The sequence below is a fragment of the Tachypleus tridentatus genome, unplaced genomic scaffold, assembly GCF_004210375.1.
Source record: "Tachypleus tridentatus isolate NWPU-2018 unplaced genomic scaffold, ASM421037v1 Hic_cluster_2, whole genome shotgun sequence".
Lineage (NCBI taxonomy): Eukaryota > Metazoa > Arthropoda > Merostomata > Xiphosura > Limulidae > Tachypleus > Tachypleus tridentatus.
In genome coordinates this window covers 28,721,230-28,774,039 of record NW_027467782.1, presented here as the reverse complement: position 1 = coordinate 28,774,039, position 52,810 = coordinate 28,721,230, and the positions used below count along the sequence as shown (strand labels likewise).

The following is a 52,810-nucleotide window of genomic DNA, read 5'->3' as shown; positions in this document are numbered from 1 at the left end:
CCAGTGGTACCAATTCTAGGTCTCTGTGCTCATGGTCCACCACATTATGATTGTAGCTTTCCATTTTCCTGGCTCCCTTAATTTGGTGTTAAATTGATTATTTTCTCCCAAGTTTCTCCTCATGGAGTGGCCCCTCATTTTGTGGGTGTCAACACTTCCTACCTACATGTATGGCTTTAATCAGTTCCATTGTCTCAGCCCAGTCTCTGGTTGAATGTGTTACATTTTTCCTTTCCTGATTCATCAAGCCTTAATGCTCTTTTGTCTTCATGTTCTATCTACCTGCTCTTCCTAAAGACCTCTTTCCTTCTCGTCCTTCCTTGCAGTCATAGTTCAGTTACTTATGTCATTAATGTTACCCACACATTGTATCATCCCTCTTATGTCATTCTTTATCCAAACTGGTCCTTCTTCTCTGAGACCTGTGCCAAAATTTTAATTGTTTTTCACTCTCTCACCTTTTCTTAACCTTCCATTTCAAACCTATATTCCCATTCCAGTCCTGATCAACTTCTTTGTCCAATTCATTCCTTAAGATGATATATGGCATGTACTGTCTCCTTTTGGGGTTCACAATCCCAACCTTTCATTCCCTGGAACCATTCCATTTCCAATGGCCTTTTCATTTTATGCTTACTGATTTGGTTCATCAACTTCTGTTTGAACTTATCTCTGATAGGTTGCCATATCCACAACATCACATCACATTCATGCCATTACTATATCTGTTGCTGCATGCCTTCACTGTCCTTTAAAGGAGATTGTCAAGGCTGGGATGTAACTACTCCTAGTACTTTTGTCACTCATGATCTTCCTACCTTTACAACTATACACACATTCTTTTGCCTTTGATTGGATAAGTCTTCTCACTTTGTTTCATTTTCCTTTCAGCATTCTTAATCTTCACCAATACTATAAGAATTCTATTCTCCATTGGGTGTCAGCTGGTAAGCTATATATTTTATAAAATCTTCACCAATACTATAAGAATCCTATTCTCCATTGGGTGTCAGCTGGTAAGCTATATATTTTATAAAATCTTCACCAATACTATAAGAATCCTATTCTCCATTGGGTGTCAGCTGGTAAGCTATATATTTTATAAAATCTTCACCAATACTATAAGAATCCTATTCTCCATTGGGTGTCAGCTGGTAAGCTATATATTTTATAAAATCTTCACCAATACTATAAGAATCCTATTCTCCATTGGGTGTCAGCTGGTAAGCTATATATTTTATAAAATCTTCACCAATACTATAAGAATCCTATTCTCCATTGGGTGTCAGCTGGTAAGCTATATATTTTATAAAATCTTCACCAATACTATAAGAATCCTATTCTCCATTGGGTGTCAGCTGGTAAGCTATATATTTTATAAAATCTTCACCAATACTATAAGAATCCTATTCTCCATTGGGTGTCAGCTGGTAAGCTATATATTTTATAAAATCTTCACCAATACTATAAGAATCCTATTCTCCATTGGGTGTCAGCTGGTAAGCTATATATTTTATAAAGTCTTCACCAATACTATAAGAATCATATTCTCCATTGGGTGTTAGCTGGTAAGCTATATATTTTATAAAATCTTCACCAATACTATAAGAATCCTATTCTCCATTGGGTGTCAGCTGGTAAGCTATATATTTTATAAAATCTTCACCAATACTATAAGAATCCTATTCTCCATTGGGTGTCAGCTGGTAAGCTATATATTTTATAAAATCTTCACCAATACTATAAGAATCCTATTCTCCATTGGGTGTCAGCTGGTAAGCTATATATTTTATAAAATCTTCACCAATACTATAAGAATCCTATTCTCCATTGGGTGTCAGCTGGTAAGCTATATATTTTATAAAATCTTCACCAATACTATAAGAATCCTATTCTCCATTGGGTGTCAGCTGGTAAGCTATATATTTTATAAAGTCTTCACCAATACTATAAGAATCATATTCTCCATTGGGTGTTAGCTGGTAAGCTATATATTTTATAAAATCTTCACTAATACTATAAGAATCCTATTCTCCATTGGGTGTCAGCTGGTAAGCTATATATTTTATAAAATCTTCACCAATACTATAAGAATCCTATTCTCCATTGGGTGTCAGCTGGTAAGCTATATATTTTATAAAATCTTCACCAATACTATAAGAATCCTATTCTCCATTGGGTGTCAGCTGGTAAGCTATATATTTTATAAAATTTTAAATGCACAAAAGGAGCTTATTATTTCATCAACGATGTCCCTTCCAACTCCCAAATATGGTCACCCCTTACTACTCATGTATTCATTCAATCTTTTCTTAAACTCAGTTTAAAAAGTAATCCTATCTAAATTGTAAATAATTCCAACTCTACCAAAGTTTCAATTTATGCTCCCTTGTTCTACTGTTGTCTCTGCTAGACATGAAAAAGTTTGAATGATAAATACTATCAATACCCTTAATAAACTCAAGCACTTAATCAAGTCCCCTCTGAAGTTTTCCTCTCTAGAGAATTCAAGTTCAGATATTTTTGTCTGTCCTCATAGGACAATCCAGCCATCCCAGGTTTCATGTTAGTGTCTCTTCTCTGAATCTTTTCTTACAATTCAATATCTTTGTTGAGGAAGAGATACCAAAACTGTATAAAGTACTCTAAATTTGACCTTGAAAATGATCTATACAGTAAAACAATAATACCTCTTGTCTTGTATTCAGTATTCTATATATACTACTCCAAATCCTATTAACCGTATTGCTAGCTACAATACACTGCTTAGGTGACTTAAGTGATTTTTTCTATCACAACATCATGATATTTTTTTTTTACGTGCAGTATTTAATATATTCATATTTAAATTTTAAGAATAATTTGAATTGAGAAAACCCACATCACATTTTGGACATGTAAACATCTGCCATGTATTGGCCCAATACATTAAATAATCGAAACCTCCTAGTAAGTCTGCAGCATATCTGATGCTGTTAACAACCCCAAAAACCTTAATGTCATTTTCAAACTTCAAAATTTCATTACTCATTCCAGAATAAATATCATTAATGCAAGTCTCAAATAGCAGATAACTCAGTAAAGAGCCCTGAGACACACTACTTGTTTATATGACCCAGTCAGATCTAATTCCATTTATTACTGTTTTCTATCCAATTTAACAACATTCCTCCCAGAACCACATATTTAGTTTTTGTAGCGAGTGTTTTGTAAGGCATCTTATCATCAGATGCTTCCTGAAAATCAAGGTAAACCAAATCCATGGTATTTCCTTAATTAACTCTTTCAGTAACATCCACAAAGAATGTCACAATATTTGTTAACCAAAACTTTCCCTTACTGAAAGCATGCTGGCTCTTTCATATTATGTTAATCTGCTTTAAGTAAATTTGTAATGCATCTTTAATTACACACTCCAAACACTTTCCAGCTACTGATCTAAGATTAACTGGCCTATATATCTCAGGATGGCTGGTATGGATATTAACACTTTTATTAATAAAGCAGAGAAGAATGTTACAACCTTCTTAGGTCATTTTCAGGTTAATCATACCAGCTGGCCTGAGATACATTTTTACTGTAAGTGGGTTTCTCATCATCAAGAATAACTGGCCTATGATTGCGTGGGAAATGTTTATCACCTTCTTTAAATATTAGACCAACATCCAACTTCCAGTTTTCTAATACTCTTCCACTACTCAATGACTCATAAAAAGTATTAGCTAGTGGTTCATAAATATAATCTTTAAGTTTCTTTAAAACTCTGTGATAAAAGTTGTCTGGTCCATGGATTTATCAATTTTCATGTTTCCCAATTTTAGTCTTACAGTTTCAGAACTTCAAATGATATATTTTACATCAATAAGCATGTCATGTATACATATCAATTTTTTACCTTAAGTTCTTACCACATCTGTTCAAGATCACCTGCCAGCTCTTTAACCAAATCTACAGAACTAGATCATGTTTCATTCCATCAAAATTATCTTTACCAAAATTTGGAATTAGGATACAATTCGTCTTCAATTTTACATGTAATAAAATACCAAATCTAATAGTTCCATATTTGCATGTACTGAAAAGCTCACCAACCACAACTCTATCCTATTGACTTTGGAAATTAATATAGAATATAAATTCCTTTATTCTAAATTCTGTCACCAATTGGTGTACAAAAGAATTCTGAACAATTTCCAAAAGCCTATTCCTCTCATTGTCAGATGCAAAATTATCCCAATCGATACCCCTAAAATTAAAATATCCCATAATAACATCTTTTCATTGATATCCATTAACACTAACCCAAGCTGACTCAACCTTATTGCTGTTATCTTTGATATATTCTAACTCAACAGAATGTAGTTCACTCCTCACACATAAAGCTACTACTCACACTTTTTTTTCAATATTCTATATCTAGTAAATAATCTGTAGATTGGTATTTCAAACAAATTTCCTTCATCAAAATTGTTCAAAGTTAACCCAGTCTCAGTGACACCCATAATATCAAAATCATCAGCTTTTCCCAGATGGGTATTGATAGATAAAATAATAAACTAATTGGTTGGAACAGGTCCATCTCACGTGGGATCTTTTCATGATGTTGGAGTAAAATAGATGCCTCTGTTCTCATTAATTACAATTGCAGAAGGTTCTGTCTCTGCTTCTAGAGGTGAGAGTGGGAGACTTTGTCCAAAAAATGTAAAATAAATCAAAATTACTCTTCTTTTCTTTCCAAAATGATTTCAAATTGTAACATGAAGCTATACTCCTAACAGTATACATCCATTTACAATTAAACCTTACTTTTCTCCCCGTTTGACTACCCTTTGAACTGTAACTACTATTCTTGCCATTATAAGTTGCATCACTCAATATGCACACAGCTCTCATTATGTTATTGAATTACACTACCCATGAACTACTACCTAGTTGCTTGCATTATAGTCTTGTAAAACATTTTTATTACATTATTATTATTCATTTCACCTAATCTAATCTTAACTAACCTTACAGAATCTCTATTTTTACATTTTAATTGCCTTTAGAGTATTGAATAAAGAATAAACAGGAAAAACAAGAAATAAAGTACTTATCCAATTTCTTTTTTTTCTTGGTGTCAAATGTTGAGAACACTTAAGCATATTTTTATAGTAATGATTGCAATGTACGAAATATTTTGTTAATTAACTAATACACCAAAGAACATAGACTAATGACATGCAAAAGGAAGATACGTTTCTCAAACAATTACAATTTTTCTGGCTTTTCTAACTATGCAACAAAAGCTGTTACAAATTCATCCAAGTTACCTGTTGTGATTCCCATTGTAACAAATGTTGTATTATAAGAGAAACTGACACTTGTCTATTCAGATGTAACTTAATAGATCAAACCTTGATTTTCTATTAGTTACAGGCAAAATATAATTAAATGTAAAAGACAACTATTAACAAAAAGAGGATGTGACAGGTGGGTACAGCAAGAGGGGTCTGATATTCTATGACAGCTTTGTAACCATACAAAATTGAAAATTATGTTTTGTCTGAGCAATCAAAATTTTACAGTGAGTAACTTTAAATTTGTACTTTATGAATGGGTGATGGATAAAACAGATGAGAAAAGATGCTTAGAAAAAGTGTCACACTTGGAGAAATGCAGTATTTTTTAAATATTACCTTGCAGAATTAATACCTTAAAACTTAAAGAATTAAAATATGGATTATTAGTTGAAACTTTACCCTCTGTTAATTCATTTAATGTAGTCATAAAAGCACATTAATAAATTTTGAACATAAGACACTAAAACTTTGTTTCATGCACAGTAAAGGATACCCAGGGCAAAAGGGTTAAATCTCAAATTCATATATTAACAAATAAGAAAACGGAAGTTTATTGAAAACAAACAAGTAGAAACAACAGAAATCAAACACAACTTAAAAGTGATATTAATTTGTGATCAGTCATGGTCCAAAGTTTGTGACATGAAGAATGATTTAAAAACACATGTCTATACAATAGAATGCTAACTGAGAAAGTTAGCATAGTGCTAGAGTGGCAGAAGTAGTTAGCAATGCTAGTAATAAATGACACAATATGATTGATGGAGGGTGGTCACATGATCAGCACAGGTTCTGAAATGGTGAGAAAATAAAGGAGTAGAAAAGACTGGTGCACTGACAGCAAACATTTTTATAGCAGTGCTTAAAGGGCAAACCAGGACTGAGATACCTCTGGGTGAGAGGAAGTAATGTTGTTTTGGAAAAAGACATCAGTAGAAAAAGATGTTGCAATGGTCTAGAGTAATTTGTCACTGCAACCAGAATAGAACAAAAAAAAAATAATACTTTGACAATCACAGAAATCCAAAGGGTGACTTTTAAATTATTGAAATACAAAGTTGCTAACTTACCACACAGTAAATGAATGTGTGTGAGGCTAGGGAAATTAATGTTATGAACAATACAATATATAAATTCAGAATAATAAATATTTCAATTTATAAATGAATCAGGAGTAAAAAGCAACAACAAAATCACTAACAACAATTAGTAATAATCAGTAATAATATTCTTCATCAATATCTTGTGAAAGCTCAATGTAAGATTTTCATTCACTTGTTACATCACAAGATTACAAACCATGTAACTGTAATTTTCATAATGTACAACGTTTATGATATCTGTACATCACCACCAGGGAAAACTGATGCCAGGTTCACACTACATGCATGTGTACTCAAATTAAACATGATCATTTGGAAGGTAAGCTATTATTTTAATGCAATTAAAAATTTAGAGATAAGCTGGACAATAGAAGGAATAATAAATGAATGCTAACAAAACAGTAACCAAATATAAAAACATAATTTATTATCTCACAGTGTTGATGTAGCCTCTTTCTTGTAACTTTATTATACAAGTTACATGGTTTTAATTTTGTCACGTGACAAAGTATGTATATCTTACATTAGATGTAAGACAATTATGGTAAGGTACTCATGATGACTTAATCTTATACTTATTTTATTAATTGATATTCACAATGTTGAAACTTTAAGAAAACATAAATTTTTTATACCCATAGCCATATTTATATTCTCTGAGCACATGTGTCTTGACTGTGTAAAAGGATCCGAGAATGGTATCTGTAATAATTAATTTAAACTCGGATAAGCCAATACAAATTTAACAGGTGATTACACACTGTTCATTAACAAGTCCCAAAATTGTTTTATAGAAACAGCTGTTTAATATGCATAAAGTTTGTTCAATAATAACTGCTATTCAAGTTTGATAACAGCTGATTAGCACGTGTCATTTATGTTCAACAGAAACAATTGTAGTTGTAAAGTTTGTTAAACAAGAACTGATGTTTACAATTTGTACAAGCTGTTTAGTATGACTCATATTTATTAAAAAAACTGATGCTTAACTTGGTAGTGGCTGTTTATCTTCTTAAGATTGCGCAACATGAAAAAAATATTTAAACTTGGTAAAAACTGTAACACATCAATAGACCTTAACCACCTGTTAACAGGATTAAACGTAATGTATTTCTGTATCAGTTCCTGTTGAATTGTCAGAAACATGTTAGACTCAACATAGTTCAAGAGAAGCTAACATAAGAATACTAACTTGTCAATAAGTAGTTACAATGATATATATATAGAGATTCTTTTTCAACTCTCCTTTCATTAAATACAAAAGGTGTTAATATTACTTGTAAACCTGGGCCTGGCATGGCCTAGCACGTTAAGGTGTGCTCTTCGTAATCTGAGGTTCGCACCTGAGTCGCGCCAAACGTGCTCGCCCTCCCAGCCGTGGGGGTGTTATAATGTGACAGTCAATCCCACTACTCGTTGGTAAAAGAGTTGGCGGTGGGTGGTGATGACTAGCTGCCTTCCCTCTAGTCTTACACTGCTAAAATTAGGGACGGCTAGCACAGATAGCCCTCGAGTAGCTTAGTCCGAAATTCCAAAAACCAAACCAAACTACTTGTAAACCACTGTTAGCAACATAACTTAAATGTTTTTGTTCTTTATGTTTAAAAAATCTGAACATTAATGAATGATGATTTTGTTTATTAGTGTAATGTTTTTCCAATTATCTGATGTTTTGAACACAGGGTGAGATCTTTCCATTTCATGATAAGATAAATATTTGTTTGAAGGTGCTTTATTTTATTTGCAATGTATGTTTCTTTCAAGTGCTAATTAAAACATCCCTTTATAATTTATAAAATAACTACTGTAGAGAGCATTACATTATAGATTTCAAGAAACTTACCATTAGAGGACTACAATATTGTTAATGTAAAGTTATTAATAATAAAAATTCAATTATAATAAATAAGTTATTACAAGTAAAACACACATCAACACAACCCACATTTCATCATCCTAAACATCTTTCTACAGTTCTACATACAACTTTTATCCTCACATTGTTCTTCTACTGTTTCCTCAGCCTCTGTTAAACCTTGTAAGGGATCTGTATCAGGTTTGGTTTCATACCTTTTGAAATCAAATAGGTAGCATCAAATCTGCTCACATTACAGAAAGAAACAAACAGTTCATATTAGACATTATCAAAAGAAAAAGTTTCAAAATTGTAATTTAGCTTCATAAAATTTCCATTCTTGTTTGCAGTTTGATGGATAGAAAGCTTACAAAAACGCACACCTAAAATAAATACATAATATTTACTTTCTTTAATAAGACCAAACTTTACTAACCTCTGATTAATATATATTTTGGATATGTACTATATACAAATTTAAGCATAATTCACAAGCTTATTTCAGATAAAGAATTCCAGACACTAATGAAGTGTTCTCTTTAGTAGAACAGAATATCACCTAGTCTTTACAGTTAATAGTCTGACTAAATTTTGATACATCTTTTCGGTAATTCAGGTCATGTTTTTTTGTTTGTTGTTGTTGTTTTTTATAAGAAATACAAAAACAGTTAAGTGAAGATACTGAATAACAATATTAACAGAAAATAACTTCTGTCTTTTACAACCAGCTGTTCCAGCAACTGATGTCATTATAACTATTAAATTCAATACATGTGTTCTCTGACACCCTTATACCATTTGAGTTACTAAACACTGACCTATCTAATGTATGACAGTAATTTAACAGTTTGTAGTATAATAAAGTGTAATTATTTAGTGTCACTGTTATTTAAAATGGAACTGTAGATTGGTGGAATGAATAAAAGCCTTTATAAATGCTGACAACTAATAAAATACACAGTAATTCAAGAATAAATAATTAACACACTGATTGTATTTTATCTGTGAATCAGGTAGTTAATGCAATAAAGCATCATCTATCACATAATGAACCACAATGAAACAACCACCGATCTTAGTTCAAGAAAAGTTTGAGAAAATATACATGCAAACACATGTGTATACTAAGCATCCAATTAAGTAAACTGTACAACTTCCAAAATAAACAGAGAAGTAAAAACAGTTTTATAACTAATACAAATGCTACATTAAATATACAAATAGTAATAAAGTTTAAGGCAATGAATGATCAGTGGTCAAGAAATGATTTTCAGTTTTCTTTCAATAAAGTTTCAAGGTGTATTCCTCTTTCAGACATAAAATTCAGTACAATTATCCAAATTGGACATAGTATTATACATGTTCATTAAACATTTCTGTTTATGTTTTAATTATTAAAAACAAATGTTGAATGAAAAATGGAACCATTAATATCAAGTTCAAAGCATTCCTTAGCAAAATTCGAAGCACATATGCTAGAAAATAAGGAGAAAAAAAACTAAATTTTATGAAGAACCACAGGGCCACAACAAAGTTTAAGAGAGCCAACAGAGTAACTACAGTTCAAACCATCTGTACAAACAGGAGTAGAAAAATGCTTAGCAAAGAAAGGGTGTTACTTCTAATAAAGAGTATTCACCTTCTTCAAATGGCACAAAGAAAAATCACAGGTCAGGATAGTAATTAGCCTCAGAGGGACAAGCTGACAGCACCGTCATCTAATAACAGCCACATCTGATTGTAATAGTACTGATTTTCACATTGAAAAGCATGACACTCAAGATACAGCCCTCAGTTCAAGATCCCTTTTGGCTTTGACTTTGGACCTGCAAAGAATGAGCATGGACCCACTAAACACCAATGCAATTAGAAAGAGTGGAATACCCACAAAAGGTATTCCAGGCCTGTTTCAGAGTCTTTCATGTCTGCTAGCAGGCAGGAAACCACCATGGAAAACAAGTTGAGGTTCTGAGTGTATAACAAACAGCTGCTAAAATGATACAATTAGCTGTTTTCTCCACCTAATCATTAATAGCTGGAAGATTAAAAACAGCAGGACCAGTTTTGGGCCATTTAACATTGTGGCACTCAGGTTGGATGACACTGACCACACCCAGTCTCTCTCAAAATGATAGGAATATTATCACTGTCCAGTGTCACTGTAAACCTTCCAAGAAAAAAAGAGAAACAGAAAAAATGAAAGGGAACAGACAGACAGATCATTAGCAGTAAAAGACTGACTAGATGCCTGAAAACAGATAAAAGAAAGGTAGCCACAGTTCTATAACAGCATCAAAGTTTAAAGTTCCTCCATGATATAAGTAGAGAGAACAACCAGTGATGGTACAACACAAGAAGATATTGATAGCTACAGCCTCCAAGTGTATACTGAGTGGCACATACAAGGTGGGTTCTTGCTGGTCAACCAACAATGCCATCCCTTCACAAACTTATCCATCACACAACCTGTTATTTCAACATAAAGAAAACTGCCAAAAGGTGACCCCTCGGTGTGGATTCCTGTACGTGGTGAGGGGATCTCCCAGGGAAGGTTCTGTTCTGTCTGGTTACCTTCTCTGGGATCTAAACATCCACATACGTGTTTGTCGTGCGTGGCGACCCGTGAAGGGGAGGAGAGGATCCTGGTGGTTGAGGGGCCCAACCCTAACACACCACTTTGACCTCGAATTCCTGCAGACGGGCGACCTTTGGGTGGCCCCCCTTGGGTCAATCGGCTGGTCCACTTGGGCTAGAGTCAACCAAGTACCAGTGTTGGAAGTTCTCAACGGGTGTTGTGGACATTGTGCCTGATGCTGGTGTTTGGGTATAGTGCTCACGAAACCATGGCGTTGCTGCATTCTCCTTGCATGACTTTGTAGTGCGTCCCCTTGTAGGGCTCCATGGTGGGTGGGGTCAGTGGGTACCGAAATTTTTTCCTTTTCCTATGGATCCTCCAAAAAATTTAAATAAAATTGTAAAAAAAAACAGTTAATGGGTAAGCGACCACGTCTTGAATACTCAGAACAGCAATCTTCAACATCAGTAACACACGTACCTCATTTTCTTATATTACATTCTCTTTCGGAAAAACCTTTAGGGCAAATGTCCCCTTTTTTTATTCAAAAAGGACTAGAGGGACTTGCTGGCTCTCCAAAGTCAGTAAAGAAATTTCGATCTGGTGACATATTGGTTGAAACATCCACATCCCAACACAGTGAACTCCTCTTGAATTCAAAGGCAACTGCGGATATACCTATTGAGGTTACACCCCATGCTACCTTGAATTCTTCACGAAAAGTTATTGTTGAAAGGGATTTGAAGAACGTTCCCGAGTCAGAGATTCTCGCTGGTCTCTCCACTCAAGGAGTTTCTGCAGTGAGGCGCATCTCCACTCCCAAAGATGGAGTTACACTGCCAACAAATACCCTCGTTTTAACATTTACTTCACCACGTGCACCATCTACCATCAAGGCAGGTTATCTCATTTGCAGGGTGCGGCCATACATACCAAACCCTCTTCGATGTTTCCAATGTCAGAGATTCGGCCACTCAAAGACATCTTGTCGTGGTTCCCTGACATGTGCTCGTTGTGGAGGCAAGGACCACAATGCCTATGACTGTGACATGAACTCACATTGCGTAAACTGCAATGGTTCTCACCCTTCTTACTTTTATTCTTGCCCAAAATGGTTGGAGGAAAAAGAGGTGCAGCGTTTGAAAACGACACATAACATTAGTTATCCTGAGGCTCGGAAATTGCTGTCAACAACTCCATCTCGGACATATGCTGCTGCACTTCATTCCACAACTACAGTGGGAGTGCAGACAGATCTCTCTGTGCCTCCAAGAGAATCGTTTTCAAAAAAATGAAAGGCCTTTTGACCTTCGTGGTTAAAAAGGTTGATGAATCGACTTCCACACCCATCTCTGTTCCTCCCATACCTTCCAACAAACCTCAAGATCCACGTCCTTCAGTTTCAAATACAGGCATTTCTTCTGATACATCTTTTTCTCCCACCACAAGAGACAAAACAATTATTCGTTCGCGTGCTCAGTCACTGGATACCCTTTCAATAACAAAAACCTGCCCACCCTACCCAGAGCAGGATCCATGGAGGTTGATAGACCTCCTCTGACTAAAGACAGTAAAGAAAAAAGACGTGGTCGTAAACCGAAGGGTTCTCCAGCCACTTCACCTACCCGTTCCTAAAAATGGCCACCTTGATACAATGGAACTGTCGAGGTTTACGTTCTAATCTGGATGACATCAAAACGCTGATTGCTTCCTACCATCATGTTTGTCTTTCTTTACAAGAAACATTTCTCAAAACTGCTGATACTGTCTCCATTCGGCAGTTTTCTCTGTACAGAAATGACAGATTGTGTGATGGTCGAGTACATGGAGGGGTGGCACTGTTGGCTGATCAACACGTGCCCACCCTGTCTTTGTCACTCAACACACCCTCGGAGGCTGTAGCCATCCGTGTTTCCTTGGGTCATATCATCACTGTTTGTTCTCTGTACCTGTTCTCTGGAGAGACATATGATCAATCAGATCTTGATGCTCTCGTTGAACAATTGCCATCTCCATTTCTAATCCTAGGGGATTTTAATGGACATCATCCCCTCTGGGGAAGTGCTATTATTGATGGGAGGAGCCGATCTGTAGAGCGGATGCTCTCTGATCACAATCTTTCTCTTTTCAATACTGGTTCTTCCACTTACTTTCATGCACCTAGTCAGTCCTTTACCGCTTTTGATCTCTCAGTTTGCTCCCCTTCTTTATTCTCCCATTTTTCATGGAGGGTTGACAGTAATCCACTTCGCAGTGATCATTTTCCGATCCTTTTGAGAGAGACTGGCCGTGGTCGATGCCACCCTACCCGCGTGGGCGGTGGAAGCTGGATCAGGCAGACTGGTCCACTTTCACTGCTCTCGCAGAACTTGATCCTGCCATCGTAAATCAGCCATCAATAGACAACTGTGTAGCAGCGGTAACTAACTGTATTACACATGCAGCTGCTCAGTGTATTCCTAAAACCTCGACACGTTTTCCACGATATCCTCGTCCGTGGTGGAATCCTGCTTGCCACTTAGCATTTTAGAACCAAAAACACTTTTATGACTACCTAATATTACAGGTCTTGTAACATTTAGAGCTGAGAAAACTTTCATGGTGATGCAATATTACAGGTCTACCAAAGGTGTTCAAAATCAAAATGATTTTCATAAGGATGTAACATTGTGTCCTTTTGAATTTACCACTTTCATAGTAATTTGATGTTGTAGGTTCTTTCATTTTTAAGAACACTCTTGATATGTTGTAACTGTAAAGGCCTATTTATATCCTTCCAAGTCCAGAACACTTTCTGGTTGATCCTTTTGCATTTTTTGAAGTGAAGAATATTTATGCTTTTATTTATACAGTGAAGAACAGATACTACTAAAGTCGTATTCAATGAATAATATTTGTAAAAATTATTAATTTATAAGAGTGGAATAGAGATCATCAAAATAGTACAGCCTTGATATTGATGAATCTTCTGTCCAGCTGAAGGAAGTGATAAAAGACACCAATAAGAACTACATATAATCACATTCTGTTCTCATTTATAAAATCACACATTTCTCTTCACTAATTCACCAACTTGTGACAACTGCTGCAGCCCTTCCAGGTAGCACCTCTGAAGTGGAGTGTGTCTCCTCCAATGTGCACAGCACAGTCACAGACACAAAACACTACACCCACCTTAAATGAAGTTGATATGAGGAATAAGAATGACTAGGGCTATTTTTTATAACATTAATCCACAACTGTTTGCAGGACCATGAGCAGTGATTTCCTGGTTAATAAAACCATGATCAGAAACAAAAAGTTGGATGTGTTTATTGTTATTACTTAGTAAAATCTACATATACATCTATACTAATAATGAAATTAACTTTGACATGTGATTCAAAAGCATGCATGTAAAGTAAAGTCAGATACATGCCCTAAATCTAATGAGCTACATGTGTGTCACTCTGTCCTTTTTTTGACAGTTGGCTGGATTTTGTTCCTCTTGCACAAAATAGTAAAAGTGTTTTCTTTTTGCATCCCTCACATTTAGTTATCTTAAATCAACAAGTAAAGTATAGTGTCCCCTCCCTAGTGCAAAGAAAATGGCTTTACAGAACAGAAGAACCAAATCTTGTATTGTACTCTTAGACTTTGAGAGAAGGATGAACCCACCATAAATGTTTCCCTAACTCATGGATTGTGTTTTAAATAATAGATATTATTGTATAAGAAAATGTAAAGGCTGAACACTGTGTGCTTGGTGTGATTCTTTTGTGTGGTAAGGGGTCTTACCAGGAAAGGCTCCATATTTTTAGTTTACTTTCTGTAGATGGGTGGCCTTGTGGTGACCCCTTCCAGGATTAACCTGAGAACCAGTTTTGGACGTTTTCAACAGGTGTTGTGGACATTGTGTCAGATGTTGGTGTTCGGGTATGATGTTCATGAAACCCTGGTGTAGCTGAAATGCCCTTGTTTAGCATTGTAACGTGTAGCCTCATAGGACTCCATTGTAGGCAGGGTCAATGGGTAGTAAATCTTCCTCTCACTCTTATGAATTCTGTAATCCTTGAAAATCACCACAACCATCAGATCTTGTAGCTCAATTTTTAATCCTTCATTCTTTATCTGATTAATCCTTAGGGCATATGTCTCCCTTTTTCATTTAAAAGGGATTAGAGTGGAATATTGGCTTTCCCAAGTCCATCAAGAAGCTATGTTTTGGGGACATCTTTGTGGAAATATCAACCCCAAAACACAGTGAACACCTCCTGAATTTTAAGGCCATTGGCGATATACCCATTGATGTTACTCCCCCTTGCTGCTGTGAATTCTTTACAAGGAGTAATTGTTGAGAGTAATTTGAAGAACATTCCTGAGTTGGAGATTCTTGCTTGTTTCCCCAACCAAGGAGTTTCTGTTGTGCAGCCATTTCTTCACTTGCAAGGACAAAATTATGCTGCCAACCAGTGTCGTAATTTTGACATTTAAATTGTTACATCTATCTGCCTTGACATCTACCTGAATTGTAAGGTGTGGGTATATTCCTAACCCTCTCTGATTTTTTCAGTGCCAGCAGTTTTGATTTCAAAGACATCACATCGTAGTTCTTTGACGTGCACTTTTTGTGGTGGCAAAGACCACAATGCATATGAGTACAAACTGGAACCACATTGCATTAAAAGTAGTGGTTGTCACCTCTTTTACTTTTGTCCTTGTCTTAGGTGGGTGGAGGAGAAAGAGGTGCAGTGTTTTAAAACAGTTGACAACATTTAGCTTGAAACTCAGAAATTATTTTTCCCCAACTCCATTTCAGATATATGCTTCTGCACTATGTACCATTGCTGCAGTGCGAGTGCAGAAAGATTTATTTTCTAACAATGTGAAGAGTATTTTGCCCTCTTTGGATAAGTGATTGCCCAGGTCCAGGTTTTTCAGCCCTGCTTCTGGCGATATGCTATTAAACTTTAATCCTTACTACAGCATTCCCTTGAGGTTCTATCTTCCTCAGTGAGCTGTGCTCTTTTAGAATAGACAGTGTGCCACTCTTCTTTTTAGCCTTCATATTCAGGTGCACTGGTAGAATTGGGTGTTCCATTGGATGTCATTGCTGTTTCCACTGATCAGCCCAAACTGCAATAGCTTATTATCATTCCCACTTGTTTATCTTTCTTTGAGTCATCTGAGGAAGGCAGATATTTCCAATTGAATGTACTATCTCTTTAATAAATATCTTTCAAACCATTCTTCTATTCCTATTTATGCATATGGTTTAAAGTAAAGTGTCTCTGTACAACCTGCCAAGGTTTTTCTCCAAATGATTGAGAGGGGGTAGTTGTCCTTACTAGGTTATGCATTGGTCACAGCTTTTTAACTCATTAATTTCTTTCATCTGCGACTGAGTCACCAATTTGTGGCCTTTGTAACACTCAAGTCACAATAAACCATGTATTACTGTCATACCATCATTACAATCATAAGTGAAGGCACCATTTTTGATATGCCTTAAGTATGGGTTAACCCTTGACATTGGAAATGGTAACACTGTCCGACTTCCTCATGTCTTTAACTTTTTATGGGCCATTTGCCATTTTAATTCTATTTAGATCTTTTATCCAAATTTTGGACATTGTTTTGTTTTAATTTAATTTATTTTTTTTGCCTTTTATAAGACATTCCTTTTTCCTATTTTACTGCTTGTTTGGTGTAGATAGTCTAGTTGGTTTGTGCCAATAAACACCAACCAACTGAACACAATGTGGAAATATCAAAGTTGTTTTGATTAACAAAGTTTCCATTTCTTTGTTATGAGGAATTGCCATAATAAAATGAGAAAGTGCTTAACAGTCATGAAATACAATTATATAGAAACATCACAAAGTCTAAAATAGTGGTTATGTACATAATAATGTGAAGGAAGTTTTTCATGACAATATGACTGAATCTACTTTACTTAATTATTTTGCATGGTGATGTATTTTATGTTTAAGCAGTCAGTCAGGTTTAAAAGCAATCCTTTTGGCAAGTTGAAATAATGTGTTCAATAAATACAAGTTGATTTTTGTTGCAAACTGCAGGTAAAGAACAGTATTTAGGGAAAAAGATGCAAGGCTCATATCACTTGTTATTGCACTGAAATTGAAAAAGTATAATTAAGGGAACATGAAGACTGAAGAATTCAGTAGTACTTATTCAGTAACCTGTTTCTATTGTTTTTTAGCTGTATTGGACTCACTGCAGTTTATTTATTGTATTCAGTGCAATTATTTTGTTACAAAATATAATAAACTTAGTTTATTGGAGTTCGTGTATCTGTTAAAATCAGTAAAATAGATCCCAGTAAATGACAAGTTTTAGAAAAGATGTTGGAAAGCCCTTCATTTTTTTATTTTATTTTTTACATTAACTTGCATGAATAATTTATGTGCATCTCTAAACAACAGTTCATAAGTTATTTGTAATATATAGGAATACATTCGTGAAGATGAGAAACACACTTCAAGTAAAAATGTATTCTGAAGACAGCTGGTATGGATATTAGAATTTTAATTAACATAAAGCAGAGTCAGTTGCAAACTCTCTCTTTGTTAACCTGAAGATTACATGAGAAGACCAAAATATTCTTCTGTGCTTTATGTTAATTAAAGTTCTAATATCCATATTAGCTGTCTCAAGAATACATATAGGAATACAGATTATTTTGAAGTAAAGAAGTTTGAGTTGAAACTTAAATAAATGTTTATCTTCTTTTGTTTTGTTTTTAGATTAGAAATGAGGAGATTGAGTGAGAACCAAAAGTCTTCATTTTTTTATTTAAGTGTAGAAGATGAAAACTTTGCTTATGATTTGGTTCAAGAGCTTGTTAGGTCTTTCCTAGCAGCTGAAGGCATCAGAATGCAAGTGAGTGGTTATTTTATACTGAAGTGTGTCTTTTGACTCTGTGTTATTGGTTTTATTTCACATTGACATACTTATGAGAAATGGTTAGAATAATTAGACTACCTACACAAAAGTTGCACAGATTTGAAAAATACTTTATTTTCACTTTACTTAAATTTAAGTTTTTCATTTGTTAAAACTTAATCATTTATTTTTTAAAAAATTAGTTTAAAATATAATCTTAATTATCTATGAATCTTGCCATTTATTTCTTTCACTATACATGAGATATTAATTTTTTTCAGAAATCTCAAAACAAATTGTTGATCACAGTAATCACTAGATATTCAGTGAGATATAACATTTAGTTTACATTACCCAGTTGCTTTCTTACCCAACAAATGGTTTGTAACATGATGTTCTGAAATATGGACAAACATGTTTTGAATCTCCTGTGGTCTTCAAAATAAGGATACAAATGGGTGAAGAAGTTCAGTGCAACAAAACATAAGCCACATTTTAAGGTGTGTTTCCAAATCCTGGACTTACGAATGACAGCAGAATGTGCTTTTATATATTTCAAATACTGCATACCATTTTGGATTGTATATATGCTTTGAACAAAATACAGATTGTGACAATCATAACTCGCCACTGAAACACACTGTAAATGGAGAAAGTTTTAAATCGTCATCAGGTAAATAGAATAAATAAACTATCAAAAGATCCTCTACTGAACTATCACTTCTCATTTGACAGTGCTTAGGTTTGGAAGAGCTTTTTCTTTTTTAAGGTTGTATTTACTGCTCACAAGGTTCTATCACTTTTGGGGATATGGCATTATTGTTAGCAGCTCGAGATGGTGATTCCTCCTTTTCTTCCATTTTCCATCTTTCCCCTTGACTTTATCCGTGTAGGCTTCTGTGCTCAGTGAGAGCTCTTTGTTGACATACTGCTTCCTACCAGGATACGTTTTCTTTATCCTCTGGCAATCCTCCTCTGTTCATGATCTTTTACCTACTTTTTTTGCCAGTTAGGTCCATCTTTTGTTTCAGTTGGTCTATTTCTCCTGGAATTTGTTCTAGGTATACTCCTATCAGATCTGACAATTTCACTTTTCCCTTGCTTGCCTTTGTCATCCATTCTAAGTCTTCCATTATATTGCAGTTTCCTCTTTGTTTGGGGTTTTATCTTCCACCTGTAGCCATTCTTCATAATTCTGTGTGACTGACTGTTAAGTTTCTATTTATACTTTCCTTTTTCGTTTCACAGGTCTTCTTTTCATTCATCATTATTTTGATCCTGTTCTGTGGTCAGACACCAGGATTTTTTTATACTTTAAATCCACACTGTACTTCCATGATGTGTTCAATTTATCTTCCATGGCTTCACACATTCATCATTGAGATGGGGTGTTCCACAAAATCACATATAGGTTCATGATTTTCATAATATTTTGTGTTTCATAACCAAGCCCATCCTAGACTGTATCACCCTTGGACTGAATGGGAAAACAGAAGGGGTTTGTTGTCCATCCCAATCATTCCTAGAATTAATAACTCAGTATGGTCTGATTTTTCAAAATAAGATTTTGTGGTTATGTGGTGATACTGCTTTGGATTTCACCACCACATTGTCACCTTCCTTGCTTCAAGTGAAGTATGGGCATCCTTACAACTCCAGTTCCAAATTGCTGAGGTGGTTGACCCTGAAGGCACCCAGCTGAATGAGTTACTCACAATAACCAATCAATTACAGAATAGGGTGGTGGTATTTTATGGGTGTAGATGATGTGATATTCTTCTCTTTATGATAACCATTGACAACAGAATGAGACATCAAGATGTAATTCATCCCTTTTATAGGAAACTGTCATCCTACTCTCAACTAAATGTTGTTACACTATAAGAAGGTTTTGAATTTAGAGTGAACGCATTTACTTAAGTTCTCACACATATTTCAAGTTAACTATCTTCCGAACTCAATTTCCTCCATCTTGGCTGTGGGTCACAGCAATGATTTGTGAAATTGTTCTGGTTCTGTCATTGGCTACCTCTTGTTTCTTGTTTTCTCATCTTAATATTAGGGGTATGATATTGTCTATGGATGGTCCTGGCCCATTTCATAGTTATGGGAGTTGATTACATGCAACAGACATTCTGTTGATACCAATTCAATAGCTCAGATCTAATCCTAGTGTCATACCCAGGAATTAGAGTGGGTTTCAATTCCCCATTTCATGGGATTGAGGTAAAGAGGGTATGCTCTTTATTCTACACTCACATGGATGTTGGTATCCCATGGGCATGTTTTGAAAGTAGTTGATTTACTATGTGTAGTCCATTGCATCCAAGCTGCTGTACACCTAGGGGTGTATCTTTTGTTTACCTGCCTTTTTTATTTTGAGATTGAGTTATAGTATTGGTTATGACCACTTTCTTGCCACATTCTCTCTCACTCTGATGTACTCCTCTCATTTTTTTCCCTTATATTTCACACGTTCCATAATCGGATGAAGAGTATCCCTGGCTTAGAAATGGTCCACTTCCCCTTTCTATGATCTTCAGATCTGATTCTTTCATTTCCAAGATATCCTTCAGATAATTTTAAAATATTCTTTTGTCATATCCTCACACTGGTCCCTCCTTGTTATCAATGTAAGATTCTAGCTAATATTGTGAGAGTAGATAATTACCATATCAGAAGTCTTAATTTTCCCTATACTGAAAATGTATTTTCAATGTACTTGCCATCTCTCACAAGATTAACTGTTCTTATTTAGTGTTGCCCTTTGTATGTGAACTTTTTCTTCATGCATACTACAAGTCTTCCACTCCTCTTGAATTGGGATTTGTTTATCAAGGAAATCATCATCCATTATCCTCTCATATTCCTTTTAATACTTTAGGTCTTTCACAGTAAGCACAGTCACACGTGATACCTTATATCTTTCACATTAAACACAGTCACACATAATACCTTATATCTTTCACAGTAAGCACAGTCACACGTGATACCTTATGTCTTTCACAGTAAACATAGTCACGTATGATACTGTAGGCCTTTCACAGTAAACATATGGTATTGTGTGTATTTATTGTTATTTTTATTTCTCCACTTCCTAACGTTTTTCTTTCTTTCTGGAACTGAAGTTTTTCATGCTGTGTTTATGACTGTTTTCTTATGTAAAATACACATTTTTCTTTTTTGTAGGACTGTGCATCTTAAGCACTGCAGGAAACCTTACAGATATATACTTGTCAAAGTGGAGAGTTGTCACAAATTGTGAGACCAAGTGGTAGTCTTTGGAACAGGTTTTCAGAAGAGGTTCAAGAAATTTTGGTACCTTTGCAGCACTCTAGGTATGTATTTTATTTTTTATTATAATGAAATTTAGACAGTAATTTTCAATTATTTTCTTTCTTATCAATTTTTTTTCTAACATTGTTCATTGTGTTATGTTTTTCTTTTATCTTTACTGTGTTATAAAACATTACAATTCAACAGTATTTTAGCATAGTTTAAACATTAAAAACTCAATTTTTTTTAATATTTCACATAAACTGAAAAGTTATTTGACTATTGAAGTTGTTCTGCTTTTTTAATAAAAGTTAAAAAAAAGTTCATCAGGTTTTCTGTTATTATTTGATAGGTACATTATGTCTAGTAACAAGAGGACTTCCTTTCCATGCCCAATATATGGGAGCAAACTAGGAAGCACTTTTAAAGATTAGGCCTGTAATTGGGCATCTTGTCTTCTCAGAAGGTAAGAAGCACTTTTCTGTGATAAAAGAAATGAGATAATTAGGTTGCTAATCAATATTATTGTCATAGGTGATTATTATATTAATTAAAACCATGACAAAATTTGAACTAGAGATCAGACTGTGTAGATAAAAATATTACTGAAACAGAGGCACCTCACAGTTCAGCTAAACATATCTGTTCACACAGTTCTTGTAAGTCTGAGTTTCATTTCCTTTTCTAATTCAGGAGAATGTTAATTTCAACTATTAAGTAACGTGCACACAGTTCTGTAACATTTGTCACAGTTTTAGCCCATTAGGAGCACATTATTGAAACTTACTCTACAAATATGTTTAGAACATAAAGGTGGTATACACTTTTAGAATTTCTTTTGGGGGTAGACTACTGTAGTATCAAAGACAAGTACTAGATTATAATCACCACATTACACTTAAAATTCTCTCATTTTGTCTTTGTATATGTTAATTTTCTGTTTTTAATGGAAAGAAAAGAAATAATGCAAAATAGTTTTTTATAAAACCGCTTTTTGAGAACAGATTATGCCATAGAGAAAAACAACCAAAATCATTTCAATTTAAAACTAACTTTTCCATGCTCATTAGCATGTTTTTAAATGCCCTTAGTTTTATAAAATTTATATGGTTTTGTGTATTTAATTTCTCAGATAAAGCGAGAGAATACAGCTAGAGTTTTTCAGTCATGCTTCATGATTGTCAAAAACGATGTGAAGACAGCAGTTTTTCTTCTTCCTCACATCATGGTTAATGTTTTACAAGATGCAAGCAATGAAGAAAAGGAAAATGTTTGTTTTAAGAATTAATATAAAGTATAGAAGTAAATGTACATAATTCTTTATATGACATTTTCTTTTTTCAGAAGTAAAGAATGTAATACAACTGATAGGCTGTGAAATTTTAAAGACAGAGCTTAGCATTGATAGCCATTTGACAGACTTCTGCATCTTCTCTTATCAGATTGGCCAATCATTAATTTTGTTTAGATCTGGTAATAAAATATTTTAAGGGGTAAGAAAGCAGGGAACAGAAAGAAAATACCAGTACCAGTACATCTGCTTTGATGTTTACAGTAAATAGAAAAGATTCTGAATTGGTTAATTATCCATCAGTCAGCCAAAGGTATTCTGACTTTTGGAACATTTTACTTAACTTTAGTCTTTCAGTCGTTTTTCAGGATGTGAATTCTATTGTGAGAAACTATTTTCAAAATAATATTAAAAGTACTTCCTTTTATCAAAAAATTTACTTTCTTTCTTATTGTTGATTACAAATCCTAGTTCCATCTTACATATCTAGTCAATTTCAACTTGATTGAAAGTAACATTATTTCTTTTGACAGTTTATTTTGCCAGTTACAACTGTCACTGCCAGAAACAAAGATAAAACTGTCAAAAATGTATGAGTGACCTATGGTCAGATCTTTGAAATTGAGATCAACGTTACTTTTGTCAGTCTAATTAACAATATTTTTGCTAAGAGTATTCTTGGACAGCATGAATTTATATCTAATAATGTTTTTTTTTAATAGATATTAAATTATTTATGTGTATCTTATGAGTGCTATAAACTTAACAGTAACATTCAAGAAGAAATAGTTTGAATTATTAGAATAATTTGTTTTTATTTACCGTACATGTTTACTTAGCTTATGTGCACTGAAGTCTTGTCATAGCTTTCAACAAATATAATGTAATATGAAAAACACGAGTGTTAAAATAAACTATAATCCACTTTTGCATGTTACACCAAATGTTATAGCATTAAAAATACCAGTTGAACAGTGATTTTGATTTATATAATTATATAAGACAACATTGTTTGTTTTTTGAATGCTGTGCAGTGTAAGACTACAGTGTTACTGCAATAGTAAATGATGCACAGGGAGATAGGTTTAAAAATACTGCATCTAGGTTGAGTCAGGTGTCTAAAGCTCTGTTTGGTTGGTTAAACTTGCTCTTAGACTGTGTCAAATGTCTGTAGTTTTTACTTTGGCACTGTAAGTATACAGACTACTAAAATAGAGATTATACGAGGATAGCTTGTATTTCACACACCTACTAAGGTGCATTATGCTCACATATAGCAGGAAATGACTTGCTTCTTATTGTGCCAAGAACATACCAAGTGGACCAACAATATAAGAATAGTAATTTTACAAGTGAGCTATGTCTCACCCTGCTACCACATAACAGCTATGTGCTTATTTGATGAGTATCTGAGAGTCAGGTTAAATACCATATTCATATGGAGACATTGTACATATGATGGTGTTTCAAGTTGGTGTTGACAGTAATGAACATTGGAAGACTTTGTTTTACGATCTTCTGATTGGACTACTAATGCCTTAAATTCTATTATCCTGTGTTCTGTCACATAATGAATAATGAATTATGATTTTCATTCTAACTGTGTAGAAGTAATCAGTACATCGTCTTCAAAAAGAGGGGATTGAGTGAAGTGTGTCACCAGTCTTCATATCCATTGTTCATGCATGAGATACTCTTGTGAGCTTCATCACATCCTATGAAATAATTCAGAATACTGAAAATGCCCTGAAGGTATTTGTTTTTAATGGAGTGATGACTGATGCCTTAGAACTTAATGAACATTCTGATTTCGAGTACACAGCATCAGTGCTGTACTGCCTTTGTTGTTCATGGTGGTTGTCCTACATATTAAGATGAAATCCCCAGAATTGTGGAGGTGTAAAGATGACTGATTTATACCAAAATGAACTGAAAATGTGAGCTGAATAATGTGTTCACAGCAGTTTTTGCGTTATCATAGATATTATAAATTACAAGAATCTATGAAATATTTTGCTGCTTGTTTTAGTAGTAGAATTTTTAAAAGCAAAATGGAATGTGAAATAATTTTTTTAATGTTGATAATCAAGGTAGATTTTAATCTCACTAAAATTTAGAATTAATATGTGTTATTATAAAAAGAAAAGCAAAACTTTTTATGTATTTGGGTCTATAGATCTACAGAGAGATTATGGCTGTTCTAAGCCATGTTGACCAAGCTGAACAGAGCAAATTGAAGTTTCATGAGAAGACTGACCTTTGCCACTTGAGTGCCCAGACTGTGTTTTCAATATTGGATTGTTTAACGGTTTGGTGTCGTCAGTATTTTGTGATGTTGAGATCTAGAAACCAGAATAACTCCAAGCCTGCAAATAAAGGGAAAGGTAGTTGGAATACTCATTAATTAATCATGAGCTTAAGTTACTGGTATTTTATATTCTTTTTCTTTGAGAAATTAAAGACTGTAAATATTATAAAACAATTAAAATGCCTGTTCTAGTCATTGATTAACAGCCTTGATTATGTTTTTACAACATAAAAATGTCACTTTGCTAGGAAATAAGTAATGATTTATTAGGGTAATAATTTCAAAATTTGAAGCAGAGTTACCAGAATATCTTCTCATGTAAAATAATTGAATTTACTACAAGACTTTCATCTGTAGAAGCTAGTGGTGGTAATAACTTTTGGGTAACAAATTTTCTACAGTGTTCTTTAAGAAAACATTAATTTCATTATTAGTCTAGCCTGTATTTCTAAAACTGTTGTGTTGCCTTTTAGATTCCTTTAGGTAGAGGAGAAGGTTTGTCCATTTAGTTGTTGTTACTTTCTCATTGTGTAAAGCATCATTCTTTGGCTACAGGTTGAGATCCAGTCATATATATTTATATACACACAAAAAACATTGTGGTCCAATAACCCTAACCACTAACATGAGATACAGGTTTCATGACTGCCTAAATCCAACCTTGGCTACCTGGTTGAGGCTAACCTATACGAATGATTACTCGTATTCTGTTCCACCTTGGATATAAAAATTAAGTTTCAGGTGAAGAGCATATCTGTTCTGGAGGTAGTTCAGTTCTCCCACTCTTGTACTATTCTTTTTCTTGGTATACTCCTGTTCTATGAAGACACTTTCTGTATGGATCATGCCTGCACCAGCCCCTCCACCTTCTTAACATGGGATTCTAGTGTCAATAGATGGTCTATTTCGAAAGTTAACTGAACATGCATTTTCGATAATACTTACCTTCACTGACACTCTCCTGTTCTACCTTCCCACTAAAACCAAATGTATTTCTCAGAAAAAGTGACTGTGTTGTCAGGATGAGATGGTTATATACAGTACCTAGTTAGAAGGCACATTAAAGTTTGTGGAGCAGTTTGCTAGTTAGAACTTGTCTAAGGTATTTAAGTTGGGTATAAAAGACTGAAGTTAGTATTTTCAGTGCTTAGATGGGCAAAATATGGAATCCTTAGAGATCATGAAATAGCTGTAATGTCTGCATAGGTAAGTATTATTAGAAGTGCATTTTTAGTTTAAGAAAGCATTAGTTTCCATTTTTGATACATTACCATCTAAACCCTGAGTTTGACTTATAGTTTAATGAAGAGCAATTGAATATTTTAAATGGTAGTGTGTACACAAACCTATGTATGTCACTTAGGTCTTTAACATTCAAGAGATGTACAAACAAGTCATCATGTTCTTTCAAGAGCTGTAGTTTGTGACAGGACCTTTTCATCCATGTAGCAAGTGTATAGTTATACTGTGACTTAATCTGGTGCATTATATTCAGTATTGTGTGGTCTAACTTTCATGCAGTATTAAGGACTTAACAATGTTTAATCCTTGGGTCATGGATCAGAGGCCATCTTGTTGTGTTTGTTGACTTGCATTCAAGATTGTATTGAACAAATATTTTATGAATTTGTGTCAGTAAGTTTGGAATCAAATTGTAGATTATAATTTTACTATTTAATGTTATGTATGAGTTAATTTCTTAGTTTTAAAATAAGTATTAAAAGAACATAAATATTTATTTTAGTGAGTCACATGTTATGTTTAATGCTGCACAGTTTAAAATTAGATGTTTGTGGTGTCAAAATACTAAGTTCACAGTTTCATACAAATTAGGAACTCAGATTACTAACTTTGACAAGCTAGAATATAAAATAAAAAGGTATGAGGTCTTTAACACAGTGGGCCCTATTCAACTCTTTCCAATGTTTGAAACAGTCCTTTATATACTCTTACTACAGTATATGACATGTGAATAACCAATCAGTAGCTTAAGATGTTGCTAAAGTAGTTTTTTTAGCTATTTTAATCTTCGAAAAAGCTAGTGTTCTTTCAATCTAGGTTTTCAAGGAGTTCGGTTGTGTCTTTAGTCTGCTCATAGTTTCATATATTTTAAAATTGATATAAATCTAGTTACTAAGTGGAATTCTATGGTATCAGTGTAGTTATTTATGATTTTTTGGTTATTCAACTGTATGTATAAAACCTAAAAAAAAAAATTGTTTGATATCCTCCACTTGTGAAATTTCAAAAGACTTAGCAACTTATGTCCAGCAACAACCAAGTACAGAGATTGTAGAGAGAAGAGATAATTGTTTGCTTTTCCCATTTTTTTTTCTATATTTTAAGAAAAGTTTAATAATTTATTTCTAAATAGTCATAATGTATATACATATATATAATGTATAATAATTTAAATGTGTCTGTATATTACAAAATACTAGTCCACTAAAACACAGCCAAGACAGAGAAGACTAAAGGTCAGTTTTATGTTACTGGATATGTAATATGAGAGCACCAGATCAATGCAAGTTGCACAATGGTAGGCATGACTGGGAGGTCAGTAACACAATAAATATATATGTAACATATAGCATTATGAGACTTAGTCTTCTTAAACTAAACATTTGTGTTTTCATGTTACAATATGTCATCATCATAGCACTAAAAAAATAAAATTATTTATTTCCTAATTTTTTAATGACAGTTACATAGCTAGTTAAGTGACAGACCCCACAGCTGGAGTGTAGAAAATAACATAATGTATAAAGTTTTGCTGAAATCAAACATCTGAAATATATTTAGGAAGTTTTAGAGATTATGCAAATAATATTTGAGATTTTTGGGATGAAGAACAGTTTTAACTCATAACATGAAATCACTTTGCACTCATACTAGTAATGAAACAGACTCAATTTTCACAAACAGATCTTTTATAAAAATAGTTCATGAAACATCTGATTTTTGTAAAAAAAATACTTGTATCTGTACTAATGTCTACCAGATTTTGTGAAGGTACATGTGCTGTATCAAAAGTTATAGTACAAATACTTAATGCGTGCAAATGTGTAGATGAACTTGTATATTATACTGAGTCTGTAGCAAAAGGGCTAAATGACTGCTAGTTATCATAATTTTTTCCTGATCTGTCTCTAGCAAAAGCTATCCTTCATATATAAAATGAAGTAGCATGTATAAACTATCTGCTACACCTTATTCATTGATATTTGTATGTAACTTCTAAAAATATGTAACCTGTAAACTTTAGAACTACATTGATAATGAAGAGAAATTCATCTTTGTATGTGGCTTATGTACTTGTATTGTATATTGTGTCTTCAACTTGGTTCACTGATGAAAACTTTGACTGCATTTAACAGAAACAAGATATGTCAGCAGTCTCATTTGAAAAATCTGATAAGCTGACAATTTTGCAGATTTTGGTTTAAAGTGGAGAAACTATAGAATGATGTGTTGGAGCTTTCATCCTGAAAGGAAGCAAATGTGATGATTGTTATGCTATAAATAAAACCAGAATTTACAAAATATTCGATTTCTCAAAACAAGCAAAGTAAGTTGCAGTTTAATAATAAAATGATCTTGTGGAAACCACCAAAATGTGTTGCCAACTTGCCCTTGAAAGTAGAAATTCAGCTAATAAATGATGGCAGAGTTTCAATGTTGAATTCATTTGCAATTTTTCAGTTTCTGTGCCACATCTCCTTTAGCTCTATATATATATCAACATACTCCATGAAATGCTTCAGTTCATTGTAGAGTCAAATTATTGTAACATCAGTATTTTGGGATTCATCTTTAGTGGTTTTTATTGTTTTTCTGATAAGCTTCAAAGATCTGAAGTTGTTTACATGTACAATCTGTACTATTATAGTTCATTCAAACTTTGCTGCTTTCAACATCTGTTTTGTAACTGATATCAACTTCTGTTTAGAACTTTATCGTTAAAATAATAGATAAAATTCCAAATTATTGTGCTGTGACCAATTTTCTTTTGACTTGATGGAGGTTGTTAAGATTTTGTTATTGACAAATAAAAACCCATAATTACACATTTTTGCAAGGTGACCTGTTTTTCTTGGACCTGACAGAAATTTTTGTGATTCTATTCTTTACATAATAAGACATGGTTTGTAACTATTGGTGACCTAATGGAGGTCCTATGGGTTTTGTTCTTGACAGAATAAAAATTTAGTCTTAAAGACAAAAAGCAAAAGTCTTTCGAAACGTTGTCCTCTACACTTGTGTCTCCACAACAGGCAGTAGCTATCAATTCTACAAAGTTTCATCAAGATCAAATTGCTGAATTTCAAATTCTGTTATCATGTTTGATAGGTCAACTACAAGATGCATTTTCCTGTTATGAAAGAGCTGTAAAAGTTAAATCAGACACAATTAGTCACCATCAGGGTCTTCTTCGATGCTTGATGGGTTTAGATCAGTCAAACACTGCACTTACCTATGCTACTGGTCTTCTAAATGAGAGGTTTGTGTTTGTTTGTTTTATGCACACTTTTTAAGTTATTTTCATCCAACAGGAAATAGAGTTGCTTTCTTAAACATGGGTATTTCTTCTTTTTATAATTTGTCTAGCTATACACCTGACAGGAAATAAGATTCATTTGTTAATTATAATTATTTTCTTATATTCATAATGCTTTGTACTAGCACTAACTCTAAATAAACTTCGACATTTTCTTGTGAAAAATGTGAAAGTTTAGATAAATTTTCTTTGTTGCATTATTTTTATAGACCAGAATGGTCAAATGAGATAAATCCATTTCGTGTAGAATCAGCATGGAAGTTAGCAGACTGGGACGGCCTTTCTGAGTTCCTAAAATCGGTAAGTACGATCAGATCAAAAGTATTTTCAAATTTTAAATTAATGTAGTGGCTAGGATGATTTGTTAGCTACATTCATTGGCACAACTGTTTGAGCATAAATGTCTTCTTTATTTATACTTCTGTGCATAAATGTCTTCTTTATTTATACTTCTGTACATAAATGTCTTTTTTATTTATACTTCTGTACATAAATGTCTTCTTTATTCATACTTCTGCACATAAATGTCTTCTTTATTCATACTTTTGCACATAAATGTCTTCTTTATTCATACTTTTGCACATAAATGTCTTCTTTATTCATACTTTTGCACATAAATGTCTTCTTTATTCATACTTTTGCACATAAATGTCTTCTTTATTTATACTTCTGCACATAAATGTCTTCTTTATTTATATTTCTGCACATAAATGTCTTCTTTATTTATACTTCTGCACATAAATGTCTTTGTTATTCATACTTCTGTACATAAATGTCTTCTTTATTCATAGTTCTGTACTAGTTTAATTGTTCTTCTGATACAGAAGAGCATTGTAAGTCCTCATTTATCTAAAGAAACTGTCCCAAGAGACATATCAGTTTGATTTGTTAAAACAGTGAGTGTTTATTTATCTCTTACTATGGAAAAAAAATTAAAAAACTATTGTGCCTGCAACATGTATAATAAAATTGCATCATGATAAAATAAACTATAATTTGTACAATTTACAGAAATGAATAAAACATTGTTTTACAAGTAGTAAGATTAAAGTTTGTAATTTTTATATTCAAACTTTTATTGATTAAAGTTTCAATTAATAATGTTTTATACAACACATTGAAAAACTCATTACTGCCACTTCACTGGAAATTCGTGGTTTCACTGAAAGTCTTTTCACTAGAGATGTAGTACTATTCACTATGTTTGCATTCCCTTTTTTTTTTTTACCATTTCCCAGATGTTAAGTTCTCAGGTAGCCTTTTCTTAGTTGTGTACTGGGTCTTCAAACATTTGCCATATCTAAGTTGCCAGAAAAAATTTTGCTTTTCCTTTCTGCTTCCTGCCATTGAAGTAAAGATTTTTGGGACCCTTTTCCTTCTGTAGACTAGAAGACATGTATTCAATACTACCTGGTTTTGGACTAAAGTTAACCTACCATGTACTTTCTTTTGCACCTAGCTACTTCACCATCAAGCATATCCATTTTCCATACTGGACTTGTTTTCTTGGTTACACGTATCTTCACTACAGGTGAAGACTATACCCTGCGTGTTCCTATGCTTTTGTAGTATAGGGTATTGTGCTCCATCTGTTTTCTTCAGGCACTTTCTGAAGGGAGTTCACCTAAGTTGCTTTTGTTTTGGTTTCTCCACTGTTTTAGTGTGGGATTTAAGCTCTAATGTGAGGGTAGGTAAGATATTGTATTGAATGTTAAGGTTTTCCAATGTTGAAAATGTATTTCGTATAGGTACTTACCTCTGTCACACTTACCACCCTTCTTGTTTACTTCCAGTACATCTTTGAGTAATTTAAAGTGACAATTGACTAATTATTATAGATTATGCCAACTGTGCTAGGATAGTACATCACACCCCTATTGGTGGAAAGTTGTCTCATGCTCATTTTTATACTACAGTTCATCAATAGCATGTGGAAATGTGAATTGAGGTGTGAGTCTCAAGGCTAGTGGAGAGTAACAAATTGTGCATGTGGAGGGCAGTATGACCTGAAAAAAAAATTGTTATGTGAGAGGATCTAAGTTTTTATTGCAAGTACATTTATGGTGTTGGAAAATTTTAACTTTATACAGTACTGCCTGGAAATTGTTATCAGATATTATGTCATGGAACTTTCTATTTGCAGTTCATTGTTTTCCATAATCTAGAAAACAGCTTGTTGTGTGGCTTCCATCTCTGTTCTTGAACTTCTTGTATAAGACTTTTAAGTTTCACAAGAAGAATGTGTTGTTTTGCAAGACAGTAAGTACCCAGTCGTCTCTCTGTTTAATATAGGGACCATTTGTGAGTGCGATGACAGATCACTGCTTACATTTTAAATAACTGCTGACAAAATTTTTCTGATTCCCTCTTTGTCTTCTCTCTCTATTTTCTGTTCAGGTTAATTACCACAGATTCCAGTGGTACCAGATGTTTATTTAACATGAGGAACTATGAAACAAGTTGGTGATCAGTTATCTTAATGTTGACTCTTTAACATAGGTCCAACCATAACTGTATCTTTAGGTGCCATTTAGGTATTCTCTTTCTTGATTGGTATCTGTAAATCATTATGGAGCTGTAATTTCCCAACTAAAAAGGACAGTGGTTCAATGATGAACTTTCTAGAAAAGTTTATTTTTTATTATTTTACATTTAACTTTGAAAAAGTGAAAATTGCTTGATTCTGCAGAACACTTTAAGGCATTATAAACAAGGGAGAAAATACAAAATATTAATAATTGGTGCAGCTATGTGTATTTTAATAGTCAATATAGTTTCAGTTAAAAGGTAATAAATGAAGTTCATTCTAAGAATGTGTATATTTTGCCTGCTAATTGTTCCATGTTACCTGTACCTTAGTACAGTTTTGTAACTCCATTTTTATTTATCAAATTTTTAGCAGATTTCTTCTGATAACTGGGAGTTGCAGTTGGAAAAATTCTTCTTTCTGTTAAAGAAAAGGTATGAGAAACTTTAATAACTAATATATAGTCATTTATATAACAAGTTTAATATGTAGTAACTTATGGATGACACTTTTTCGCCAAGTGCCCTTGTTTCTTAATTAGTAATTGTAAAAATTACTAATTAAGAAAGTAAATTTTAAAGTTAGCTTATTTACAACAAACCAACATACTTATCTCAAATAATAGGAACGTTTATGTTGATATTTCCAGTGGTGGATTAAAGGTTGTATGTGCTTAGTGGTTAATAATCTTTGAGGGTCCTACAATGGGCCTCCATTAAGACCATAAGCCCTAGGGCTGAGCCCCTTCTAGCCCCAACCTAAATGACCCATTGGATCTTTCAATTTAAATTATATTGTAGACTTTAAGAAAATGTTTATTGTGTTGCACTCTTGGTTTCACTCAGTGTCAAGCCTCTAACATATTTGTACCACACATTGCAAAAGTAATTGTTGAGCATTTTAGTCATTTTAAGTGGTGCTCAGCAATAACATATGGTAAATGTAGATTTTTATTCTTTAAGTTATGCTACATTTTGAAATTTGAATGACAGTATGATTACTTTCTAACATTTAATGTAGAATATCCTGTTTGTGAAATAAAATTTGGCATCAACATTATCCATGTCTGTTCTTCTGTAATTTCAAAAGTAAATGTTGAGTTTTGTTTCTTTGTGCAACTTTTCAAACTGGAGACAGGCAAATGATTGAACAGAGACCACTATTTGCAATATATGATGTATGGTCAAAAAGTTCTAAGACTTCACTTTTATTGCACAGAACAATGTACATACATCAGTATTATATTATATCCCGTTCAAAGTTATCCTCTCCAGCTAATACACACTTGTCCTGATGTTTCTGCCATTTTCGAAAGCCTTCAACTTTTGTGTGACTAAGTTCTGCTTTCACACAATTGTGGATGGTTGGAATGTCATCAAATCACCTTCCTTTCAACTTAATTTTGATTTTTTGGGAACAGAACAAAATCACATGTGGCAAGATTGGGAGATTACAGGGGTGTGGTATCACAGGAATGTTACTTTCTGCCAAACGTTCTTGAACAGATACAGCACTATGTGAAGGTGCATTGTCGTGACAGAGAAACCAATAATCATTTTCCACAGCTCGCAGCAGTTTCTTCTAATTTCTTCCCTCAAGCAAATTAGGACCTTTTTATTAAATGCTTGGTTAACTGTCTGGCCATTAGGCACGCATTCATGATGAACAATACCTTGAACATCAAAAACACGATCAACATTGTCTTTACATTTGATCAAGACTGTCATGTTTTTTTTGGAAGTGGTGATGATGGAGATTTCCACTGGGGTGACTGAAATTTCGTTTCAGGGTCATAACTGTGTACCCATGACTCAATCACCAGTAATAATGATGTTGATGAAATTTGGATCAATTTCTAGCCTTCTTTTCAGATCCTCACACACTTGTTGATGGTGAAACTTTTGGTCATCCATCAACAGCCTTGGAAAAAATTTTGCAGACACTTGACACATGCAGAGTTTTTCAGCTAAAATCACATGACATAATGCAAAGGAAATGTTCAGTTTGTCAGCAATTTCATGAATAGTTAATCTTTGATGACTTTGACTATTTTCTTTCATCTTAGCAACCATTTCATCAGTGGATGATGTCGGTGATTGCCCAGAATGGTCGTCATCTTTGACTGATTTCTGGACATCTTGGAAGTGTTTTATCCACTGATAAACAACAGTTTTACTTAAGCAATCATAATTAAAAGCAGTTCTTAACATTTCAATGATTTCTGTTCCTACTGTACCATTTTTCATACAAAATTTGATGCAAACATGTTGCTTTTATTTTCTGTCCATTTATATTTCAACAGAAGCAAGAGATGCTTCTGTCTTTGAACACGGGTATAAGGTCTGGATAAGTGGTTTATCCGTGAGGTAGATCACTATTTGTACTTTGTACACACCTCAGTAAAGCTTACTGCCTCTGTACTGGCACCTGTAACAGAAGAAATCTTTTTGATCAGAACTCATATATAAGATATATCAAGTTGTTTATGAGTTATGTTTGGAATATTATTGTGTGAGTAAACATTCAAATAATAAATAATATATATTAAAACAAGAACACTTGAGTTCATGTCCTTTTTAAGTCACACAGTTTGAAAAATTATGAGTTCTCTTACATAGTAAAAGTTGAGCTAAGATTGTCCATTTCATTGATTCCATAAACTGTAGTGGAAAATTATTTTGTAATTTTAAAAACAAATCGTCTTTTTTTGCTAGTACTTATTAGTCAAGAAAATATAATATCAACAAAAGTATCATATTTTGTAATTGTTATTGTATGTATGTATATATATTATCTACATTGTATGAATATTCAAACTAAATCTACATCATGGGAAAAGAAAATGGCTCCCTTTAAAGAACTATGTACATCTACTTATTGTAGTTGTTGTATATAGTTGAAATCTAGTCATTTATTTGAAAGGGATGAAAATAAGTATGTGTATCTGTATCATAGTAATAGTTCTCAGTTTAAATTTAGCTATTTATTTGAAACAGATTAAAATAAGTATGTGCATTTGTTTATCCTAGTTATGGCTTTTATTTTAAATTTAGCTATTTATTTGGAACAGGTGACATAGAGATTTGCATCTGTTTACCTTGTTTGTTGTCAGGGTGTTTTAGTTTATTGTATATATAAATATATATATATGGGCTGGATTCTTTGTAGTTGGTGTCTGGGACTTGGCAACAAATTTCAATAACAAACAAACAGCATATAGTTCTCTTATTTCAGGTAATTATGTATTAAAACAATTAAAATGTATAAACAAATGTTTTTTTCATTATTTGCTAGCACAGTTGTATCTAGAGCATTAAATACTTGTCTTCTTTTCATCAAAATCCACATAGCCTGGTCCAGTTACTTTAGAATCCAATTTACAAAACAAATTAATTCTTGTCTTCTATGTTGTTACAATATAGTTTGTGATAATTTCAAGTTAGAAATCACCAATGTATGCTTTTTTATGGCTAAACTCACAATCACACAGGCTAGATCTATCTGTTCAATCAAACTAACCCAAACTACATTTTTGACACACATTTATAACCTCACAGAGGTGTTAAACATTCTTCACATTATGAGTTATTGTGATAAAATAATATTCAATTAAAACAATGAGAAAAATTTAGAGGTTTCTAATAAAATAATGCAATAGTACAGCAAGTATAAATCACAGTCTGTGATTCGTACACAGAAAAGTAATTATAAACTACTGCTACTAAAAATAACTAAATTGAACACTCTCTCTTATACTACTTAAGTAATAACACTTACATTAAACTTAAACACTTGTGTGGATATAACAATAAGCTTCTCTTTAAGAAACGTGCTTACAATTATTTTTTGTACTATATACAAAGACTGTTTTCAGTTTATCCAAAACGTCTACTCATACAGTCTTGCACCAACATTTGCAGTCCTCTTGTTGGATTCAGTGTGGGATCAGAAGTTCTTGTGGTACAATACCTAACTCATGATTATTGCACATTCAGTTTTATACCTCTGGATCTTTGCAAGTGGTTGATGATTCATTTGGATGATGGACTCCTTCCATACAGACTGTTGAAGAAGTTCCAAATGTCAGTATGGTGGCCAAACACTTCTTGAGTCACAGATCTCACTGCTCAGTGTCTTTCTGAACAGATCCCTGAGTTTCTTCAGATGGTTACATCGTACACAATGTTGGTGGGTTTTTTGCAACATTTTTCTCATCAAGAAGTTGAATGCTGCTGCTGAATTGATTAATCCAGATGGCATCTTTCTTGAATTGGTACCATTCATCAGGTGTCAAAAAGGCTGTCTTCTCTTTAAACTTTGCCAATACACTTTTCTGAGATTGACCTTAGTGAAGAACTTGGGCCCATTTATTTTCACTGCAATAGCATCTGGGTTGCCCATAGGTTTGGAGCCAAATTCTGTCATAAAGTTTATTTTCTGGAAATCTGTACAGATGGTTGTGAGACATTCATGGTCTTCATGATTACCACCAGTGAACAGTAAACTTAATTCAAAGGCCCAGTTATTCCAGCTTCTAACATTACTTTAACTTTTAGCTTAATCAGGCTTTTATTATGTAGAACATTTGGTAGGGCTTCACTTTGACTGAGTTCTTGGTCATGGTCACAGTCTGTCTGGCTTTATCTGTCTGTGGAGACAGATGCACACTGCTACTTCTTTCTTCAATTTGTCATTAATTTCTTCATCGATGTTGACACTTTTGTACATGTCATCTACACCCAGTGGTCTCATATTTTCATTTTTTTTTTGTGTGTGAAAATTACTAACCTTCAGATGAGTTTGTTGTGTCTTTAAGGAACAGAAACCTTCTTTCTGAAATGTTAATCCTTGGACTTCTTATCATAGAAGCATTTCTGTCTGACATCGGCTGCATACAAACTTGTTTGAGTGAGTTGACAAGTCTTCTACAGTTGGTTTCTTAGGTCTAACACATATTGGTATATGTGCATCACTTCTGACTCTTCTTCTTCTGTGAACAGTTTTCACAGTATCTGCATTGGACCTCATACTGCTCTTCCATGCAGTAACATGAATACTGAAAATCTTATATTTACATACAAGAATTATTAATAAGCAAATACTACTGCTTGGAGGTACTTGTCCTGCTCACGTGGTCTTTTCTCGAACATTTTCATTATGCTCTTTAGGACGTCATCAACTGTCTTGCAAAGAGCTGCTTAGTGCTGATGAGTCTGCACACCTCTTGAATCAATTTTGAGGTAAACTAGGTCCCTCTGTCACTTGAGACTTCTTTTTAAAACCCTTCTCTGCAGAACACCTATAAGGAAGGTTTCTGCGAGTTTCTCTGTCTTTGGTAGTGCTATGGCTTCTGGGTAACATGTTACATAGCTACTATCATCACATACATATTGCTCATGTCAGGTGTTAGTTGTCCAATCAAGTCCATGGCAACTGTGTTGGATAGCACTCCCATAAGAGACATTTCATATCATGGCTCTATGGCTACATTCATTCTAGGTAGAGTCCCTTTATTTTGTATGCCATCTTCTTTATTCCTTGGTGTCATTTCACAAGTTACTTGTTGACCAACTTCTTCATTACTTGAGTCTAGTGCTTTGTTGGTACAATGATCTGTTTAACTTCTGGTAGAAGTGCTTTGATAGATCTGATACATCACTTCCTTCTGATTCTCTGTTCTGTATATCCTTTTTTTCTCATTTTTGTGCTCAATTGTCTCTTAGACATTGTTTCAAAGTTTCATCATTGAAGGGTCTTTCTTCTGTGCTTCCTTCAATTCCCATAGACATACATACACAATGTCACTTTTTGAGATTTCCAGAGGGTTGATGTTTTGCTTTTATTTTTTTGAATTCTTGTGATGACTGCAGATACTTCATCAGTCTCCTTTCTGTCTGGTTCTTTCAAATTTCTGTTGTCAGGTATATTGCTGATTACCATGTCATAAATGGGTGCTTTCTTATGTGTTGTCTCAAGGTCTCCCACATAGTATGGAGTTTTCCCTTTATTGTTACTATAGGAAACTTTCTCACTGTCCCATCAGTCAGCACACATATATGTACTTTTGCCATTATCTGGTCATTTGATACTAGAGTAATTCTCACTTCTGCTCCCAGTGTTTCATTTCACTGTCATGTTCTTGTTGCCAAACATAGTGTTCACCTACTGATAAGTTGTGATTGATCCGTTTGTTAATTTAAACTGACTGTCATTCAAGTACTGTTTAATAATGAATTATTTTATGTGATTTCTGGCAACAGTGACAATCATTCTTCTCTAGTATCTTACTAGCACCATCTTTGTAGGTAACTCTAACTGCTTGATTTGAGATTCTTGTTGGTTGCAAACTTGCAATCATATTACAATATGTCTCATTTTCTAACAAGTGTAGTATCTCCCATTTGTCTGACGACTTCTTGTCACCTGTGGTGGCATCCTGCTTGTAATCCCTCTTCTTGGCTTTGAATGGTTATGATTGGATTTGCCTGTTATGTTCTCCCCATGGGCTTCCACATACTATTTTGCCAGCTTGATCATCTTTATCATGTCATTTGGTGCTCTTTCTGGTACAAAAAATGACATGTAAGTGGAGTACATGATAATGAATTATTCATCTGTTAGTAGGATTACCAGTCCTTCAAAACTATCTTCACACTTGGCCATGTAAATTCACCTTGTGAAATATTGCTGTAGACATGCCACAAACTGAAATATAGTTTCTCTAGTGTCAACTTTGCCTTTTCTAAATTCTAACAAAAACCATCCTATGTAATTTCATTGCATTTCAGCAAGGCAATTTTTAACATATTCTAGTCCATGGCATCTTCTGATATTACACCTACATACACTTGTAGTCCTTTTACTGTGAAAAGGAAACTAAGCCAAAATGTCAAATTGTTTTTGTCCCAGTTTTGACCTTGAGAGGTGAATCTTTCACTTCTCATTAGATCATTCATGTTGTCTTTCTATTCATCAAGTTCTGTCAGCCCATTGTTAATGATCCTTCAATTTGCTTGTTAAACTTAGTGACTTCAAGTTGTACTGTTATATTCTCTTTGTTTTTTAGTCTCTCTCAGTTTCCAGTTTTTTCATTTCTTTTTTCAGCCTTTCTTTTTTTTCTCTTTTTTGTTATTTGTTTCTCTCTTTATGTCTTGTTGTTATGTAACAAACTCTCATATATCACCATCTTTAAGGCTAAGTTATTTGCCCTTCACCATCCACTTATCAAAGCCAGTTAAAATGGTGTATATGTGGCCTCTACAATATTTATTCTATTGCTTCAGCTGTGAATTTATAGGCCTATGCTTTACAGTAAGTGTCTGACTTGTTGGCATTTCAACAGTGAAAAAACAGCATAGAGTTCACTTCTTTTTAAATAACAGTAAATTAAAGCAAGTCAAACATATATTCAAATGTTCATTACACTGTTGGCTATTACAGTTGTATCCAAATCTTTAAATTGTTGTCTCCATTTCTTAAAGCTCACACAAACTTGTTCATATTATATAATTTTTACTTTGTTGTTACAATACAGTCTGTGATAATTTCACTTCAGAAATAACCAGAATACACTCTTTATGGCTAAACTCCCACTCAGACTGTCTAGATATATCTAAGTGACCAACTTAAAGTGCATTTTGGATGCATATTTGTTGTCTGAAAGAGGCCTCAGTTGCTTTACACAATGGTTTTCATGGGATATTATGATGCAATAATTTGTGATAGTGTGAAAATCTTGGAAGGTTCTACTGACATGATTCAGCAATATACAACAAGTGCCAATTCACGACAATTTAATCAAAGTATGATACATGCACAGCTATGTAACAAACCTGTGGTAAACCATCTCCACAAAAAATAAGTTAATTTAACACCAAAGATGTATTCAAACTGTTTAAATCTACCTATTCATTGAGAGCATATGAAAATAAGTTCATGCCATGAATGTGATGTTATGTAGAAGACCTTGTAACATAAATTTTCAATTAATTTTGATTTTTGCCATTGGTTATAATCATACACAACATTATAGCAAAGTTCTTGAGAAAAACTTAGTTTCTTTCCTGAGTTTTAAAGTATAATCATAGAATAAATAAACTTTTGTATCTCAATAAGAAAATAAATGCTTTAATTAGCAAAGATGTATTTCCAACATTCAAGTGCAATATATATTTTTTTTATATGTTAGTAATGTAAATGTATTTGGAAGAAGTGAAGAGGCATGTCACTTAAAGATTATTCATGTCTCTAGGAAATATTCAAAATACTTTTTGGATTGATGTGGTAAATTTTGTTCCACCCTTGACTATCTCACATAGTGTAAAATTGTAAGAACTCAGCAGATGGGACCTTTATCAGCAGCCTCCATGGAAAATGGTGGATACAGTCACGTTTTCAGGTAATTATATTAAATCTCCATTTATATAAAAGTATAAATCACCATACATGTTATCATGTTCTTCAGTAATTTTTTATATCTACTTATAAGGAAATAGTTAATACCAGTGTGGATTCCACCATGGTCTCAAGTGATTGCAGTTGATTTTATTTCTATTTACAAGATAAATTGTATGTACCAGGGTAGATATAATGTTCTCACGTAACTGTTTTTATCACATTATAAGAAAAGTGATGCATTTTATGCTTACAGAATTAAGAAATAAGAGTTTAAATGAAAGTAACTAACAAAGGATTAACAATCATATTGACAAAAGTCTTAAAGTAATGGGGACAAAATAAACTGAAGAAGCAAAAATATAAAAGTTCTGAGGTTACATGGAGAATGGTACATATCATTGTGGATATCTCTGAAGTAATTGTTTTAATGTCTAATTACATGGAGAATGGTACATCTCATTGTGGATATCTTTGAAGTAATTGTTTTAATGTCTAATTACATGGAGAATGGTACATATAATTGTGGATATCTTTGAAGTAATTGTTTTAATGTCTAATTACAAGGAGAAAGGCACATATCATTGTGGATATCTTTAAAGTAATTGTTATAATGTCTAATTACAAGGAGAAAGGCACATATCATTGTGGATATCTTGAAGTAATTGTTTTCATGTGTAGTTACATGATGAATAATATTTACCATTGTGGATTTCTTCAGGTAGTTGTTCCCCTCATTCTGGATTCCTGTGATTGGTGAGGGGACCTCCCAGGGGAGGTTCTGTTATTTTAGTTTACCTCTTTTGGGATCTAAATATCCACCAATATGTGTGTTGTGCATGGTGACCCATGAAGAGGAGGAGAAGATCCTGATGGTTGAGGGGTCCAACCGTAACATACCACTGTGGCCTTGAATTCCTGTAGATGGGCAGCCTTGGGGTGGCTCCCCTTGGGTCAGTTGGCTGGTTCACTTGGCCTAGGGTTAACCAAGTACCGGTGTTGGATGTTCTCAGCAGGTGTTGTGGACATTGTATCTGATGCTGGTGTTTGGGTATAGTGCTCATGAAACCCTGGTGTTGCTGCAGTGTTCTTGTTTGGCATTGTAATGCATCCACTCATAGGGCTTTATGGTGGGTGGGGACAGTGGACACCGAAAAATTCATTTTTTATTATGGACCATCCAAATAAAAAGTTAACCAAAATAGTGAAAAACAGTTTATGAGTAAACAATCACATCTTGAAGATTCTGAGCAGCAATCTTTAACATTTGCAACTTCTGTACCTTATTTTATTATACTACATTTTCTTTCAGACAAACCTTTAGGGCAAATGTCTCCCTTTATCATTCAGAAGGGACCAGAAGGTTTCACTGGCTCTCCAAAGTTGGTCAGAAGGATTCGCTCTTGTGACATATTGGTAGAAATATCCACATCTCGAGCACAGTGAATTCCTCTTACATTCCAAGGCAATATACCTATTGAGGTTATGCCTCATTCAACTTTGAAATCGTAACAAGAAGTTATTTTTGATAGGGATTTGAAGAACATCCTGAGTCAGAGATTCCCACTGGTTTCTCCCACCACAAGGAGTTTCTTCAGTAAGGTGTATCTCCACTCCCAAAGATGGAATTTTGATGCCGATCAATGTCCTCATTTTAACATTTACATCACAGCATCCACCTGTTACCAACAAGGCAGGTTATTTTAACTGCATGTTAAGGCCATACATTCCAAACCCTCTCGGATAGTTCCAGTGTCAGCCATTTGATCACTCGGAGACATCATGTCTTGGTTCCTTGACATGTGCTCATTGCAGTGACAAGGATTATGGTGCCTATGAGTATGAAACAGACCCTTGTTGCATCACTTGCAATGGCTCTCACCCATCTTACTTTTATTCTTGCCCCAAATGGTTGGAAGGAATAAAAAGGTACAGTGTTTAAAGATGGTTCAAAACATTACTTGCCCTGAGGCTTGAAAATTGCTCTCTACCACTTTATGTTTGACTTATGCTGATGCACTTCATTCCACTACTACAGTTGGAGTGCAGACAGATCTCTCTGTACCTCCAAAAGAATCATTCTCAAAACAAACAGAAAGTCTTCTGACATCCATGGTTAAAAAAGTTAATGAATCAATGTCAACACCCATCTTTGCCTCTAACATTAATTTCAGCAAACCCCAATATCTGCTTCCTTTGGTTTTGGTTACACTTTATTCTCCTTTCCCAAGGTGCAAAATGATCATTTGTTTGCACCCTAAGTCACTGGAATCCTCTTCTTACAACAAAGACTTGCCCAATCAACCCAGGGTAGGATCCATTGAGGTTGGTAAACCTCCCTCGAATAAAGACAATAAAGAAATAAAACATGGTCTGCACCCAATTTGCCTACACATAAATAAAAGTAGCCACCTTGATACAATGGAACTGTTGAAGTTTACATTCTAATCTGGGTGACATCAAAACACTTATTTCTTCCTTCCATCCTATATGTTTTTCCTTGCAGGAAATCTTTCTGAAACTTGCTGATACAATAACCTTTCAGCAGTTTTCTTTGTACAGAAATGACAAGCTGTGTGATGGACAAGTGCATGGAAGGGTAACACTGTTGGTTGATCAGCATGTGCTTACCCTGTCTTTGTTACTCAACACACCCTTGGAGGCTGTAGCCATTTGTGTTTCTTTGTGTCGTACCATCACTGTTTGTTCTCTCTACCTGTTGCCTAGAGAGACCTATGATCAATCAGACCTTGATGCTCTCATTAAACAGTTGCCATCTCCATTTTTAACGCTGGGGGGCTTTAATGGAAATCGTCCCCTCTGAGGAAGTGCTGATATTGATGAGAGAGTCACTCCGTTGAGTGTATGCTCTCTGATCACAACTTTTCTCTCTTCAATAGTGGTTCTTATCCTTATTTTCATGCATCTAGTCAGTTCTTTACTGCTTTTGATCTCTCCATTTACTCCCCTTCACTATTCTCCCACTTTTCGTGGAGGGTTGACAATAACCCATGCAGCAGTGATAATTTTTCTACAATTTTGAGAGAGACTGGCTGTGGTCAATGCCACCCAACCCATGTGCACCAATGGAAAAAGGATCAAGCAAACTTGCTCTCTTTTACTGTTCTTACAGAACTTGATCCTGCCATCATCTGTATGCCATCAATAGACGACTGTGTGACAGAAATAACTGACTGTATTGTACAGAAAGCTGCTCAAAGTATTCCTAAAGCCTTGACATGTTTTCCACAATATCATCATCTGTGGTGGAATCTTGCCTGCCACATGGCACAGAAGACTCAAAAATGGACGTGGGATACTTTTCATAGGTATCCCACATTCTCGAATCGCATCGCTTTCCAACAGGCCCGTGCACATGCTTGGTGGGTAACATGTCAAAGCCAGAAGGACTCTTGGATTAAGTTCACAATCAACATATCACCAGTTGGGCAGCGTGATCACTTCTTTCCTTTGAGCTGATTGTCTCTGTGACTATAATCGTCCCCTTACACTGGCTCTTCATCAGTCATTGAGCTTTTATGTACATTCTCACAGAGAGAATATTATATAATGTGTTTATGGGGTATCATTTTCTTCTAACACTTTGTTCACATTAACAGAATCATTAATGTTTATTAAAATATTCTAATTTATAATCACAGTAAAGTTATATATTAGTCTCACAATTTATACAAGTAGCACACCTTGGTTGTAAGCTTCTGATGAAAATTTAAACTAAATGCAGTTTTAAAAAAAACAAATTCGTAATCCAGTTTACTGAGTTAAGTTGGGGGAGTATTTCTCATCAAAATCTGACTTTTTGATTCTGTTGTTAGTGTCACATAGTAAAATGTTAAAGAAATAATTTATGATCCATGATGGTGAGAAAAACCTGCTACATAGAGTTTTTCTCTGCCCATACCAGCCGTTTTTACATATATATTTTAATTATGCATTGTCACTTTAGCCTAAAATTATGTCAAGTTAAAAGACATGTATTATTTGTAACCCAGTTATAAGTTTGAAAGAAAACTTCATATTTAAAATGATTCTATCTTCATAGATAAGGTCCATAAGTTTTATACAGGAATGATCAAACAAAAGAGGACATTACAAACCAAATCATACTGTTTCAAAAATAATTTTGTTTACCATCTGGCATTGCTTTTATTTCTCTTTTTGTCAACAGTATGATAATGGAGATTTAAATGTGTGCCATTACTCAGAATATTGTAAGAACCATTGAACTTTGTCAAGAATAATTTTGTTTTGAAGTAGCTTAATTTTTAGGGATTAGCTTGATACCAGAGTAGCAAAATGTCCAAAATCGTGAGGGTACAGACCTCAAACTTTACAGAAATATGGAGGCCTACTGATGGATGTAATGAAACTAAAGCTTGTTTCAGTTGATCTGATAGATATTTGATTATGTTCTTCTATCTCACATTTTCTGTACATAAGTGAATAAATACAACATACATGTTTCAGGGGACTGTAAGTCTGGCATAAGAGGTGATGAGGATAACATTTTGTGTGTGTGGATTGATATGGTTCTTGTGCAGAACTGGGTTTGAATATGAAAATGATATTGTATTGATAATTTGACAATTACCCCACTAGCAGTTTTCTGAACTTTGAGGTGGAATTATTCTGTGGCATGGTGGGCTTTTATAATAGATTACTTTTACCAGTTACTGTGTATCTCTTATATTTCTGAATTCTAGTGTTTTTCAGTCTTGATGTTTCTACAGCATATTGGAATCCACAGAAGATGCTGTATATGATCTCTCTCTGTTAGGTGATTTGATGCAAATTAATTACAGTTGTTTTTGGCTTCTAAATGCTTTTCTGACTTAATATTTTGTACATATCCTGTATATGTGTTTTTAGAGAAATCTCTGACATATAGTTTTCTTCTTAGAGTAATGCTAAAATAATAGGACTTGAACCCCATATAACAAAAGGTAATACGACTAAATGTATACATCTGGTTACTACTGATATCATACATAATCTACCTAGGATATCAATCAATCTAAACTTGTATACCCCTAATGAAAATATTCAAACACAGAGAATGAGTCAATGATTTTGTTGGAGTGCTGCAGCTCATGTTGCCACATAGTTGTGCTCTGTCTAACGATTGTACATCTTGACAATATTCTGACAGCACAGTCTCCATTACAGAAGGCTCTTTCATGCAACTGTCATGTAGAAATTACATCTGAAACTTGATAATTAGGCTTTTCAGCTCGTAATCTACAGATTACAGGATTGAACCTCATTACTGAACATGTTTGCCCTCTCAGCTGTGGGAACATTATATATTGTGACAGTCTGTCCAACTATTCAGTCTGACAAAGGTTAGTGGTGGATGGTATTGGCTAATTGCTTTCTATATAATTCATCACTCAAAATTAGAGAAGGCTAGTGCAGATGGCTCTTGTGTAGCTTTGCATAAACATTCAACAACGAGTCTCAGGACACCATACTTTCTATAATTGATTTAATTTATGGGGACATTAGTTTCTCAGTGCTTGTTTTGGAAGTTTGTTAGCACAGGAATCTGTAAGTGCTGTATCTAGGTTGTTTTTTTTTTATGATAATAAATGCTCTTTGTTTTAACTCGTGTATTTTTACAGCCACTTCAAGTTCTTGACATGCTTGAAGCTTTCATGTGTTCATCAACTAATCTTGTGCATATTAATAGCTTGTATTCAAGTTCACTGGCTAAAGTCCAGAACTGGTACTAGATTTGAATCATTAGAATAAATATTATATTTGATAGTAATTCATCTGATAACTGTAGAATTAGTACCATACACTAAGTGAAGAAATTATTTGAGAATGAGTTGTAATTAAATTATATCATTAGATTTAACTGTTATTAAAAACTAAGAAGTATCTGTGTAATAATTAATTGCATAATTAATTGCACTATTATATTGCATACATTATGATTAGAATCCATTAACTGTACAATGAATCATGTCCATTAATTTTCAGAATAGTATTTTCAACCTGTGTCTTTTAGAAGTGGTCATCAACAGAGGGCTTATAGTTGTCTGCTAGAAGCTTGAGTATTAAACATACCTGAGACATTTGTGGAAAAATCTAAGTGGCACTGGAATAAAGTAAATATAAATCTCAGTGGTAATATATTTTGTAATTATTAAAGCAGATACTGTTCTTAGTTGTTTGTAAAACTTTTGATGAAATTATTTAAAGTACCTCTTTTTAATATTTTTGAAATGCCAAAATTGTGAAATTGGAAGCTCCAGGATTTTGCTGTGATTTAAAATTTTTGAACTATTATGTTATAATGTAGTAAATTTGAAAATTATTAATTTAGAAATGTCACTTTTTTAAACTTTGAAACTGTTAAATTATGAACATTGTATGTTCTAAATGTATACATTTTGGAAGTACAAGGTTCTGGAACTTAAAAGCATTAAGAATTTAACCTTGGAAGTGAAAAATTTTTACATTTGAGGCAGTAAAAAATGTTCTCTCATCAAACACCATAACATTTGGTATTTCTAAACTAATATTTACTTATGCATTTTTTATACAAATTTTATGCATTTTTTCAGGTTATATATTTGACTTTCATGAAGTAAAAAAAAAATTGTTTGGTATGTACGTTTACAGCTTGAATTCATGAATTAATGTATCCAGCATGGAAACAAATTAGGCCTCTCCTATCTCACCTCTGATATATAACATTGCTCCCAAATTGGGAAAGGAGTCGCTCTTAGTTGAGGCTGTCCATGACCTTATCTGTAGTAAGGTGGAAACATAGGTTTGATGTTGTGGTCTCCAGGGGACTGTGATGCTGAACTTTTAGGTGATCCTGGACATTCTGGAGAGAATTTAGATTTGCTTTTTCTTGTGCATTCCTTTCATCTGTTTGCTTCTAATGAGGCTAATTTTGATCAGCTTTTACCAACTTCTTTTCTTTACTTAGTTCATTCAGTGTGTCATGTTTTTTGTCATTACTTGGTGGGTTTTCCTTGGGGGTGGAAAAGTCTGAAGGTGAGTACTTAGTCCTCCCTCCATTCCCTAATACTGAGGCTCATACAGAGATGTTTACTGCTCAGTTTGGTGAGTACTTAGTCCTCCCTCCATTCCCTGATACTGAGGCTCATATAGAGATGTTTATTGCTCAGTTTTGTGAAGGGACAGCTATGTCTTGTCTACCATGTTTGTTAGAACAGCATGTTTAACTCATTATCATGAGGTAGATACATGTTTAGACTCTCAGAGAATAGATCAGCTCCTGAAAATGTGAAGTTTCATAAAGAAGTTTATGCTTAATCTGAATATATCACAGTTTTGTAGGATTTGTTTGACCTTAACTAACACTGTAATATTTACTGTGTGGACACTTTTTTTTTCTCCTCATTTCAGTTGTCGACTTCAACACATTCCTGAATTTCGTGGTTGGTATTTCATTGAAACATATTAGAGGGCATTTGTCTACTTACTGACAACCTGCATGTGTTATATGAGTCCTTTTTCTCAAACTCTTGATTTTTGCAGGCATTCCAGACCCTTCATATTCAAGAGCTTATGTCACCCATCTGCATTCGTCTTAGTTGTTGGTTGCTTGACTTTCCTCAGCTCTTACAGGAGGTCTAGTTCCAATGTTGTCCTGACCCTAACAACAACCCCTTGTTTCATCATTACTTACAATATTTTCTGCCCTTATCTACAGGGTTCCATGTTCAATTGATTGGAGTATTGCCAGCAGTGTAAATGACTACTGTATTCCTTTGTGTCCTGTGGGGACTCATCTACATTAATTTTGTACATGTAGAAAACCTTTACCACAGATCCATGGATACTACAGGCCCTTGCATCAGAATTGATCATTCATTTCTCATATCCACTACCATTTTTCATCATCTTATAGTATTTCACTTCCTGCAAGTCCTCAAATGTTTTAACTTCATTCCATCCATGGTTATCAGAGATGTGTTGGTCATTGGAGTGATTGAGAGAGTTGTTTCAGTTCTTACTAAGGTTTATTTCTGTATATTTGTTGTGCCCATATTGTCATCAGTCTTTTCATTTAAATCAATTCCTAAATCTTCCACAGTTCACGGTGGAGTCATTCCTCATTCTATATTGGTGTTTTTTTGTTGGGAATGTTGTTGACCATGTTTAATGTTGCTAATGCCTATCTACACATTTCCATGGTGAAGTCATCCTGCTACTATCTATGTTTTGTGCACAAGGGTTTGGTGCTGCAGGTCATCTCTCTGCCCTTTAAACTCACACTGGTTCCATATGTTTACAGTTTATAGTTCATGTTATTTTCTTTACCCTATCTCAAAATGGAATCAGTCAATATTAGCTATCTCGTAAGCACCAGAAAAAACAACCAAAAAAGCACCCATCTTTTCTTTCCAGAATGACTTCAAATTGTAACATAAACCTACATTCTTTTATCCCAAGAAGTTTTAAGCTCATAGCAGAATAAATCTACTTATAATTAAACCATTATCCCACCATTATAAGATGTTAATCACCTGGGAAACATGCAGCTCACGTTACATTAATAAATTAAATTTACTCGTGAGTTGCTTGCTCATGAAAAAATATTATTATTACTTATTTTGCCTAAACTAAACTAAAAGGATACTTATTTTTACACTTTAGTTACTTTTATAAATATACATAAAAATAAAAATAAAATGATTAACCATTTTCATTTTTTCTTGCTATTGACTATTAAAGTTTACAAATTTTTTTAATTAACCCCATCCTCTGGGCCTGTGCACACACCATTACATGGACATCTTGCTACTAGTAGCAGCATCACAGCACAGTCAGATACTATTTCTCTAAAGCAAAAAAGATAGAATTTATTATCAGAGCTAAAACTTCTCATTTTCTTTGGAACACTCAACTACCAGCCTTTTGGTCTCTAGTAACCCACCCTTAGGCATTGACAATAGTTCTATTCAGTCATAACTGGACTGGATTGTGCTTATACACCTACCCACTGATTAATCTGTTACCCAGCTTCCTAGCAATGATTTCTTCAATCTCTTGTCGTATTCTGTTGATTGCACGAGATTGGCCTAATCAACCCTTATCTCATATACCATGTACCACTTTTCCCTTAGGGTTTATTTTATGTTGCTTCTGGCCTGTGGACATCACCAGTCAGAGTTATTTGCATTACACTTACAGAGGACACTTTTTCATTCTACCCATGTTTTTCTGTACCCAGATAGGTCCTTCTTACCTTACCACTGGCAGCCAGGGAAAGGGATAAATACTTTTCACTGATTCATCTGACCTCTTTATTTTCACACATATAAATGATGGGTCCCCATTGTTTCTTATGTCTAATGAAGGCCTTGAGGTGTTAGGTTGCCTAAACTAAAGGTTTTAGTGGTGCTGGACAATGGCTTTTTATTTATTGTGTCTCTTTAGTTTCCCAGGGCTTACCTCTGGTTACCTCAATGGGATGAGTGGTAGAATTGATCCATATTGATTTTTATGGGCTCTCTCTGAAGGCAAGGAAAATTCTACAAGTCTCAACTTATCACATTTCTATGTTCATCGTGGCCCAGTTGAATTGCTCACTGGAGGACATTCTGAGCTTGTGTGTGAACCTTCCCCAATACTTTTATCTCACATTATTTACATAATCTGGCATTATCTTTCTTTGAGGGTTTTTTTACTACCCCTACATCTATGTTAACCTCATCTGCTAGGTTATACTGAAAGGTGAGTATTTGCATCACTAATCTTCTCTCTTTTTTTTTAATTTCAAAATTCTACTTTTTGGTGAGTGTTGCCCAATCAAGTGTGCTTTTATCAAACCAAATTCACTCTAGCAACTACTGACACAGTATACTTTATCTAGGTTGTTACAGGTTCTGTGGAAATGTGGTGTCACATACAACCACACAGAGACAGACTGAGTGGTATTACTCTACTATGCTGGATTACCACTCAGAAAATATAATGAATAAAGCATAAGGGGTTCTTCCCCATCTCTGCATCAGTGGATTGAATAAATCAGGGTCAGTTTGCTTTTAAAAATTTAGGAAATTTGGTTCACTTACTTTGCTGATTCTAGAGCATTGTTTTTTAGGACTTCTCTAATGTGCACTACCCCTGCCCCCAGTTAGAAACCTTTCTACTCAGGATTTTGAGTGTTGTTTTTTTTTCCAGATTTTGGTAGGAGCAGCACCAGCTTAAACAGGAGCTTACTCGTAAGAGTAGTTCAGTTTCGACACTCAGCTATCCAGTTGGGTTTGGTGTGGTCTTTCTTCTTGATTAATGTTGGTTCAGTACATTGTTCATTGTCACTTCATAATTGTGGATGCAGAGTAGTCCCATTCTGTGTTTTTGGTTCATCACAGTTTGTTCCATATCTTTCCAGTAATTCCAGGGACAAATGGAATTTATGCTGCCCACTTGGCTAGGGAGAGAGGATGAGTGTCTGTAATTTCAGGTTGGATAAGTTCTGTTTCCTCAGGTTAAATATTGCATGCAGTGTCATGTTATTCCAAATCTGTGGTTTTGCTTTTGGACTTCTTCAGTTTGAGGAAAGGGCTTGTCCACATTGGTGTTATTTATTTACTTCTTATGATTCCAGATGCATCACTCTGTAGCTATGGGTTTGGATCCATCCTGTCTCACACACACATATATATATTATGATCCAAATGCCCTATCCACCAACATGGGATTTAGGAACCATGATCCTGTGATTCCAACCCTGAACAGTGATACCTTGGATATGTGGTTGGGGCTTGGCCAGTGATTATAACATATCATTTCAAGTTCCACATCCACTGCACAGTTTAGTTTCTGAGTGTGTAACATGCCTGTTGTGGCTGTGGTGCAGTTCCTCACTATGTTGTTAGTATTATATATTTCTTTTAGTATGTCCACAGTCTATGCAGACATTCATGTCTGAGGGAGGGACTGTGGATTGGGTCTGTCTCGAAAAATGTCAGTATTGTGCAGAGGTGTTTATGAACACTATCAATATAAGATAGAGGGCACATTGATGTAGGTATTAACTTCAACTTACTTTTACTTGTGAACAAATTCAACACTGTAGGTTTTAGATTACATGAAAGTTAACAATTTCCAAATGAGTGTTGCTCTCTTGAATTGTAAGATTTATAGTTTAAAGTGAGTTTGATTTGTTTTGAGTATTTAATGTTATGTGGTTTGGGTTAAAATAATGAACAGTAAGTTTTCTGTGAAAAATCTTACATTTTAAAATATTATCATATATTTCTGATGTACTAGCTTTCTATATATTTTTTCCCCTACTGATTGAAAAGTTATATCTGACTTTTAAACTATAACACCTCAAATTGAATGATCATGTGTCACTTTTCTTAACCTAATATTAAATTGTACTTGTGATAATATAGTCTTAGATCACTGTATTAAATGATCCTGTTTCCATTCAACTGTGCCTAATGTTGAACTGTACTTGTGATAGTGTAAACTAAGATCTCTGTATAGAATAATCCTGTTATTCAACTAGGTCTTTTCTTGAACTGTACTTGGGATAATCTAGTCTTTGATCTATCTGTATAATATTTTGTTATTACTCATCTAGGCCTAATACTGTATTTTATTCGTGATAATGTAGATTTGTAACCACTGTACTGAATGACCCTGTTACATCTTACTGTGGTCTAGTATTAAAGAAAAATGGAGAATAAAAATTTATACCACAAAAAATGATAAATAGCCTGAACACCCTTCCTCTGGTGATATTAAAATTTAATGAAACAGAAGGGTTGATAACACAGTGTTATCAAGTAAAGAATCTTCAAAATGGATGTTGTACAAGATATTTGTAGAAACATACATGTGAATCAGTAGTAAATCAATATTATTTTAAAATTATGTCAAAATTGATATGTATATAAAAATTGAGGTTTTAAATGTTTTAAGTTTTCAGTAGATATTGATATCAGTTATATGATATGCAAACTTGTCATGTTTCTAAAATTTTAATAGCCAGCTAGTACTCTGGTACCTGTATGCTTATTTTGTGACTTGTTATACAGAATGAACAGGAACAAGCTATCAATATTCTTCAGAAAGGAATTCAGGAACATTTTCCAGATGTTTCTCAGTTCAAGAATAACCCATCTCAAAAAACAGAAAGAGGCTGCTGCTTGTGCCAAGGTAATAATGGATGCTACTTATACAGAAGTTTTAACACTTATGTTACATTACTTAGATACTTTTGCTGATGATAATGTAGAAAATATTAAACATGTAGAACAGAGGTATACAACATGTGGCCTGCAGGTCAGATTTGGTTCACCAACTCACTATACAGCTCATGACATGAAATTATAGTGCTTAAATTTGATAGTTTTGTTTTTTATCTGATGAATTATTTTTCATCTGTTATTAAATTTAAGAGTTTCTATATCACAATTTAATAGAAATTTGATTAGTTTTATAGTTGGTAGAAAATATAAAGGACTCTTTTTTGCTTATTTTATAGAAAGAAATGTTATGGCCTGCCAACTCTCACACTTTCAATTGGCCCCAACCAAATAGAGTCAACATTTTATAGGCTGTAGGTTGGCCTGAATTTAAAATGTGATTGATTGTTTATCTATTTTAATATTGTGTGTTATTCTTTAATGTATAAGATACAAAGTTTAAGTGTCTTACATTCAGAAGTTT

General features: G+C 34.0%; 1 protein-coding gene and 1 long non-coding RNA gene across 3 annotated transcripts; both read left to right on the top strand.

Annotated features, from left to right (window-relative positions):
• Nucleotides 1-17,625: 17,625 nt before the first annotated feature.
• On the top strand, nucleotides 17,626-21,502 carry LOC143243023 (uncharacterized). The gene is made up of 3 exons (XR_013023750.1): nucleotides 17,626-17,757; nucleotides 20,950-21,098; nucleotides 21,389-21,502. It is a non-coding gene; the product is annotated as an uncharacterized LOC143243023 (long non-coding RNA).
• A 559-nt stretch (nucleotides 21,503-22,061) lies between these two features.
• Nucleotides 22,062-52,286, top strand: LOC143243009 (serine/threonine-protein kinase atr-like). 2 transcript variants are annotated; one of them, XM_076486647.1, is made up of 8 exons: nucleotides 22,062-22,640; nucleotides 24,504-24,711; nucleotides 28,986-29,136; nucleotides 29,403-29,493; nucleotides 34,889-34,954; nucleotides 40,039-40,118; nucleotides 46,149-46,248; nucleotides 52,177-52,286. In XM_076486647.1, exons 2-7 carry the CDS (start codon nucleotides 24,519-24,521, stop codon nucleotides 46,192-46,194), a joined length of 627 nt encoding a protein of 208 aa, XP_076342762.1. In that variant the 5' UTR covers nucleotides 22,062-22,640; nucleotides 24,504-24,518; the 3' UTR covers nucleotides 46,195-46,248; nucleotides 52,177-52,286. The 2 variants fall into 2 exon arrangements, with proteins under 2 accessions (XP_076342762.1, XP_076342763.1); XM_076486648.1 differs by lacking the exons at nucleotides 34,889-34,954; nucleotides 52,177-52,286 and adding an exon at nucleotides 32,093-32,154 and having other exon boundaries at nucleotides 46,149-46,184.
• Nucleotides 52,287-52,810: the final 524 nt, after the last annotated feature.

Bases quoted from the DNA above. Each gene is read 5' to 3' on its own strand.
- LOC143243009 (XM_076486647.1), top strand. From the start codon at position 24,519: ATGGCTGTTCTAAGCCATGTTGACCAAGCTGAACAGAGCAAATTGAAG. The intron at 24,712-28,985 runs GTAGTTGGAATA...CATGTTTGATAG, and splicing joins GCCTGCAAATAAAGGGAAAG to GTCAACTACAAGATGCATTT. The intron at 29,494-34,888 runs GTAAGTACGATC...GATTCTTTGTAG, and splicing joins TTTCTGAGTTCCTAAAATCG to TTGGTGTCTGGGACTTGGCA.